The 72,089-nt window shown below is 41.1% G+C and overlaps 1 long non-coding RNA gene across 2 annotated transcripts; it reads right to left on the reverse strand.

The window, feature by feature from the left end:
• Positions 1 to 22,480: 22,480 nt before the first annotated feature.
• LOC103666906 lies at positions 22,481 to 32,894 on the reverse strand. Of its 2 annotated transcripts, XR_569615.2 has the most exons (4): positions 30,842 to 32,894; positions 25,861 to 25,955; positions 22,914 to 23,210; positions 22,481 to 22,817 (listed from the first exon to the last, which is right to left on the reverse strand). It is a non-coding gene; the product is annotated as an uncharacterized LOC103666906 (long non-coding RNA). The 2 variants fall into 2 exon arrangements; XR_005836333.1 differs by lacking the exon at positions 25,861 to 25,955.
• Between the last annotated feature and the right edge of the window lie 39,195 nt (positions 32,895 to 72,089).

Raw genomic sequence — 72,089 nt, forward strand, 5'->3', positions numbered from 1 at the left:
AAAACTTTGTTTTCATTCCAGCTTTCTAATGACCTGTGTTATGGAAAGACTTTGTACGCAATTGCTAATTTTTCCAAATGCTTACAGATTCATTATTTTCATTTGACCCTCAAAGGGTCCAAACAATTAGACTGATTTTGAAGCCAGCTGGAGTACTTACTAAGCTGTGTGTAAGTCACCTAATTTCTCATTTTTTCTCAAAGAAATTGGGGGCCACCTCATGGGATAGTTGTAAGAATTAAGTGAGATGATCTATATCGACTGTTGCCCTCGCGGGAAAGCATTATGACCTATTTGATGATGAGACAAACCAGAATGAAGTCGAGCCACTTGTATCGCTTGCATGGAGCATTAGCGGAGGCAGCACTTGGCCTGACGGTCAGCCCTGACTGAATTACCGTGCAGGTGTCAGGGAAGAACTGATTTCCCCTCTTGGGCACTGCTGCGTCCCAGTGCCTCAAATAGTATCTGGTAAATAACAGGCTCTCGTATATGTGATGAATACATTAATGTGAATACCAAGTTTTAGGCCTGGAAATGGTCTCAGAGATCATTTATTTAAATGAACTGATTTTTGGGACGCCGGAGGGCCTCAGTCCACTAAGTGTCTGACTCCTGCTTTCAGCTCAGGTCATCATCTCAGCCCCGGGTTGGAGCCCACAGAAGATTCTCTTTCTCCCTCTGCACCCCTCCCCTTTTAAAAATAAATAAACTGAATTTTCAAGTAGGGAAACTGAGGCCCAAATATTTTAAGTGAGTCATGGGCATGTTTTGTGTTTTTGTTTCTTTGCGTCTGCACAACGCTTTTAAGAAAAATTGAAGTAGTTGACAAATTCAGTCTGGCCATGGATGAATAGAAAACCCAAAGTAGGGGCTGAAATAGAATAAAGGTTTCTCTTTCATGAGAAAGAAAAACTAAAGACAGGAAATTCAAGGTTGTAACTCCTGAAACTAGGCAACTGTCTTTCTGCTCCCCTCTTCTTAACGCAGGGCTTCCACCTTCATTATAGTGTTAAGATACAAAGTGGCTGCTGGGACTCCAGCCATTTGGAAGGGAGAGCCAGAGGAAATGGAGGAGGCCCATAAAGGCTGGACTGAGGAGAAAGGAGGGAGTCGATATCCCCAGATGTGAGGAGTGATGTTGAGTTCGGCATTCCGGTCTGATAAAATTCATGTTTTGCAAACTGGTAATAGTGTGGAGGATGGGTCAAACAGGAGGAGTGCAGAAAGAACAGGTAGGAAACTACAGCAGAGATGCAGGCACGATGTGATGAGGGTACAGAGCAGCAATGCCCGTAGAAATGTAATGTAAGTGCCACATGTCATTTTTAATTTCCTAGTAGCCACAGTAGAAAGGGAAAAATAAACAGGTGTAATTGACTTTCATAGTGGATTTCACTTTTCCTTTTTTTAAACATTTTTAAATTTTTATTTTTTTAATTAAAAAAAAGATTTTATTTTTTTTAAGTAATCTCTATATACAACGTGGGGCTTGAACTTACAACCCTGAGACCAAGAGTTGCATGTCCTCTGACTGAGCCAGCTAGGCGCCCCTGGATTTCACTTATCTGGTATGTCTGAAATATTATTATCTGAACATGTAACTAATGTAAAAATTATCAATAAGATAGTTCACGTTCTTTTTCTCTAAGTCTTTGAACTCCAGGGTATATTTCGCCCTGATAGCACATCTCAATTCGGATGTCAAATTTTCATCAGAAACACTCGGCACACAAAATGAGAGTGCACAAAACTTGCAGGTGACAAAGCACATCCACACACCCCGATTAGCCCAGCTATAGTTCATACTTCTTCTGACAACCGAATTGAGTGTTTTTAAATGTATATTAATTAAAACTAAAGTTAAAAATTTGGTTCCTTGATCACATTCACCTTGTGCCAGGCCTCAATGGCCACCTGCAGCCAATGGCTCCATGTTGGAGAGAGGGGAAGGACCCAGTCTGAGACACCCGGCTCAGAAAAGGTCCTCATCGACAGCAACACTTCTGAACAGACCCATAATATCATCACCTTGCTAGGCATTAAGCGAAGCATCACTATTTTGCACACTCCCTAGATTTGCTGGCTTCTTTTACATCTCCTGTCCCTTCACCTAGAAAGCTCCTCCCTTTGTTTTTTCATCCGGAAAACGTCTACGTATCTATTAAGTCTCCATTCAGAGATCATCTCTGTGAAATCTACTCTGAGTCCCTCTGGCCCTGTTAGTTGTCCCATCCTATTTCATGCTTTCATAGATCTGTAACATTCTTGCGATAGGGAACCATCTCTTAATTGTCTCTGAATCCCTACTACGTAGCAAGGGCCTTCTAGATTCTCAATGAAGATTCCTGAATGGGGGCGCCTGGGTGGCTCAGTTGGTTAAGCGTCCCACTATTGGTTTCAGCTCAGGTCATGATCTCATGGGTCATGCGATTGAGCCTCAAGCAGGCTTCCTGCTTAGCATGGAGTCTGCTTGAGATTCTCTCCCTCTGCTCTTCACCTACCACTTTCTCTCTAAAATAAATAAATCTTGGGGCTCCTGGGTGGCTCAGTCGTTAAGCATCTGCCTTCAGCTCAGGGTGTGATCCCAGCGTTCTGGGATGGAGCCCCACGTCAGGCTCCTCCACTGGGAGCCTGCTTCTTCCTCTCCCACTCCCGCTGCTTGTGTTCCCTCTCTCGCTGGCTGTCTCTGTCTCTGTCAAATAAATAAACAAAATCTTAAAATAAAATAAAATAAATAAATCTTGGGGGAAAAAAGGTGGGGTGCCTGCGTAGCTCAGTTGAGCGTCTCCCTTCAGCTCAGGTCATGATCCCAGTGTTCTGGGCTCGAGCCCTGCGTTGGGCTCCTTGCTCAGCTCCCTGTTCTGTGTCTCCCTCCCTCTCTGCCCACTCTGCCCTTTCCCTTGCTCATGCTCTCTTTCTCATAAATAAATAAATAAATAAATAAATAAATAAATAAATAGATTTTACTTATTTGAGAGACAGTGAGTAAGAGAGAGAGAGAAAGAGAGAGCACACAAGCTGGGGGAGGGGCAGAGGGAGACAGAGAAGCAGACTCCCTTTTGATCAGGGAGCCCAATGTGGGGCCCAATCCTGGGATCCCAGGATCACGATCTGAGCCAAAGGCAGACACTTAACCGACTGAGCCACCCAGGTGCCCCTAAATAAATAAAATCTTAAATTAAAAAAAAAAGATTACTGACTGAAAAAGACCTTCCCTGCGGCTTGCTTCTATTGGCACTTTGGTCTGCTACATTTTTAAAAGGTCATCTCTACGTCAGATGTGGGGCTGGAACTCATGACCCTGAGGCAAGAGTTGGATGTGCCACCGACTGAGCGCCCCTTTGGTCTGATACATTTTGAAAGAACATGCTCAGCCTTCTTAATTCAATTTTTGCTTTGCCTATTTGAATATCACTGGACATGTCCCTTCCAAGTTGCATCAAGGATGACTTCTGACTTTGTGCATCCAGACGTAAAATCTGCATGGTTCAGGTTGGTATAAAACTTTTATTTTTTAAGGCTTAACATCAGAGCACGCCGCTGCACTAAATAATACATTGAACTTCACACGTGTGTCTCTGTGACCCTTGCCTTTAATGTAGACAGACTGCAGCACAGAGCGGTTCTGGACGACAACCACAGGGACTTCCCCAAATGTACAAGGGATTCATTCCAGTGGAACCCACTGGAGCAAGGCTCCCAAGAGGAATAGATTCCATTAGATATTACTAACTCGGGCACAGTCAGCTTCACAGTGATGGAGCGACCGACCTTCCTTGCAGCCAAATCCACGTTGCTATGCTTTAGACGACAAGAGACAGAGTGAGCCCTAGGTGATCTCAACTGGTAGGGGGCAATTTGGCCACATCTGTTACAATTTTAAGTGCACATTCCCTTTGACCCTCCAAATTCAACTTTCAGGAATTTATTGTGTAGGAATATTTGTATAAATACATTATCATGTGTGGAAAAGGGTGACCTTTGTATTGTTCACTGTTATTTTGAAAATTTGAAACAGCCCCCACATCCATTGATATTAGATGGTTAAATAAATATGGTATATCCATACAATGGAATACTACGCAACTGTTGCAAAGAATAAAATCTCTCTCTATATATAAATATATAGCTTTGTCTCTCTATACATATTTTTTAAACATTTATTCATTTATTTTAGAGAGAGATGGGGGAGGAGCAGAGGGAGAGGGAACGAATCCTCAAAGAGACTCCCTGCTGAGCACGGAGCCTGGTGTGGGGCTCAATCCCAGGACTCTGAGATCATGACCTGAGCCAAAATCAAGAGTCAGATGCTCAACCTATTGAGCCACACCCCTCTCTATATATATTTCAAAAAAAAATTTTAAAGCAAACTCCACATGATACATGGGGATCGAACTCATGACCCCAAAATCAAGAGTTGCATGCTCTACTGACTGAGATAGTCAGGTGCCCCCTCTCTCCTTTTTTTTTTTTTTTAAAGATTTTATTTATTGATTGATAGGGAGAGAGAGATACCAAGAGAGAGCACAAGCAGGGGGAGCAGCAGGCAGAGGGAGAGGGAGAAGCAGGCTCCCCAAGTCAAGCAAGGAGCCCGATGCGGGGCTCGATCCTAGGACTCTGGGATCATGACCTAAGCCGAAGGCAGACACTTAACCAACCACCCGGGTGCGCTTCTCTCTACTTTTTTTAACATGGAGAAATATCCACGATTTATTGCTGAATAAGGAAAGCAAGTTAGAGAATATACTATATTAAAATAAATATGCAAGAATATTACACTGACAATTTTAACTCTGGTTCTCTTTAGGGTATTAAAATAGAGGAAAACATGGATTTTCACTATTACCAATATTTTTTAATTGTTTGAGGTCTGTTCAATGCCCACATATCATATTTACAATATTAAAAGTTATTTTTAAATATATCAGGATACCAGGAAGGTAAAGAAACAAGAAAATGTCTCCACAGCAGAAAATCCAGGTTTCGTAGGAACAGTAACTCCAAGCAAGGCCTGCCAGGAAACCATGACAGCTCTAATGGCCTGGTCATCTCATTCCCTCCTCAGGAGCAAAAGCCTTTCACGCCCTGCTTTAATAACGTGACCATACTATTAACCCATTTTCTTAGATTCATTTTCTTTCCTTTGTTTTTTTGTTTGTTTTTAAAGATTTTATTTATTTGAGAAAGAGAGAGCAGGTCTTGTGCAGAGAGAGAAGCAGGGTCCTCGCAGAGCAGGGAGCCCGATTTGGGACTCGATCTCAGGACTGCAAGATCATGACCTGAGCCGGAAGCAGATGCCTAACCGACTGAGCCCCCCAGGCACCTCTTTGATTCAATTTCTAATGCCTTCTCTCCAGTTTACTTAAAAAATTCCCCAAGACAGAAGATCTGATGCGGTGGCCAATCACTGTTCATCTGGCTTACTCCTGTGGGGTGGGATTCTTACGTGAGGCCACCTCTCGGTGGCTTTCCCTAGAGTTGCTGCACCATTGGTCGTGGCTAAGTGTGCAGGGTTGTATGACACGAAGCAAGGTGACAAGCACGAAGAGCACTTACATTTTAGAAGAAGAATCTGGGCACGAAGTACACGCAGCATTTCATGGGCCACCCACTGCACACTGGACGCTCCCTTTGGTTTTATACAACCGAAGACGGAGAGGTCGAGCAGAATCAACAGTCATCTATGTTGTTAAGAAAGCCAGCCAAGAACCCCTTTTAAAGATGTCCTTGTCGATGCAGTGGAAGCTCGTCTTCCTAGGATTTTCCTGGTGGGTCAGTTGTGTTCCTTGGACCGCCAGCTTGCACTGTGCCTGCTTGTGACCAACAGACTAGATTCCAGAAGCAATCTTTCTGCACTACTTGAAGTTCTCTTTGCACTCCAAGATTAACTGATTGATGAAAGGTAAGCAAAGAAAAGAAGAAAAAAGAGAAAGAAGAAAAAGAAAAACCCCAAATCTGCGTTACTGCTTCTGATGGGATGGCAAAAGTCAGAGTGTTTGTAGGGATGAAAATGCAGATAGAATTTTTATAGCATCTGGGATTCCTGTAATGCTGTATTCTTGAAATATTTCAAAGCCCAGTCTGAGCATCTATTTTTAAACCTTAAAAGGCAGGTCATTCAAACCTTCCAGAATAAGGGAAAGAAAGCAAAAGAATAGGCATGTCGCAGAAGACTGTAGGGGCGAACACTTCCTTCATGATATTTTATCTAAAAGTAGACATCTTCAGGCCACTAGGAATATTGTTAGTCTTTTCTTGCTGGCAAAAGGGCCATCTGTTTTTGAAAACCTATATAAAATATATATGTATTTATAACATAGGCAAGTAAGGTTCATATTTCCTGTGGAATGTAGAGGCATTATGGAAGGCAGCCTATGACATGATTCATTTTTCTATGCCTGGAAGCAGAAGACCAAGTCGCCAAGGTATACCTGGTCGAAACCTTGGCTCAATGAAGTTTTATTATTACACAAAATCTGTCACACATTTTTCATTCCTAGTAGACCCCTTACAGTGTTTAATGTGACCTTGCATGAGGATTTCAACTTATATTAAGCAACTGAGTATTGAACATCTCTCTTGGGCCAAGCACCGCGTTGGGTGCTGGGAGGCCGGAGGAAGAAAGATGTCTTTCCTACCTAAAGCTACTCCTATCTAGCAGGGAAAGCAGGCCTGTTAGCAACCAGCTAGAGTGCAGTGCGACGTGTGTTTCCTGCAGGGACGCACGGCCTGCTACTTGAAGCCCGGCAAGGGAACAGGTACCTTACTCCCCCAGTCCGAAGGTGCGCGCTGACATCTCCGCAACCAAGATGTCTCTCACAATTCATGGTGTCTCACAGTTATGATTGGCACGTGTGTTTCTTTGTTTTTCCTTAATGACACACAAAACAACACATCTTACAATATATGGCATCCTTAATACTTTCGTGTGTCCTAGATCACACAGAAGCAAGAGAGATTCTTGAGGGGGGCCTCTGAAGAACGAATAGGATTCTTGCTCAGTGGAAAAGCAATGCATGAGGGCCAAATCCACTGACTGTAAGCTTTTGAGTAGGAAGACCTAAGTCCTAATTTCTAAGAATTTGGGCCATTCCTTGCTTAACAGTGGGAGTGTTACGAGGACAATAACCTCTTAAGGGTGTGCTGTGTGTCTGGCAACATTCTAAGGGTTTTATTTATTTATTTATTTAAATAAAAAAAAAAAGATTTTTATTTATTTATTTGACAGAGATAGACAGCCAGCGAGAGAGGGAACACAAGCAGGGGGAATAGGAGAGGAAGAAGCAGGCTCCCAGCGGAGGAGCCTGATGTGGGGCTCCATCCCATAACGCCGGGATCACGCCCTGAGCCGAAGGCAGATGCTTAACGACTGTGCCACCCAGGCGCACCTCTAAGGGTTTTAAATAAATTAACTTCTTTAATCCTCAAAACAAGATTGGGAGATAAGATACTATTATTATCTCATTTTTTAAAATGAGGTATCAGGGGTACCGAGGTGGCTAAGTCGGTCAAGCGTCCGACTCTTGGTTTTGGCTCAGGTCATGATCTCAGGGTCGTGGGATAGAGTCCTGAGTTGGGCTCCGTGCTCAGTGGGGAGTCTGCTTGTCCCTCTGCTCCTCCCCCACCCCCACCGGCTCTCGCTCAAGCTCTGTCTCTCTCAAATAAATAAAATCTTCAAAAATAAAAAAATAAAAATGAAGACACTGCAGAGGTTAAACAGATTGCCCAGGATTACACAGCAAAGAAGTGGTAAATTAAAACCCAGGAGTCTGGCTACCACTCTCCATCCCTGACACGAAACTCTCAAAGGAGTGTTTGCCAAAATGTGGCACAAATGTTAGTCATTATTTAATGCAAGGAAGAGGGCTTTTCAGGTTAAGGGGACAATAAGAGCAAAAGACACAAGGTTTTAAAGCATTTAAGAATTCCTTTTGGCTGAAGATTTTGTGTGGAGGAAAGGTTGAGGAAGGCAGGGTGGGGGCTGGAGTATCACTAGACAGGAAGCTAGAAAGTTCTACTGATGTCAGATTATAGCATGCTTCATGGAGTACTTTGGCTTTGGGACTTCATCTATAGACTACAGAGCACTGTTAAATATACTTTTCAAAGATTTTATTTTATTCTTTTAAGACTTTATTTATTTGAGAAACAGAGATGAGAGAGAGATGAGAGAGAAAGAGAGAGAAAGCACAAGCAGGGGGAGGCGCAGAGGAAGAGGGAGAAGCAGACTCCCCGCTGAGCAGGGAGCCTGATGCGGGGCTTGATCCCAGGACCCTGAGATCATGACCTGAGCCAAAGACAGACACTTAACCAACTGAGCTATCCAGGTGCCCCATCACTGTTAAATATTTTTGAGCTGGGGAGTGACTCAACCATATCTGTGATTTAGAAAGACACAGGCAGCCCTGGGGAAGATGGGCTCACGTGGAGCAGGACGAAGGGCAGCGTCATGTTAGGGGGCTGAGCATTGGGTGTGGACCAGACAACGGACAATGGCATTCGGGCTACAGCTGTGGGCAGGCCGAGCTGGGGCTGACTGAGACCCAGTTCAGATGGAGGTCTGAGCCAACTCCGACGAAGATGTGAGCAGCTATCCTCAACCAGCTCATGGGAGGGCAGGTGCATGTCATGGGAGGCAGGCCAACCAGCCAACACAGGAGCACAGGGCGGGGGCTTGGAATCCGTGTCCTGGTGGGTAAACCTGACCCCTTCATCGCGACAACCCACAGAGGTTGTTTAAAGTTTGGTTTTGCTTTGGTTTGGTTCTTAATCTGAGATGCAGAGTGATGCTTACATCCTGACCATATGCTACCTGTGTCTTTCTCAAGCCAGCTGGTGTGCTTACGGGGAGATCATGGCTATCGGGGACCTGGAAGTGATGGAGGGGACTGGCTAAGTTGGTGGCAAAGACCCTCGTTTCCAGAGGAGTCTGGTGAGCAGAGATCCCACTGATAGTCAATAGTAATTGAGCGTCTGCCGTGCCCAGGACACTAGGGAACAGACTGAAGTCCTAAGGAATAAGGTAAGCTTCTTGGTCGGCTGGGAGGTCAGAAAGGGAACACCTGGAAAAGCACTTTAAGTAGCAGTTCAAACAATGGGAGGAAAAAACGATCCGTGTAGCTCGAGCCGAGTGCGCCATGCGAGGCCCCAGAAAGCACTCCCGCCGGCTTCAGCTGTGTGGAGGCTGGGCTGCCGCAGGAGTGGGCTGGCGCCGAAGCCCCTTCCCGACAGCTGCCTCAAGGTTTGGTTCAATTCTCATACACTCCAAAAAAGAAAGAAAAGGACAATATCCCTCGGAAGCTCTGAATTTGGGAGCGTCTATTTCCAGCCCTGTGATTCTATTCATTAAGTTGTGTTCCAGCTCGCCAGGAGCCACAGCTCTTCCCCCATAGAGAGCCCTTCCTCCCTATGACCTCATGGGACAGTGAGATGACGTCATTCTGTGTCAACCTGAACACGCTCATGCCCTGGCGTTGCCCCCATAAGCCTCACGGGGTTCTAGAGATGCCCCATCAGTGATGAGTCAGGCACCACCAGGGGAAGGGCACCAGCCAGGCAGGGCGGGACCGGGACTCCAGGTCGTGCTGGGCAGACTCCCAGGAAGGGGACTGACCTGCCAATGCCTCAGGGAGCTGAGGTAGCAGGTTCCCTCCCCCCAGCCCACACCTCCATTTTACAAGTAGTTCTTTTTTTCTTTTTTTAAGATTGTTATTTATTTTAGAGAGAGAGAACAAGAACGGTGAGAGGGGCAGAGGAAGAGAGAGAGAGAATCTCAAGCAGACTCCTTGCTGAGTGTGGAGCCTGATGTGGGCCCGATCCCGGGACCCTGAGCTCGTGACCTGAGCTGAAATCAAGAGTCAGACGCTCAACCGACTGAGCCACCCAGGCACCACAATCTTCCAAGTGGTTCTAGGAGCTTCCTGAAGCTATCAGAGCAGAGGGCAGGGAGGGCATGGCATTTTCTGGGGAATTTTCTTTGCCTCAACCCGAGTGAGCTCATGGAAATACAGTATCAGATACAGAGGTTATTAAACAAAAGTTAATGGCCACGTTACAAAAAGTTAAGAGAAACGGGTGAAAGTGTTATTTCAACATGTAATCAATATAAAAACTTATTAAGGAGGTATTTTACTTACTTCTTTTGTACTAGTCTTCAAATTCCAGTGTGTTTTTCACTCTTGTATCTCAGCACGGAATAGCTACATTTGAAACGTTTGACAGCCACCTGTGGACACACGCAGGTCTAGACTTCTCCGCTCGGGGCAGTCGAATTAAAACACCAGAAATGTTTTGTGTGGTTCTTCAGGGCAGGGGCCGGAATCTTCTCTCCCCATGTCTCCCTCAGCTCAGGGGGCTTCTGTACTGACGATGGCACTGCATCTGTCCCCTGGGGTTTCCCTCCACTCCATGTTTACCAAATGCCGAAAACTCTCTGGAAGACTGAGTGGGATTTTATTTTATTATATTATATTATAAGGTAATTTATTATTTTTATTATTATTATTTTTACTTTTCCAGATTTGGGGTATCCAGGCCCTTCACTGCAGGGTCCAGGGTAGGGGCTCCCCTTGCTCTGGTCTAAGGCTGGCACTGGAGCTTGGTCACATTATTTCAACTCCTGGATCAGTAAAGGCAAAATCTAGTCCTGCTTGTAGACACTAGAGTTACGCGTATGCTGTCTCCTGGCTGAGGCAGTTTAAGAAGGTTCTCTGTCAAGTACAGCTGAAAGAGTCCTAACCGATACAGGGTTCAGTGTTTCCCTTCAAAGGCCTGGGGTGGGGTAATCATTAAGGGCCCTGTCACAAACCCTCTGCTGTTGGGGCTGTGCAAAGAAGTTACTTTCCAAATGTCAGTGCTCCTATGGATTCCTCTAATTGTGGGTAAATGGACAAATCGGACCACATCCAATAGGAACTCCCAAGTTTGCACAGCTTTTTAGGCAAATGCATACGTTACTAACGTTCTGATTTTCACAGCATTCTTCACTTATTCCAGATGCACGTCAAGCCCATAAAACAACTCCTCTGCGGCATTGGTAAAAAACCAAAGTCTCCGGAATATGAAAATTCCTTAACAGAAAGAGTACATTACTGTTTTTTAAAAATGGAATGTGTCTATACACTAACCGTTAACAATTAAAAAAGGAAATTTAAAAATTTCTATTTACAGTAGCATCAAAAAGATTAAAATATTCAGGAGTAAACGTAACCAAGGAGGTGAAAGACTTATACAATGGAACTATAAAACATTGCTGAACGAATTTAAAGAAAACACAAATAAGTGGAAAGAAACCCTGTATTTGTGGATTAAAGATTTAATCATGTTAAGATGTCCATATTACCCAAGGCAATCTAGAGATTCATGCAATCCCAATCAAAATCTCAATGACATTTTTTCTGGAAATAGAAAAAAATCTGAAAATTCATATGGAATTGCAAGGGACTCTGAATAGCCAAAAAGAACAAAATTGGAGGATTCAACTTCCTTAGATCAAAACATATTACAAAGCTACATATTACACATCAAAACAGTGTGGTACTGGCATAAGGACAAGTATAGACCAATGGAATGGAACAGAGTCCATAAATAAATGCTCACATATATGGTCAAATGATCTTCAACAGGGTGTCAAGTCCACTCGATGGGGGAAGAACAGTGTCTTCAACGACTGGGGTTGGGAAAACTGGCCGTCCATCTAGGAAAGAATAAACTTGGGGTCTTATCTCATTCCACATACAATAATTAAATCAAAATGGATTAAGGACTCCAGACTAAACTCCTCAAAGACAACATTTGGGAAAACTTGATGACACTAGACTTGGCAGTGATCTCTTGGAATGCGGGAGCACAGGCAACAATAGCGTGAATTGACAAATTGGACGACAGCAGACTTAAAAACTGTTCATCAAAGGACATAATCAATGGAGTGAAAAGGCAACCTACAGAATGGGAGAAAATATTTGCAAGTCAGATAAGGGGTTCATATTCAGAATATATAGGGGTGCCTGCGTGATGCAGTCAGTTAAGCGTCTGACTCTTGGTTTCGGCTCAGGTCGTGATCTCAGGGGTGTGAGATCAAGCCCTGCATCAGGCTCTGCACTCAGCGTGGAGTCTGCTTGAGATTCTCTTTTCCATCTGCCTCTGCCCCGCCCCACCCCAGGCTCTCTTGCTCTCTCCCTCTCTCTCTAAAATAAATAAATAAATCTTCAAAAAATATTCAAAGTATAGAACTACTACAACTCAACAACCAAAAACCAAATAACCCAATTTAAAAATGGGCAATGGGCTTGAATAGACATTTCTCCCAAGGTGATATACAAATAGCCAACGAGTGCATGAGAAGATGGTCGACATCACTAATCGTTAGAGAAATGCAAATCAAACCACGATGAGATACCACCTGCACCCCCCTATGATGGCTACTATCAAGAAATCAGAAAATTATAAGTGTTGGAAGATGTGGAGAAATTGGATTCCTGCTCGGTGTCAGTGGGACTGGAAGCCGGTGCAGCCACCATGACAAACAGTACAACAGTTCTTCGAAAAATTACAAATAAAACTACCATAGCCAGCCATCCCACTTCTGGGTATATACCCAAAAGATCTGAAAGCAGGGTCTCAAACACTTCCACACTCCTGTTCATAGCAGCATTATTCACAATAGCCAAGAGGTGGAAGCAAACCAAATGTCCATGAATAGATAGATGAATAAACAGAATGGAGCATATACATACAATGGGATAGTATTTAAAAAGGAGGGAAATCCTGGGCCTTGAGAACATTCTGCTAAGTGAAATAAGCCCGTCACAAAATGACACATGCTCTAGGACTCCACTTATTTGAGGTATCTACGGTAGTCAAGTTCATAGGAACAGAAAGTAGAACAGTGGTTACCAGGAGCTGGAGGGAGCTGGGGTGAGGGGGTGGGGGGGACGACCAGCTGTTGTTTAATGGATATAGAGTTTCACTTCTACAGGATGCGAAGTTCTAGAGATCTGTTGCACAACAACGGGAACATACTCCGGACTACTGAACTGTATGCTCAAAAATGGTTAAGGTGGCACAATTTATTTATTTATTTATTTATTTATTTATTTATTTATTTATTTATTTTTAAAGATTTTTAAAATTTATTTATTCGACAGAGACAGACAGCCAGTGAGAGAGGGAACACAAGCAGGGGGAGTGGGAGAGGAAGAAGCAGGCTCATAGCGGAGGAGCCTGATGTGGGGCTCGATCCCATAACGCCGGGATCACGCCCTGAGCCGGAGGCAGACACTTAACCGCTGAAGGTGGCACAATTTTTTTAAAAAAGAGATGTACTTGTGGCCCTCTTCCTTTCTTAACGCACCTATGCTTCATTCAGACACCTGTTCTCCCATGAACAATGTTACTTTCTATTCCAGCAGCGGAGATATACAGAATCATCAATTCACGGTCATAATGTGAGATTGTTTTTAGGTAAAATCTGTTCCTAAGTAGGAAGACAGGCTGATGCCTTTCCCCACCTTCCCCCCCGCCCCGTTCATTATGCACCTGTTGTCCTTTTTAATAACTGAAATCTCTGAAGGGAGATCACAGTGACAGGGAGGGGAATTACACAGGATGTGACTAAGAGGTGGAGGAGACCATCGAGGACCATCTCAGAGGCTGTGTAACGCACCCCTGGACTGTTCCTCTAACGTGGAGCTCTATAGCACTCATGGTCATCATGCTCTCTACCAGAGCTTTTATGAGGGACTTCAAATAGCCATTTCATAAGGTTCTTCCCATTTGCAGCTGAGTGTACTATGTCATTTGTTCAGGGTCACAGAGCAATAACCATAATTAGATCTCACAAGTCTTAACCTCTCAGGTGTTCTTTCCCACAGGGTGTTGTTTTTTTTTAAATGATTACATGCAAATCATTTTCTTATTTCACATTTATGGAAAATCAACGATGTGCTTTATGGCACCATGTAGATAATGGGCTTTGGAGCAATTGTTTTCTTTTTATATTTTTACTGTAAGTGTACTCTTCTTCTTATGTCGCAGTTGGTTTGTTGGAATCAAAATCCAAACAAAATGTACATATCACATTTGGTGGTCACATCTCTTTGGTTTCTTTGGGTGTAGGGTGATCTCCTTCCCTCTTCCATACCTCTTTTCTCAATGCCATTGACTTAGGAAAGATACTGGTCTAGTTGTCCGACACAATATCCCACATTTTGGATTTTCCTTCTAGTGCCATTTAACTCACTGTTCCATTGTCTCTCCAGCTCCTACCCCCATTTCCTGTAAATGAAAGCTAGCTCTGGAAGCTTAATTAGAGTCAGGTTCAATTTCTTTGGTGAGAATATTTCATATTTGGGTGGTATAGCTATTGGCGATTTAATAAAATTTTCTACAAAACCAAGCAATATTGGATTATTCCGGGAAGCACTTGAGATCTCTTCTGAAGACACAATGTCATGGGGCATAAGAACCCCAACGTCCAGCCACTGGCTTCAGCCATTTGTTCTGCTCCTTGCTGATGTTGGCCAGCATTGATTACCTAGTTTTGTCATTGTCTAAAACAGAGAAAACAATCCAAGGGCTTCATTGAATATGGAATGTGCAGGGAATGAGCAGGTATATACCTTTCTTCTTTTTTTAAAATATATTATTTATTTATTTGACAGAGAGAGACACAGCGAAAGAGGGAACACAAGCAGGGGGAGTGGGAGAGGAAGAAGCAGGCTCCCAGCAGAGCAGGGAGCCAGATGCAGGGCTCGATCCCAGGACCCTGGGATCATGCCCTGAGCCGAAGGCAGATGCTTAATGACTGAGCCACCCAGGAGCCCCAGGCATGTATCTTTCTGGTTCTTGGTTGGAAGCCACAGAAATGAACTCTGCCTAACTCATTTAAAGGTCCCTCAACCAAGGTCATCCCATAGGAACCTCTTGGACAGGCATCAGGCACTCCTGCCACCTACTACCCCTAGACCTTGCTCAATGAAGGATTCTTAATGGTTGCTTTGTCTTTGTGTCACATGCTCAACATCCAGAGTTCTGGGTGGGGGCAACTAATTTGCCATCCTGGCTCACACGTCCCCTCCCTGCTCCCAGAGGGTTGGAAGAGAGAGTATCTGGACGCTTTGGCATATGTAGTGGAACACTTGGTCTCCCCCTACGACTCATAAAATGGGAGATCAATCCTCATTGGAAACCGTGTAGCCAAAAAACTAACAAACACCCATTACACAGAATGGATTGGATGAATGCTTGGATCTGTTCAAAGACAGGTGAATAGGAATCACTGAAGAGAAGGAAGGTTTTTCAAACCTTGCTATCGAGATTTTAGGCCAAACACCTACATCTGACGATCTGTAATGGTTGTCATGTTTGAGTGGGCATCAGAACCACCTGGAAGGCTATTGAAACAGGATGCTGGGCCCCACCTCCACAGTTCCTGATTCTGTAGATCTGGGAAGGGGTCCAAAGGCTTTATACTTCTGACAGGATCCCAGGTAATGCTGGTGCCACTGGTCTTGAGTCCACATCCTGAAAACCATGAGTTTAGGTTCCAGATCAGTAACTCTGTGTTTTGTTCTCGTTCGGATATGTGTATGAGTGATCATCTGTGATTCAAGCTGCAGAGGACGGGTGGGTGAGGAATCTTCCAACTGTGACTCTCTGGTCCAAGAATAGGCTGCAGATATGATTCCTTTCCCATACTCTGCCCAAGTTCTTGAAGCTAGCCGTCATGCCTGCACAGATTATTGGTCTCTGGACTAAAATCCCAGGTTCTATCACTATTCTTCATGTGTCCCAGACTTAATTCTGCTCAGCACCCTTGTCACTTTCCTATGGATTCTTTTCGGTCCCTATTGTTTCTGTTAACATGAGGGACCCAGGGTTTGAAACATATTCCAGACGGAGTCTTTCTATTGTAGAGCAAACCCAAGGAATACCCTTGCTTATGTTGTTCCTTAATTGTATATTGAGTTCATTCAGTAGCTCAATCATATTATTAGCCTCATTTTGAGTTTTTTTTTTTAAAGATTCTATTTATTTATTTTATTTTAGAGAGAGAGAGAAAACACTTGAATGAGCAGGGGGAGAGGCAGAGGAAAAGGGAGGAAGAATCTCAAGCAGACTCTGTGAGAGCCCAATGTGGGGCTCGATCTCATGACCATGAGATCATGACCTGAAATGAAATCAAGAGTTGGACGCTTAGCCAACTGAGCCACCCAGGTGCCCCTCATTTTGAGGTTTTTATCCATGAAAGTACAAACCACCTTCCTTCTGTCCTCTCTTCCTCTCTTCCCCTTCCTTCCTTCCTCCCTTCCTTCCTTCCTTCCTTCCTTCCTTCCTTCCTTCCTTCCTTCCACACTTCAAGGCTCAATGCCCATGTCTTCTCATTGTAAAATTGATAATGGAAGACTAAGTTTAGGATTTAACATTTATCCCTATTAAATGTTATTGTTTTAGCCTTGACCTATCATATTTGCCTATTATGATATTTTAATCTGAAATTACCTGTTTGATATGATTCTTGTGACTTGAAACTTTGTGACAGCTTAAGAGATAATCAGCACAGTACAAATATTATTCATTCATTTATTCAATAGGTTTACATATCCTACTGTATTACAGTCACTGCTCTGGTCCCAAGCAGTAATAAAATGTTGGTCAGAACAGGGCTGAGGATAGAGCCATATTGTATCTACTCCCAAGAATAGTACATTGGCTGCTAATCAACGTTTTGAAGGTTTTGGCCATTTTATCTATTCTCACTTTACCTACATCTATCTTCACCGAGTTTCCCTGACCATAATTTGTGTACAAGCGTGTCTTCAGGTTTCTGGCACATACCTTGATGAAATGAGATCCACGCTGTCAAGCAATGCGCCCTGTTCCCAGCGTAGGAGATTCTGTGTTTCAAACGACATTGTGGGCGGTGACTTGGGTCATTAGAGCAAGGTGTGCACCCCAGGTCTGCACTTACTATTATGATCCGGTGGCAAGTGACTGTTCTTAGAGCCTTGGCTTTCCCATCTACACAAAGGGCAAGAAAGCCAACCTCACAAGGTTGTTATGAGGATTAGACATAACGTATTAATAGTTAATTAATTAATGTATTTATTTATTTAAGAGAGAGGGAGAGCTGAGGGAGCATGAGTGAGGGAAGGACAGAGGGAGAGGGAGAAGCAGACTTCCTACTGAGCAGGGAGCCTGACACGGGACTTGATCCCAGGACCCCAGGATCACGACCTGCGCCAAAGGCAGATGCTTAACCAACTGAGCCACCCGGGAACTCCAGACATAACATATTTAAAGTGTCCAGCACATACTATTTTTTTTGAACGTGGCATCTTAAAAAAAAAAATTCTTAGGAAGAGAAAGTTTTCTAGTGAGGGGAAATTAGATTTTTTCAAATCCTATATAGATTCATGGAAAGCTTTGGTTCAGGGATTTGTAAGTCAGACAATGAAGCAGTATATGCAAAACTGATTATCAAATAATTAAAAAATATTTCATTGTGATCTTTCACTTGAATGAACTAGTTTTCTACTTAGTTAAAATACGCAATATAGTCATTCGGTTCTTTCTCTCATCATCTGTGGTGGGGATTACTTTACTATCAGTATATTACTCTGCGATGCAAGGCTTTCCCCAGGCTCAGAGAAAATAAGCAAATTTTATTTTCTCTGGGCTTCACATGTAAAATAAAGACTTTGTTTAGAATTTTGGAAGGATTATATGCTATGACATTTTCCTGGTTCCTGGTTATTCTAACAGGAAGGTAATAAGACGTTAATTAAATAATATAAATATTTGAGTGTGGTTTTTAAAAAGTAGAACAAACACAAAAAACCTGATAACTATATCTAGAGAGAGATTTTAGGCAGATGGAAGACAGGGAAGGAGACTTTCTTTTCTCTATACAACCTTTGTACTTTTTGAATTTTGTGCCCCATGCATATATTACTGATTCAAAAAATAGTCAATCCTTTGAAGGAGTGGAAAAAGAATTTTAAATAACACTATCCTTTTCACTGAAAGCTTCTTTTTATAAAATCTCAAAGCTTCGATAACAAAGAAACCAAAGTCCCTGAAAAGTCCCATTAAAGTCTGATAATATATATGAGTTAAACCAGTGACATGAACCACATTAAAATAGGTTTACTTTATAACAACTAAACACTGCCTCCCAGCCATTCCAATTAACAATAAATTGTTTCTAAAAAGATGCCTGACCCATTGCAAAAACTTTACTGAGAACATCAAATTTTAAAACATGGACACTTTTAAACCATAACGAATAGGATAATAAGCTCAATTTAGATGTGAAGGTATCAAAATCTAGTTTTTCAAATATTTTGGGCAACTGTATAACTTTTATATGTAAGACATTTTTGTGGTTTTATATTTGATTTTTGCTGACAAGATTGTATTCTATGAACAATCAACAATTCCCACGAGTCCCGACTGCCTGTTTAAGGCAAATAAAACAAGAGTTTTCCAAAGAAAATTGTGCGCAAGAGAGAGACATTAAAGATATCAACGATCCTCAGGGCACCGGGCCGGCTCAGTTGTGGAGAGAACGACTCTTCATCTCAGGGTCCTGAGTTTGGGCCCCACACTGGGTGTAGAGATTACTTAAAATACAACCTAAAAAAAAAACACAAAAAACAAAACCCACCATCTCCAAGGATGACTCATAAAGTTTTATAACACAAAATGAGAGCCCTTCAGTTTGTGAAATTTTATGCAAAAATACTTGCTTAGAAAATGTTTCTGTCTTGGGATGCCTAGGTGGCTCAGTTGGTTAAGCCTCCAGCTCAGGTCATGATCCCAGGGCCCCAGGATCGAGTCCTGCATCGGACTCCTTGCTCAGTGGGGAGCCTGCTTCTCCCTCTCCCTCTGCTGCTCCCCCTGCTTGTGCTCTCTCTCTCTCTGACAAATAAATAAATAAGATCTTAAAAACAACAAAAAAGAAAGAAAGAAAGACAATGTTTCTGTCTTTAGGACTGAGCCAGCACCATGGAAATGTCCTTTGCCACAGTAACTGCTGTGAAGCTGACAAGACAGAGCCCTGTATTAGGTGATTTGGCAAATACGAGACAAATGAACACCGAAGTCCTTGCGCTCGAGGAGTGGGTAAGCACCCGACTGCTTGAGAAGGTCCAGGAAGACCCGCACTAGGACCAGACAATCAAACTTACATCCTGCAAATATTTCTGGTAAGTATGTTGTGCAGTAGGAGACATTGGTCAGCAGTGGGTGTTCAGTGCGAGGGGACTCGTAATTCTTTCCAGTTTGTGCAGATACCAGAAGAAAAGGATTTGTTTCTTGAAATAGTCCTATAAAAGAGTTTGCTTTGCTTTTTCTTCTCAAAGATTTTGTTTATTTATTGGACAAAGAGAGAGACAGCCAGCGAGAGAGGGAACACAGGCAGGGGGAGTGGGAGAGGAAGAAGCAGGCTCCCAGCGGAGGAGCCCGATGCGGGGCTCGATCCCATAATGCAGGGATCACGCCCTGAGCCACAGGCAGACGCTTAATCGCTGTGCCACCCAGGCGCCCCTTCTCTTTTCTTTTTTTAAGATCTTATTTTTAAGCAATCCCCACACCCAGCGTGGGGCTTGAACTCACGACCCCAAGATCAAGAGTCATACGCTCCACTCACTGGGCCTGCCAGGCGCCCGGAAGAGTGTGATTTTGAGCTACGAGAGATTTCACGCTCCGCAAACGCAGTGGGAGGAAAATCTCCCCGCTCATTTCCCCGGAGCAACGGTAAAGCCTCCCTGGTGAAGTGCCCGGCAGAACGCTAGGTGCTCAGACCTAGGAGCTCGTCCTTCCTCACCGGACTCAGCAGCCCGGCTCTGCTAACGCCTACCCCAACCTGGACGAGCTGTACCAGTGTCTCCTAACAGGACCGTCCAGTCGCAGGCGGTAGAGACCGTTCCTAAGGAGTCCCGGGAACGGCGGAGGCACACGAGGCTGTTATCTCAAAGTCACGGGGTGTCACCCAGACCACTTCGCAGAGCTCCGCCGGCCCTTGACCCAGAGAGCATCTGGTGGGTCTCCTGGAGGACAGGACCGGGATTCTGAAATCTTCACCCAGGGGTATTAACCCAGACCCGGTGGGGTGTAGACACAGGAGGCCAAGGATTGGCCCTGTCGCCGTGTGTGTCATTGCTGCTTCTTTCTAAGCCGTATTGAGACCAAGCAGGCCAAGACACACCCGCGCAAAGCTAATATTCTGTTAAACAATTACCAGGACTCCCTCCCCAGGTTCTAGCAGGTGTGTCAGGACTCCCACGGGCAAAAGGCCCCAACTGAAAGGTCTGGCGGTTGTTCAAATGCTGAATGGGGTGACTGCTTGGCTTCCAGCCCCTCAGATCGAGACCGCCCCGTCAAAGAGCTCCAGGAGCCGCGGAGTGAGCATTTAACCGATGTGTCTTCCGAGCTCTTGGACCTTTTCTCTTCCAGGACGAGAAGGAACTCAGAATAATACAAAGTAACAATGCCCACCTTTTCCGGGGCTGCTGTTTTGTGCCAGACGCGCTCATCAGCCCAGGGTTTCTTCACAACTACTTGGCTCTTTTCCCATTTGGCAAGTGAAAAAGCTGAGACTCAGGCTGGGGAATTTGCTCAAATCCACAGAGCTAACACGCGACAAAGACGGGATTTGAACTCAGGACCACCTGGCATCAATACCCACGCTCAGTCCACAGCTTTACAATTACATGTAAAGTTACAATGTGCTGGGAAGGCAAGAAGTCTCTAGCAACACGAGATTTTTTTTTTTTTTTTGAGTATCAAATGAGAAAACATTTGAAAGCAGGCAGCCTGTTGCCTCTCATAAGGCAGGAACTCAGTAACAAAATTTTTTAAAATCATTATCTTACATCCTGGAACATGTAGGGTACAGCAGTGTGGGCATACAATGGTCTTCTCCAGGGCTTTAACTGGGTTCCAGGGACAACTATTATATATTTAAAAATAGCAACACTCACATGGCTCCATAGTAAATCAGTTGGCCAAGTTAAAAATAGATTCTAAACATAGCAGGAGTAGAAATTCAATCTAATACCAAGTCACAGAAAGCAGTGACAGCGGTTGCAACAGAAGAGAATAGCAGGCGTAAACCGATTATGCACTTGTATGCGATTGCCCACCGCCATTTCAAATTCGGTCTAGCCCTTCTCTGCCGCAGGAAATACGTACACGCGCACACATGCATGTATATATATCTACACGTATGCAAATAAATAAACAAAGAGGACCTATCCGTCCTTATTTCTCTGCAATGGCATCATTTATAAACCCATTCTTTTGAGGCTTTGGTACTGATTAACACGTCCCAGATACACTACAACCACTTGCATTTCCTTAAGATCTTCAAGTGCAGGAGAGAGGACAGTTCACGTCTGGAATGTCCGGGGGACAGGTGCACAGCATGGCGAGGCTAGTAGGTAACTAGAAAGGATGGGGCACAAAAGCCACATTCAGAGCTATTCCCTCTGCGTCCAGCAAGTTCGCAGTGGCAGACTTAGAAAGTTGGGTTCTTGCTCTGTCGCTGTTATTTGAAACCCTGGGAGCCGGTATGTCAGATAAAAACGCCAATTTCTGTGCCAAGGACTCCTTCCCTGGAAGCACAAATGGCTTTCAGGAGAAGGCTGGAGCTTTGCTTCTTCTTCAGCCCCTGACTTTAAAGCTGTTTCGAGCACACAGTTTCCTTTTTTGCAGTAGCCCGAGTGTCCCAGCTGTGTGCATGATTCTTTGGGGAGGAAGCCATGAAACGTGTGTCCCTAACTCACATAATTTTATTCCATAAACGGCAAGAAGAGAATGACAGATGGGTGTGTATTATAACTTGAAACAGAACATCACATCAAGCAAATCGTTCCATAAAAATACAGGTGTAAAGATACATTTGAGAACTGAATTCTTGGGGTACTGTATAAAGGATTTTTTAAAAAAGTTACAGAAGGACTCACCGTTATATTGATTTATTAATTAAGGAGCAATAACCCTTTTCCTTAAAAAAAGTTTGAGAGAGGTTTATTTGTAAAACATGAACCAAAATAGGATTACTAGGGACAAAAACATAGAGTGGTGAATAGTGTGGGTTTTGGACTCAGACTAGCTGGGTTCATAACTCACTTTGGTCCATACAAACTCATAGGGTTGGTGTGAAGGTTAAAAGTCCTACATGTAGTTTTGGGCCTAGCACATAGGATTGCACATATTAGTTATTATTTTATAAAAGTAACAGAGGGCATAGATATCACTAAGTACCTGGGATAAGCTGATTACTGCAATCAAGGACTGATTTTTCCCAAGAACTAAAGGAAAAAAAAAGAGATTTTTCACTCTTTGGCAAAGAAACAATAGGCATTCATCAAGGAAGGCAACCCACACTTAAAGAGCAGATTGTTGTTATTATTATTTTTTAAAATTCATTTATTTAGGAGAGAGCAAGAACAGGGGGAGGGGCAGAGGGAGAATCTCAAGGAGGCTCCACGCAGAGCACGGAGCCTGTCTCAGGGCTCAATCCCACGACCATGAGATCACGACCTGAGCTGAAATCGAGAGTCGGATGCTGAACCGACTGAGCCACTCAGGCGTCCCTTAAAAAGCAGATCCTTAACTGAAACTTGGAACACAGGACATTGCGTGGAATGGCGGATTATCTTCAAGGGCAGGCTTTGCACACGACAGAAACGGTCGTCCGCTCTCTGCAAGGGCCGAGCGCTACAGCAGCCGCGTGAGACCCAGTGGAGAAAGGAGACATGTGCCAAGTTCTTCGCCTTAGGACACATAGGCGCGGGACAGGGAAAAATCTAAAAAAAATGGAAACATGACAACATTTCAAATCACTGGCATCTTCCATGTGCCTTTAGCAGAAGTGGTTCACGGGTCGTTCATAACTTGCCTACATTTTTGGTCCAGCAAGTATTTGTTTCAGACATCGGGCAAAGGTGTACGGGTTATGAAGACGGACTTCGATGTTCCGCACGTGCATTAAAGAGCGAGCCACGGGCTTCGGATACTTGAAAACTTCATGTAAAGATGAATCAAATGTCTCCTCTCCTCCCAGAGGGAGGGCCGGTGGGGTTGGTGCCAAGGGGATGGGGCGGTCTGCAGACAGACCATGACAGCGTTTGACTTGAGAAACCTACAAATGATCTCAATCCCTAGGATAGCGTCCCAGTGAGTACATCAAGTTCCAGGCCCTGTAAGACGAGGAGATGATGAAAACTTTAAGACAGGTTTCACCAGTCCTTCTCTCTATTCACAAATTGGCCCTGTAGACTTTGTCTAGTTTCCAGAAATATTGAAGGTGTTTTGGAATTAGATCTAATTGCTCTGTTCAGCGCTCCCTCGCCCCTGGGCATTTCTCTAACATAGTACCTTTCTTATTATACTGTGTCGTCCCCCCCCCACCCGCCCCGTCAGTTCCGATGTACCTGTTCATTAATTGAGCCAAATTATCTAGAGAATACAGTTGAAAAAGAAGAGCTCAGGGACAAGGCAGTGTTTGACACAGTTTCTTGAATGGATTGGTTCATTGATTAATCCGGTGTTCCCAAACTTTATTCAGTTGCTCTTTACTTCTGGTTTTTGTCATGTCCATGTTACTTGCACAATTGGATAACATTTTCTCTAATTTGACATCAATTGAATAATTTTTAAAATTTAGTTTCATCTGAAGCAATATTTGTGAAATGATGGGTTTGAGGTGCTCGATTTTTAAGGACATATTTTGAAAACCCAACTATGTAAATTTAAAAAAATTATGAGCCTCCTGACATAGTCTACCACTCATTTGGGCAACAGGGGATTAATAAACTAATAACATTTTGAGCTTGAAAGGCATCTTTTGGCTTTTCTAATCCAACACAGACTTCCACGGAGGTTAAGAGATTCGGCCAAAGCCACTGGCCAAGGGGACGGTTAAGAGCAGAACCTTCGTCTATAGTTTAATGTTGCAAGTTTAGTGCTTTCTTTGTTTGGTTGCAAATTTAGCTGATTAGCTGTTTAAATATGGGAATTTCCACCAAATAAAATAATCTTAGTCTGGGTATAGATGGTGTGAAAGTACTTCCTCTGTCAGTAGTTAATAGGTCCAACTGCTTACGATCACGAATACTTTTCTTATTCACCAAAGCAATAACCGTCTCCAATTTTTAAAATATAATAAAAAGAGTACGATTACATTAATAGAAAATTTTAATAATGGGGAAATGATGGGGGGGCCAAAATGAGATCTGCTTAATTTTTTTGCTCTAAAAAAATAAAGCCTATTAATAAAAACAAACGAAGAATGCTATTGAGGCTTAATCCTCTTTTTTAAAAAAATATTTTATTTAGGGGCACCCGGGTGGCTCAGTCAGTTCAGTGTCTGCCTTAGGGTCAGGTCATGATCCCAGGGTTCTGGAATCAAGCTGGAGTCTGCCGCTCCCCCTGCTTATGCTCCCTCTCTCTCTTTCTGTCAAATAAATAAATAAAATCTTTAAAAAAATAAAAAAGATTTTATTTATTTGAGAGAGAGACAGCACACGAGGAGGGGGAGCGGCAGAGGGAGAGGGAGAAGCAGGCTCCCCACTGAGTGGGGAGCCCATCGCGACGTGGGGCTGGACCCCAGGACCCTGAGATCATGACCTGAGCCAAAGTCGGATGCTTGACTGACTGAGCCACCCAGCTGCCCCAAAGCTTAGTCCTTTTTAAAATTGGGATTCTATGGGGTGCCTGGGTGGCTCAGTCGGTTGTGACCGACTCTTGGTTTCAGCTCAGGTCATGATCTCAGGGTCATGAGATCAAGCCCCATGTTGGGCTCACACTGGGTGTGGAGCCTGCTCAAGATTCTCTCTCTGCCTCTTCCTCTGCACCTCCTACCCCCACTCTATCTCTCTCTCTCTCTCTCTCTCAAATAACAGTAATATAATAATAATAATATAAAAATAAAGATTCATTAAAAAAATAAAACTGGGATTATATCTAACTGATATTATTCTTGTCCACCTTACTCTAATGTAGGGTACTGTTATGGACCATGAAGAAGCATCCATTGCCAGGATAGCTCAAAGCTGGACAGACAAGAGTGTAACAGTCTTGGATGGCATATAGGTATGTAGACCCTGGATTGGATGTGAAATTTGCCTTTAACATTATCAACATCCTGATCCTATTTAACATGCTTGATCCTTAAATTCTGCTTGCCTTGTTACTAGGTAAGTGATACTTCATGTACGAGATAATAATTACCATCCTAAGATTTCAAAGCATATGTGTAATCCAGTGGTAAAGATGTTATGCCCACTTTAAAGACACAGAGGTCTGATAAATATTCCACAGCAATTCTAGCAGTAGAAATTCCCGAATATCAGAGAAAAAGAGAAATAAAATTCAGGATTCTAGAGCTCTGGCTCTCTCATTATGCTGGTCATTGTTAAAGTGATCATTTTTAAAAAATAATTAACATAAAGAAAGGGTCACAGTCTCTGGGCACTCACATGTTGAAGAGAAGGGCATTAAAAAGAGGTATACATAAGCCTTCATTCTGTGCAGACATAGTTATTTAAGATTCAGGGAGGGTTCTATGTGTGTGGGCATTAATTTTAAAAGTATTTATTATATGCTTGGTTTTGCATGCTTTTTTGGTGCATTGTTGTATGATTAGAACAAATACAACACACAGCCCTCTCCCCTACGAGATAGCTATAATTAGTATTAAGTTTCTAGTTAATATTCTACTCAGTTAAAGGTCAATGAATTCAAAGGCCTTAAGATCCATTTGAGGCACTGAAATAAAACAATCTAGTGAATAGATTTTGTCAAATTAAATTCACAATTTCCTGCTCTTCACATGGGGGTTTAACTCACCTCTTACCTCCTGGAGAAGGACACCGTCAGTCTAATCCAATGACATCCTTTCTCCGCCTCCCCCCAATGACATACTTCTGTGGTGTTCTGGATAACTGAGAATTGATCACATGTTGTAGATATGAACCACTCTGGCCACAGTAAGAGTATAGTATGCACTATACATCATTTGAAGGAGAAAGTAGCTATGGTGGGTGAGTATTTCAGTTTTGTGGGTCAATAACTTAGTAAATTTGGGACCAAAAAAACCCCCAAAAAACCCCCCCAAACCATGGGGCGCCTGGGTGGCTCGGTCAGTTAAGCATCTGACTTTGGCTCAGGTCATGATCTCGGGGTCCTGGGATGGAGCCCCACATTGGGCCCCTCACTCAGTGGGGAATCTGCTTTGCCTCTTCCTCTGCCCCTTCCCCTGCTGTGCGTCCTGCCTCTGTCTCTCTCTCTAATAAATAAATCTTAAAAAAAAAACAAAAAAACCAACCCAACTCAAACCAAAACCCAAACAAAAACCTGCTAGCTTAAAACTACCAGCTCAAAAGGTATCTCAGCAAATAGAGAGCAGGTGTCAGCTATCATGTTTGTGAAATCCAAGTGTGCCTAGCAGACGGTCCTGCACACAGTAGGCACTTCATGTTTTCTGTACTGAGTGAACCTTCCTCCTGTGAGAATGGAGAGGGAGGGTAACATGAACAAGACGGTGCCCTCTGGCTATATGCCCCCCAGGCATTTGGGCTGACTTCCTTTTAAGGTGTGGTGGGGAAGGGTTGGGAGCATGTGAGAAGAAATGAGTGGGTCTAGAGAAGTAGTCAACCCTCTCCCAGGTAGCCAGCCCTCCCCTGGCTGTGCCGCACCTGCCCCCTCTCTCTGTGTGTGAGATAGACTTTCCCTTCCCACCCAAGCCTTCCTAAAAATAACTTCCTTTCTAACCTCTCTCCAGCTGCACCATTCACTCTCAATCTCACACCTTCCCTTACCTTCTTGAAAATATAGCTGACCCGAAAAAAGAAGAGTATGAAGAAAAACCCAGCAATACTGGAGATTTTTAATCTTTGTGGGTTTGTATTGTTTTGCTTAGTGATCGTGTCTGCTGGGGTTGGGGTTGCAGATCCCTGTTCTGGGGGAGTTACTAGGGAAAGTGGGAATGCAGCAAGCAGTTAGCTTCCAATTCACAAGAATGTTGAGTCTCAACTGAGTGTTATTTGCAGACATTTTAGTAAGTGGCCCTAATCATAGGCCAGGCCTATGCAGGCAAGGCGAGGCACAGCATGGAGCCAATTTCTCCTCAATTCTAAGGCTGCAAATGGTATTGGAATTGTCTATAATACAAAATAATAGTGCTATATAAAGAAATTTAAAAATCCGTATATACATCTATCTAGAACTATTTATTTATCCCTCAGGCTATTTTTCTTTTGTCCTGTAAGAGCCATGTCAACTGGCGTTAATCTGTGTAAACTCTGGGAAGGAAAATTAATTATGGTAGTGGTAGCATTGAAACGGTAGGGTGAAGGAAAAGGGCCGCATGGGCCAAGCACACCCTCTTACCGTCTCAGAGACTCAGAGTCGAGAACTTTACGAATCAGGAGCCATGTCTCTAAAATATCTCTAGGGGGGTGCCTGGGTAGCGCAGTTGTTAAGCGTCTGCCTTCGGCTCAGGGCGTGATCCCGGCGTTCCGGGATCAAGTCCCACATCGGGCTCCTCTGCTGGGAGCCTGCTTCTTCCTCTCCCACTCCCCTGCTGTGTTCCCTCTCTCACTGGCTGTCTCTATCTCTGTCACATAAATAAATTAAAAAAAATAAAAATAAAAAATAAAATATCGCTAGGATTCCAGGATGTGTATAATGTCCCCTTCTGTTAATTTTATTATCCTATTTCTTTCCTCATCAGCAGCAAAACCCTTAACATTAAAAAAAAGAAAAAAGTGTACATGATTGTATTTAAGGGTAGCAAGGATGGTGGGGCCAGAGAGATAGAGATGACCGAGCCCCCTTCCTCTTGCCCCATTGGCAGATGATGCCTCCTTCAAGAGTGGGTAGAGCAGGCCAGTCCCTGGGACCTGGCAGAGGGAGGAAACGAAAGATTCAGGAAAATCAGAAGACTTTGGGGCACAGCAGTAGAAAAGCGGCTTTTCCTTAGAGAAGCCATTTGGGGACCTTCACTCTGGGTTTCTTCGTCTTTCATGCGGGAATCATACTAGTCTCCTTCTTACGGGGATATTGTGATGAGTAAGCCCGATAGTCCCTGTAAACTGCTTGGCAAAGTTCCGAGAACACAGTAAGCACACCGAAATAGTACGTCTACCGGCTGGGGAGCCATTGAAGACTCAGCCAGCCAGGGTCCAAAGAAATGCAGTCAGGCCAGACGTCGAGGGAGCCGCAGAGGGGGCATCATGTCCAAACTGGTCAATCGTCTCCGTATGTCCCTCTAACCTCCACATCACCGCGGGTGGGGACACGGGGTCCAGGGGAGAAATGACATGGCCAAAGTCAAATAGCTAACGGGCAGTGCGATTCCATCCTGGGTCTGTTTAAAATCCTATTAGCTTGATTCTTCCACACAGCATTATCTCCTTACGGAAATGTTGACATAAATGAAACTTAATTTTCAAAGATTATTTTTGGAGCTGGAACTAAAAAATCATTCCCAAGTCAATTACCAGCATCATTCTATGCTTTTTCTCTATTTTCACAGTTCTGGGGGGAAGAGGTTATGGGAGCAATCGTAGACATTTACTGACTCTCTGGGTCAGCTTCTACCCCCCCTTCGCCTCTCCGGTCTTATTTTTCAATGAAAGAACAGAGACTCACCACAAGTTGCCTAGCGCTGAGGGTCCCTGAAAAGTGCTGCTTAGGACAGGAAATGTTTCAGTGATGAATTAAACAGTGACTCGCCGTGTCAGTGTGTGTTTTGAAGTGGAACAGACAGCAACATGTGCTTTTGAGAAACATAGGGCCAGGAGTGTGATTTTTCGAAATGCTTTAAGAGCCGTGGTTTCACGTAACATTTACTTTCAAGCTGCCCACAAGTGCTGTAGTCCCAGCTTCCTGCTCTGGGTCCCTGAAAAGCCCAGAGCAGCTCTGGCTCTGAAAATGCTCTTGTCCGGGGCCAAGAATTTAACACAGTTCTCTGTCTTTCTCCAGATGCCTGAAATCTCAGTCTGCAGGGAGTGGGGAAGGAAGAGAAGATGAGCAGACCACTGGGGCCCGGGGGGGCGGGGCGGGGGGGTCACTCTCAGAGAGTGTGAGTTTTGTCTCCTTCTTCTGCCTTCAGAAAGCTAGGACCTCAAGTCTTTGTCCAGACGGGGACAACGTGTATGGCGTTATCTGGTTCCCTCAGAGTCCCTAAGTCTCTGCCAGTGGCTTTGGGTGGTGTTTTGCAGCGGTAAAAAAATGAGGGGGAGGAAGGTGACTAATTCTGCCCAGGACTGTTGCCCTTCTCTAAATATTCACGTTACTAAACAGGATATAACAATGATATATTTATTCAGAAGTGGTATCGCACAGGGGCTCTGAAGTCAGAACTAGATTCCTAGCCAGCTCTCTTGTTGACTGAGACCTTAAGCAGGCCTTTAATGGGAAGATGTAGCTTTTTCATCTGTAAAACAGGGATACCACTATCAGCCTCATAAGGATTAAGAGATAATGTATACAAAGTAATTAGAAGAGTTATTTTTATTGCTATAACCCTAATGAAACCAAGCCGTTATTCTGTTGTATTCTGGTCAGGTTTTCATGTTGAGACCCCAGGGTAAGGTTACTCACCTATAGGTACAGATGGTGTCCTGAAGGGCTGGACTTTTTTTTTTTCATGATTTTATTAAGTAATCTCTACACCCAATGTGGGGCTCAAACTCACCACCCCAAGATCCAAGAGTCACGTGCTCTACCAACTGAGCCAGCCGCGCGCCCCAGGGCTGGACCTTCTTGATGTTAATCATCTAGGGAAGGGCTGTAACCTTCTTTAGGAAACTGGAATTAGACAAACCAGGGAAGTAACTGCCTCCCTGTAATTTCCTGGGTCTAGAGCTCAAGGAGTCGAGATATGCTTAAAGCCACTTCTGCTTGAGGCCTAAAAATGGAAAAGTGGAAACGAGGAAGGGGCCGCACGCTGAAGATGCTAAGCTCTATCACGTATGTTATGTTATGCAGTGAAGGGTGTGAGGCCTGGAATCAGACCACCTCCTGTTGTGTAGGAAAGCACTGGAAAAGCGAACTCTCCCAGGGGAAGCTGAATCTCAGGAAAGAAGTTGGAGTTTGACCTCCGAGGGCTCCTTCCTACGTGGAAATGGGGGTTTATCTCAAAGAAAGTGGATTTCCTTGCAAGTCCTTAAGCTTTGAAAAGCTTTCAGTTACATCTATTGGATCTCATGGAAACTCCAAGATAAGGAGTTTTGCACATTGCCGTTTCTATTTTTCTGAGTTAACAGAGTTTTTGTTTTGTGTTAAAGATTTTATTTGAGAGACAAAGCGCGCGCAGGAGCAGGGGCGAGCAGAAGGGAGGGGGCAGGCAGAGGGAAAGGGAGAGGCAGACTCCCCACTGAGCAGGGAGCCCAGGACCCTGAGATCCTGACCTGAGCCGAAGGCAGACACTTCACCGACTAAGCCACCCAGGCGCCCCCGAGTTAACAGTTTTCTTTTTCTTTTATTTTTTTAAATATTTATTTTAGAAAGAGAGCTAGCGAGCAGGTAGAGGGACAAGCAGACTTTATGCTGAGCACGCAGCCCCATGTGGGACTCCACCTCAGGACCCAGAGATCCATGACCTGAGCCGAAACCGAGAGTCAGCCACGTAACCAACTGAGCTGCTCAGGCGCCCCAAGTTAATGGAGTTTTAAAAAGATGAAATAAATGACTTGCCTAAGATCATGTCAGTCCATGTTTTTTTAATTATTCCTAATCCAAGGAGGTTTCAATTACCCCCGGAATAGGAAAGTAGACATGGTGTGAAGATTTTTTGACTCTGATTTTACCTTACACCACTTACCCTTTCCATTTCAGCCACATCTTCAGTAACTGAGTCAACTGTATTCAGATGAAACATCTGTGTCCCCTCACCTGCGTGGAACCAGCCCGTGAGAACAGATTCAACTCACTATAAATTCAAACACGCAAAAGGACATAACCTGTACATATCCATCGGGCCCCACTGAATAATTAATCAAGCATGTCATTGTCTAAAACTATGTCCTTGTTTTTTTTTTTTTAATAGGCTAGTAGTTTGATTTAGCCCTAAGACTGTATAATGTCTGAGTGGGACCAAAAATAATTTTCCAGTTTGGAATTTCAGAAAAACTCATGAAAAATCACTCTGAGAATCGTAAGTGAAAGAACACTTGAGTGGCATATGGTATTACAAAGTTACTCAAAGCCGTAGTAAGAAATGGTTCTGCTGTTGTCCAAAGAAAGCTAATAATATTTTAAAAGTTAAAATTGTAATACAATCAGAAGTTAGTTTTCTACAACCAAAGAAAAGTGGAAAGTCAAGTCGGGTAGCATAAGGCAGATAATTATTCACTGGCACTGTGGGCCTCTATTTTGCTATTTGGATAACCACTTTTTCACTTTGTGGAGTTTTCCAGAATAATGATACACTTTCATATGCAATCAGTTAATTAGTCAATTGAAAAATATGTATTTATCTCCTAATACATGTTCCCAAATTAGGCAAAGTACTGTGGGTACATAAAAGATGTACACGATCAGGCTTCTGTCTCTGAACCTACCTGGAGTGGAGGGGTTAATATACACTGCTTTTTTACTCATCCCAATTTAGAGAAACAGTATGGTCTTAAGTCTGCTGTACAAATTCAGAGAAATAGAGACTAATGTGGTCTGGAATAATCTAAATAATTCTTGCTAAGTCATTGAGAAGACTAACTCCTATCTTAATTTTTAAAACATATATTATTTCAGACCAAGAATTTAAAAATTGTAGGCACCGGGGATATGGGGACAAATAAAGTGTTTCCTGTCCTCAAGAGCTTACAGTACAAGCAAATATACAAAGTCATTGCAAATCAATGGGAGAGGCTCTAGAATGGGAGCTTTGGACCACAGAGGAAGAGGTTGACCCGGAGAGCTGCATGGAGTAGGTGACCTTCAGGGAGGTCATTGCTGACTGCGAGCAAGCAGACGTGTGTCTGTGGGTCGGTGAATGCTGGGCCGGGAGAGGGGTGGGGGAAGCCCTTCCAGAAAACAGGAAAGTGCCAGCAGCCTAGGAGAAGGCACAGTGAGTGAGAAGTCAACCTGAGCCCAAAGCTGAGGTTTTCCTACGTTTATTTCAAAGCCCTTCATTATCTGTATGCAAAGAGGGCGTCTTTAAAAACAAACAACTAGACTATAATGACTACGAAATTTAAATATTGTGTGAACGCTAATGATTACTTTCGCATATTCTGGGGTGTCCAGAATTTACTGTAAACAACCGTATTCATTTTATGTAAGTATCTATCTCCTAACAGAAGCCATTTTGTGATGATTCAATCGTTTCTCATCAATTTCAAAGAGAACGCTGGTCATAGCACCAAAGGAGTACCTGCTCTAGAAAAAAGCTATTTTAATGAAGAATTGTTTACTTTCGGGTTTACTGAGCGATTACAGGACCAGACTAAAAGGAGCGTAACAAGCATGTTAAGAAAATCATCCCGTACTAGTACCTTGTCCTTTGAAGGCTTCAACATTTAGTTAACCGTTCATACGTTTTCACATAACGTCCTTTAAACCAGTACGCGAACGCACTTAAAAATCATCCAACATTACCTTTAAAGTTTTATATTCGTTTGAACCACATAATTCAAAAATCATTTCAGAAAGGAAACGTTCTAGTAGAACGAGCCAGACACCTAACGTCCTGCGACAGCTGCGGAGTTTGAGACACGCGGGAGGTACGACTTCGTAGTAACCTTAGCTGGAGGTCACGTCAAACCTCACGAGCAAGGGGACATTTAACCTCGGTGTAGAGGCGGCCAGGCGGCCACGTCTCCGTTGCCATGAGAACCTTCCAGTTTGTGTCAGCAACGGCCGCCTTGACGACGCCGTGTTTGTGAGTGTATTGATTCTAGTTCATGCTCACGTCGTGATCAGGGGTGCGGCTTCTGAATCAGACACTTGGAGTGAAATCCTCAGTCATCGCTTACTAGCTGTGCAACTTCGGGGAAATGCCTAAGCATGATAGTGAATCCCTCTGAGCCTCAGTTGTTTTTTCTATCAAATGGGTACAAGAAACCGTAGCTCATTTTATTTATAGATAGCACTTGGCATCGCTCTGAGGAAGTGCATGAGCACTGAAACAATGATCTATGCTCCCACTTAAGTTCTTGTGCTAGGTTCCTCTCTTTGCCTCCATCTTTGCTCTTGATTTCCCCCCACTCCTTTGTGGGTTCTCTCTCCTAATCTCCCAGCCAGCTTTCTGGGTCTTGCCTCCCTCCTCACATGTGCCCTGCCCGCTTTCACTGGTCCTGATGCTGACATGAGGAGAGCCGGCCGGGGACAAGATATTAAATCTGTCCATCAGAAGCTATTCCGTGTGTGCTTGGCACTAGATGGAAAGAGCTCTGGATCATTCTGTTCAAAAAAAAAAAAAAAATCCATCTTTTCCCTCTGGTGACCCTCTTGGTCTCGCCGCCAGAGCTCTGTCTTATTTTCATTGACAAATACCGCTCCCTATCGGCAACAAGACATCCTGGGCCGTGTGTCAGTGGGAGACGGTGAACTTCTGGAGTCACTCAGCCTGCAGCCTGCCACTTTACAACACCCCCCACGGTGCCCCATAATTGCCTGGAAATGCATGGCATCTCCCATCTTGTTGCTTAATTAAAATTCAGTTCTGTTCAACAGAGTCACAATTAAGAGGGGCTTTTGTCTTCCCTTCTTCTGCTATCATTTTAGGACCCCTGCTCCTGATGCCTGCTTGCTGATTCGGGAACTTGTCTGAAATAGTTTCATGGGCCCTGCATCATTGGCGTGACTCCTAGAAAAGAAAGGCATAGGTTCTACTGAGAACGTATGAAGCGATACTTCTGGTTCGCTACTTTCTTTGATGGAGATTTGGCAGGTCCTATCACCCTTATGCATCCTGGGAAGGAACGGAGGCTCAGGGAGGTTGGGTAGCTTACCTAAGGCTGCATCGCTCGTCAGGGCAGGAACAAGGATCGAAAACACAGAGTCGGCTGTCTCTCATCCCGTCCTGGCAGGAACACTGAAGCAGTGAGAAGTAGGTTGAGGACACTGCCCTCCCAAGGGGTGAGATCTGGAATGTATCTGAAGGCTTTCCAGGAGCAGTTCACAATGACGACTGGAGGGTGGGGGGAATCCCAAGTCTGCAACGGTCAGCCTCTAAAGTGTTGGGGAACTAGTAAAAGAATTGGTGTGTCTTATCCATTTCACTCCACTCAACACCGAGTATGCCCAAACAGTGTGGACCAAGTGTTCTGCGTCAGTGCCGCCCCGAGTCCCGGGCCCCTTCCTCGGCCGCTCAAAAGTAACAGCCCTTGTGTGCGTGCACTCACTGGCACACTCGCGGCAAAAACCCGTCAAACCGTCGAGGTAAACATCCTAGAAATGAAAGTATATCCTGTCCTTGTTTCCTTTCTGGGGAGCCGCAAACACCAGGTCACGTGTCACTTTCCTCCGCCTGCAGCCAACTTAACATTTACAAGTGCAGAAACCGGCCCCGAGGTAGTCAGTCACTTGTGGGCTAAAATCACAGAAAATCAGCGGAGAAACCGTGGAAACCGTGCCAAAGATCTACCTTTGGATAAGAGTAATGCTAGTTGATTTATTTATAGGGCTGTTAGTCTAGAGAGTCGGAAGTGTGTTCTAGATGTTCCCCTTACTAAGATGGCCTAATTTTTTATTGTGCTGCTTTAAAAGTAAAAGGTACATTCGAAGGAAGTGATTACTTTTTTTTTAAAGACTAATTTTAAAGGGTTTTATTTTTATTTTTTTAAGTTTATTTATTTTTGTTTTTTTAGTAGTCTTTACACCCAGTGTGGGGCTCGAATTCTCAGGAGATCAAGAGTCATATGCTCTTCGAACTGAGCCAACCAGAAGCTGCTTTAAGACAAATTTTAAAACTTCCCCAGAAAACCAAATGATTTAGTTATTTACATAAAAATGGAAAAATCATTAGCAGATAAATTAACATGTTAATTATGGATATATATATTTTTAAGATTGATTAGGCCAGCACGAGAGAATGGATCATGTTGCAAATACAATTTTTTCTTTATTTTCTTAAAAATAGAGCTTTTCTGATTTTTCAGTTTTCAAAAATACTTTTCTGTTTAGAATAAAGTCAGAGGAAGAAAGTTCTGTTCATAACTATAGAAGAAGTAATGACAAAAGCTGGATGTCATTCTTTCCGCAGGCGTATATTTAATGCCTGTGGAAGGTGTTCTGATTACTTGAGAATCAAAGGACATGCAGGGAGGGGAGAGAACTGTAAGCTGGGCCCAGCGCCTGTGTGCCAGACCTCTTTCCAGGTGTGTTATATCCCCTCCCCGTCTGTGAACACCAGTCAGAGCCTCCCTGGGAGCTTATCAGAAATGAAGAATCTTGGGGCGCCTGGGTGGCGCAGTTGTTACGCGTCTGCCTTTGGCTCAGGGCGTGATCCCAGCGTAATGGGATCGAGCCCCACATCAGGCTCCTCCGCTAGGAGCCTGCTTCTTCCTCTCCCACTCCCCCTGCTTGTGTTCCTTCTCTCGCGGGCTGTCTCTGTCAAATAAGTTAAAAAAAAAAAAAAAAAAGAAATGAAGAATCTCGGTCCCTGCCCCTGACCTGCTGAACCTATCTGCGTTTTAACAGATCTGTAGGTGACCCAGATGCACATGAAAGTTTGGGAGGCAGTGTTATGTGGTATATTTTATTTATTCTTAACAGTTCTATGAGTTGATTATAATTGCAGTTGGTAGGACATGATGAAATGACGCCATGTTGCCTGAGGGTAAACTAGCAACTCATTTGGCATTTATCATCTTTGTATGAACATAACTGCACTCCCGTATTTGATTCTTAGCTCTGAAGGTCGAAAAATTACACCTAACCAGTTAATCAGAATCAATCAAGATTTGGGGTTTCACTCAAGCTAACTAATTAATTATGGATTCTGAAGGGGGGTATGTTGATACTTAACCAGAAAGCTGATCTCCGCAGTATTTTGTTTTATGAGTATTAAGCTTTTGGGGAGGATGAATTTATATTTCAAAATGTCCTTGATGAGCATGGAATCACACAAAAGAAAGGATAGTTTTGGAGGATATATCCAGTACCCTGTAACCTTTAAGAGGAAAGGGACCATTTTCTTTTTTTTCTTTTTAAATTTTTTATTTACATTTAATTTGGTTAACATATAGTGTATTATTAGTTTCAGGGGTAGAGTTTAGTGATTCATCAGTTTCATATAACACCCAATACTCATTAGATATAATGAGCCCTCCTTAATGCCCATCACACAGTTACCCCATCCTCCCACCCACCTCCCTCCAGGAACCCTCAATTTGTTCCCTACAGTTAAGAGTCTCTTATGGCTTGCCTCTCTCTGTTTTTTCTTATTTTATTTTTAATTCCCTTCCCCTATGTTCGTCTGTTTTATTTCTTAAATTCCACATATGAGTGAAATCATAGGGTATTTGTCTTTCTCTGACTTATTTGGTTTAGCATAATACCCTGTAGTTCCATCCATGTTGTCGCAAATGGCAAGATTTCATTCTTTTTGATGGCTCAGTAATAATCCATTGTATATATATATATACCACATCTTTATCCAGTCATCTGTTGATGGATATATGGGCTCGTTCATATGTTGGCTGTTGTGGACGTTACTGCTATAAGGAAGGGAACCATTTTCTGATCTGTTACACTCGGTGTCTTGAGGCGGTGCCCAGCACATGGTAGGAACTCAATATTTACTGAATCCAGAATATTTGAATTAATTAAAGATGTTTATGTTTTAGCCAAAACATTACTTGCTATTTCCTAAAAATCTATTCTATACCCAAAAGTACATATACTATTTTTAGTGTGTTTTTTTTCCCCACTCATTCCTACAGGTAAGCAATAAGCTTCTATTATTTCTGGCTCAACAAACGTCTTTTTTAAAAAGATTTGTTCATTTCAGAGAGAGGGAAAGAGAGAAGGAGAGAGGGGAGGGGCAGAGAGAATCTCAAGCAGACTCCCCATGCTGGGCGCAGTCCCACGACCCATGAGATCATGACCTGAGCTGATACCAAGAGTCGGTTGCTCAACTGACTGAGCCATCCAGTTGCCCCTCAACAAGCATTTTTTGAGAGCCAGAGTATTCACTGGCCTGTCTTTAAAAACAACAACTACAAAAATCCCCTTTGTAGAAACATACGTTTATTTTATTTTTAAAGATTTTATTTATTTATTTGAGACAGCACAAGCGGGCAGGAGGGTCAGAGGGAGAGGGAGAAGCAGACTCCCTGCTGAGCAGGGAGCCTAATGGACTCCATCCCAGGACCCTGAAATCGTGACCTGAGCTGAAGGCAGACTTAACTGACTGAGCCACACAGGTACCCCCCCTTTTTAAAAAAGATTTTCATATATTTTAAATAGTTCATCTTTAATCTTGAGATTTTTTTAAAGTTATAAAAGAAGATTAAGCTTCTGGATTTATATCTAGCTCTTCTTCAACATTTAGGGATTAATCTTGGTGAAAGTACTGAGAACATTGTTAACAAAAATTAACTATGACAGGCTATTATGTTCTATTTATAATAGTTTCCAAAAGATTATATACACTGAAGTTGTTCTATTCCTTTGTAGCATTTTTGTGCTTTAACATAATTTATTTTTTCCTAGGGACGAGTGGGTGGCTCAGTCAGTTAAGCATCTTCCTTTGGCTCAGGTCATGATCCCAAGGTCCTGGGATCGAGTCCCGCATCAGGCTCCTTGCTCAGCAGGGAGCCTGCTGCTCCCTCTGCTGCGTTCCCTGCTTGTGCTCTCTCTTTCACTCTCTCTGAAAAATAAATAAATAAAATCTTTAAAAAATACTTATTTTTTCCTAGATTAAAAAATGCATATAGTTTTGTTAGCTAACAAAGAAAAGGAATTTAAATTTTAGAATCAAGTTAATTTTAAAAAGTTAATTTTGTTTTACTGAATGTTTGAAATAGGATAGCAAAAATTGTTTTTGAAGTTCTATTATTTCTCTCAAGTTTGTTCAGCCAGAACATTTTTTTCCTTTTCCTTCTGTTTTGTTTTGTTTAAATAGAGAATCAGTGCAATTGTTGATTCTTTGAATCTTTTAATCTCATTGTTTCTATCTCCTTGAGAATTTTACATAGGACTGCAAGGAACTTCTGTTTGTAATTAGAATCATGTCTAGGAAACAAACTGCTTAGGAATAAAGTCCTCTAACTTTTGGCAGGCCAAGGAGCTTTGGAAAGTATGTCAGTTTTTTTAGTAAGCCTCAGATACTTAAAGCTTGTTTTAGAATTTACTATTTTTGTGTAAAAATATTGTTTGTTTCTTTGCATTGCTTGGTAAAGTGCCTCCAGTTCAACTATCAACTCCTAACTGGAGAGGTTTTACAAGTTTTTGTTTGTTTATTTCCTTGTATTGTGCCATTCTTCTGAAAAACCAACATTTGAAAAGCTAAGGTAAAAAACAAACTACAGGTGGATATTACTTGTTAGAAAGGGGACTGTTGATAGTACAGAGTATGCTATGGAGTAGTAGAAAAGTGGAGTAAGACCTCAATTTCCCCAGGCTCTGTCTGATCTTAGCCAAGATGCTAGACCTTAGGAGCCTCCAGTTCCTCAAATGTAAAGTGAGAATAATTTTACCTACTTCATAGTGTTGTTAAAATGGAGATGGTGTCATCTTACCCATCTTTATATCCCCAGCACCCACGTGATGCCTCGCAGTAAAGAAATGCTGAATAAATAGGAAGGAAAGTGCTTGGCACATTCTAGGAAATAAGTAGCTATTAGTATATGTGTGGCATGGAATCTAGGAGTGAAGAAAAACTTAAATCTAAGTCTTACCAATTATTGGTCACATATGATGCCTTCATGCCTATTTTGGGGGCCATTTAGTAGTTTTCTCCCTAGATGGTTAACAGTCTCGGTAGAGACTAACTGAAGAAGAAAACTAACTTACACTTAATTTACTTCCTCTAATTGAAAATAAAATTTGGAGGAAAACTGGACTGAAATTTGTCTTTGTACTTACCTATAAAAATCCGTCAAGAAAATTCATACTTTAAAAAGTTAAGTGGACAATGAGACAGCATTTCACACCCATTAGGACGGCTATGATAAAAAATAAGTGTCGGCAAGGTGTGGAGAAATTGGAGCCCTCGTGTGCTGTTGATGGGCGTGTAAAATGGTACAGCTGCTGTGGATGATAGTACGGCAGTTCCTCAGAAATTCAGATATTGAATTACCACATGATCCATCAACTTTACATCTGGCTTTATACCCCAAATAATTGAAAGCAGGGACTTGAATAACTGTTTGTACACCCATGTTTGTAGCAGCATTATTCACAGTAGCCGAAAGGTAGGAGCAGCTCAAGTGCCCGTCAGTGGATGAATGGTTAAACAAAATGCAGTATAATCACACACTGCAATATTATTCATCTTCAAAAAGGAAACAAATTCTGACTTAATGCTACCACAAGGCTGAATCTTGAAGATACTATTCTAAGTGAATTTAGCCAGTCACAGAGAGATGAGTACTGTATGATTCTACTTACATGAGATTCGTAGAGTAGTCAGATTCATAGGAACAGAGAGTAGAATCGTGGTTCCAGAGAGAAGGGGGAAAGGGAAGTTGTTATTTAATAGGACTAGAGTTTCAGTTTTTGCAGGATGAAAAGAGTTCTAGAGACGGGTTGCACAACAGTGTGAATGTAACACTACTGAACTGTGCAGTGGTTAAGACGGTTAATTTTTTATGTCTGTCTGACCACAATTTAAAACAGATCGAGTGGAAATGTTGACTACATCCAAAATGAAAAAAAAAATTGGCACTTTTTTTGGGAAGGCAATTTGGAAATTCATGTTAAAGAAAAAATGATATCCACATGCTTTTTAAAAATATACTCCTGGGTATTTGTTCTTAGAAATATATTCTGAAAAAAAAGTGAGAAGTAAAAAATAATTATTTTAAAGTTATTTATAAATTTGAAAATATGGATAAAATCTACTTGTCCAACAAATGGGGGATGCAAACTAAGTTGTTACGTATTGATTTATTGAACTGTAGCCTTTTAAAACAATATATAAAAATTAGATGTGTAAATGGGTAAAGATTATAGGAGAACACAGGAGATGATATCAGGGTGGTTAGATTTTCAGGGGCATTCATTTTTAAAAGTCTCACTATTTTATTTATTTATATGTTTAGAAAGATTTTATTTATTTTATTTTATCTATTTATTTGAGAGAGAGAGAGAGAGCCAAAGCAGGGGGGAGAGGGAGAAGCAGGCTCTGCAATGAGCGAAAGCAGGGGGGAGAGGGAGAAGCAGGCTCTGCAGTGAGCCCCAAGGTGGGGCTCAATCCTACTACCAGATCACGACGTGGGCGGAAATCAGGAGTCTGGACGCTCAACCGTAAAGTCTCACTATTTTAGTGTAATTGCTACAAAAGCTTTAAAATCCTAACTATCCTAGATATTTTATCTTCTAGATATAAACTATTTTTATATTTTAAAATCTGTACCCTAACTATGAATTATGCTTACCTGTTTGTGAACACATGTTTACCACATCCTGTACTTGACAATGCTTTGTAAACCTCTAGTATGGACTTTATAGATATTAAAAGTGTAATAAAATAATTTATTTTTTAAATGCAGCAATAAATTTGGACTCTAAAACCTGGGCTTGAATTTGGATCCTGCTTTTTTTCAGATTTTGCTTGGGTGTGTCACTTAATTTCTCTGAACTTCAGTTCAGAGAGTTCCCAGTCTAATGAGCACTTAACTCTGAAGTGGGCACTGAACTAAATGTTTTTACATGAATTAAGTCATTTAATCCTTCCAACAAACCTATGTGGTAGATGCCTCTATTAATATCCTTTCTACAAATGAAGAAACAGGGGCTCAGTGTCAGCCACAGCAGGTAAGAGTTTGAAAGTCATCACTTCTATTACTACAAACTGGAAGAAACACTTGGTAATTTTGGCAAATTCTTGGAGGCTGCGTGAAATACCCTAAGAGTGAGAAACTCCCTGGGAGCCTGTAGTCCTAGGAGATGCCTCACACTTTCTTGGGTTTTGCTTCCAGGAAACCTACCAGGTCATCTGGTAAAGAGCCAAGAAAGACCCCTTGTTGCTCTAGCAGGGGGAGGGGGAAGGTAAACATTTCGAAATCTCCTGAGAGCATTCTGCATAACAAAGACCTACTCTCTGGGTGGAAAAGACTTTACCAGAGCTTTGTACTCCCTGCCTGCATTTAACCAAGTCCAGTCCCCTGGAGCATTCCTATCTCATCTGAGGGGGCTGGGAGAAGCTAAAAAACACTTGCGAAGGTTACGGCCCAGAGACAAGCCCAGTAGAAGACTGAAGTTTAATTAGGAGATAGAATGCTTCCCTTCACTTACACTTTACCACCACATCACAGAGTTGTACTACAGTAATAGTGGATTATAGCTGGAATGTGTGGTACACACTAAGGAGGAGTCCTTAGAGGAATCTGGCACCTACGGCTATAGCAAACATTAAACACAGTCCTATTCTTAGCCAAATTGTTATGAAGTCTCTTGACTGTCTTAGTTCCTATTACTTGAGTGTTAAGTCTGGCTTTCAACGAAAAATTAGAAGGCATGCAAAAAGCAAAAACACCATCTGAGATCAAGTAAGCATCAAAATTAAACTCAGATCCGTGATACATATCTTGGAATTATCAGATTGAGATTTAAAAGAGCTATGATTAATATGTTGAGGGCTCTAATGGAAAAAGTAGACAACATTCAAGAAAAAATGGGTAGTGTAAGCAGAGACATGGAAATTCTATGAAAGAATCAAAGGGAAACGTTAGAAATCCAATGCCGTGGAACAGAAGAATACCTCTGATGGGCCCATCCTAGACTCAACGTATCTGAAGAAAGAATGATAGAACTCGATGATTTCAATAGAAACTTCCCAAACTGAAATGCAAAGAGAAAAAGAATGAAAAAAACAGCATCCGAGAGCTGTGGGACAATTTCGAAAGGTGTAAAACACATAATTGGAATACCAGAAGAAAAAGAATGAAAGAATGGAAAAGAAATATTTGTAGTGGTAATGGACAAGTTTTTCCCCAAACGCCCCGAGACACCAAAGCAGATCCAGAAAGTTAAGAGAACACCAAGCAGGGTAAATACCAAAAAATCTATGCCTAGGCATATCCTAGTCAAACTGCAGAAAACCAAAGACGACAAGAAAATCTTGAAAGAAGCCAGAGGAAAACAATCACCTTACCTGGACTTTGTCAGAAACCATGTAAGCCAGGTGAGAGTGGAGTGAAATAGTTGAAGTGTTGAAAGATGTGACCAGGTTATTTTTTAAATAATCAATATTGAATAAGATACCGTCCAAGGTCCCTAGCTGTGTGGTGAAGCAAGAGCTCCATTCAAGTCTGACTCCAAAGCCAATGTCCTTAGCCTCTGTGCCTCACATAGAGAAGTAAAGTGGAAATTTATATAAGGAAGAAAATTTAAAAATTAAATAAAATTTACCCATCATCTCATTATCTAGAGCAGTAGTCAAACTCCAGTCAGCATCAGAATCACCGGAGGGTTTGTTAAAACATAGATTGCTAAGCCCCCAGGTTTAGAATTTCTAAACCAGTAAGTCTGGGGTGGGAGTATGAGAATTTGCGTTTCTAACAAGTTACCATAGGATGGGGATGCTGTTAAAAACCATTGATCCGCAATCTAGAATAAAGTTTGCGATTTTAGTGTATTTCCAGATTTTTTTTCTTGGCAGATTTGTTTTTCGTTTGTTTCATGTAGTTGATAGTTGTATATAGTTTTATATCTAGCTTTTTCACTTACTATTATAAGCACTTTCCCATGTCATAAGTGTCTCTCAAACACATCATTTATAATAGCTGCATTCATCATTATTTATGGAATATATTTAGGTAAGCTTTTCCTGACTGTTGGATACTTAGATTGTTTCTAAATTTTCTGTGCTATAAATACTGTTGCAGTCATTGTTGGTCTACAGAGATCTTTTGACCCAGCTTTGATCCCCATCCTTTACTCCCCTTTGGAAAAATAATTTTCACTTAATCTCACCTCTTTTGGTTCTTACTAGGTACTAAGAGAGGGTAATCTAATTTCTAAATTCTGAGTACCTTGTTGTGACCCTTTTATACTAATTAATTCTTTTTCATTTTTTTGTATTCTAAGGCACATAATTGCCAGAGTTTATGATCAGTGTAAGATACATTTTTGCTTATTTGTCTATCCTTTTATAGTAGAAACTCCATGAATTCAAGAGACTTCGTTTTTACTGCTGAATCCCTGGAATTATGGACAGTGTGGAGGATGTAGTAGTCACTGAAATATTTGTTGAATGAATGGATGAACCAGGAGTAACACTTAGAGTGAAGAAATTTAATGTTACCCTTCATAGTTTCATTATGGGTAAATGTATTTTTCAGTTAACCTTTAAAAAACATTGAAAATAGCTCAGAGCTACCCCCATTACATTTGGAGAGGCACTCAGACTGGAAACACATATTTAATCTAACCTCATAAAAAACTAGAATGACACTTCCACTTCACCATGGTGATCAAGCACACATGTTTATTTTTATCCTCCTTGAAACCCCACTAGAATGCTAGTAAAGGAATTAAAAGGCATAGACCTACAAGGGTAGGGAGAGTGGGGAAGGAGATAATAGCAGTTTGTAAAAAGACATTGGGAGAAGAAAATAAAAAGAGATTAGGAGAGGACATAATAAATTATTAAATGGATGGACGAGTGGCCACTAGCCTAGCAGAACCAAAAGAAAGAAAAGTAAGTCTTAGAGGAAGGAACCAAAAAGGAATAAATCAAGTGGAGCTGTACTACCCTGGGGAGGCTCAGGATTGGCAGCAGCAACCGTCGCTGAAGGCATGTGTGGAGCTAATTATGTGACATTTGGATTGAAGTCCTAGGCAAGTGGTTGGATCCCAGGGAATAACCAGGTGATCACTTCCCTCCGACTCATGCAGGGGACACTCTGATTATTACTATTTTTTTTAAAGAGGTGGGGCGGGGGACAAAGGGAGGAGGAGAGAGAAAATCTTAAGCTGGTTCCCTGCTCAGCACAGAGCTGGGCATGGGGACTGATCTCATGACCCTGAGATCATGACCTGAGCAGAAATCAAGAGTCAGATACTCAACCAACTGGGCCACCCAACTGTCCCTCTCTGATGACTTCAAATCAGAGAGACAGGATTTAGGGATGCCAGCACCGTGGATGGTAGGGAGTGATGTGCCGTCATTATTATCATTACCATCTTTGATATAGTAGCTGAAATATTATTAAAGTTTGTATGAAATTCAGTTATGGTCACATTGATTAGATCTTCTGAGTAGGACCCAAAATAATAAACCTGAGTGGTTGTATGTCGAGTAGGTTGTCTAAGAGATGCGGGTTTGAAATTCTCAGATTTGCACTGATGATTACATTATAAAATAGTTGTACTAAAAACTTCAAAAGAAAAGTGAAAGGGAATCCAGATTAAAAAAAAACTAAAGTGAAATCAAGATAAAATGAAATTTCATATGAACTGGGATATAATCAAATGAGAGGGAAGGTGTCTCAAATATGACCTCAGTGTCAGTGACTTTGAACTGTTACACTTTGGCTGCCTACTTCCGTGGCCAAACTGGAGACTGCCGTAACCTAGAATTGTGGCACCTCTGACATCTTAAATTCAGATATTTCGTTCTTGGGTGGTATCTTAGTCAATATTGATTATTTAAAAAATAATTTTGTAATTTTTTGAAATAATTCAAACTTTGTGAAATATTTTCAAATTCACAGAAAAATTGCAAAAATAGCAGAGATTTCCTACATTCCCTTTACCCCAATTCACGAATTTCAACATTTTGCCTCATTTTTATCATTCTCTTGCTCATATATAATTATGTATTCTATAATATACATCGTAATATTATGTATATGATAACGTTATATACACGTATATTTTTTACTTGAAACTTTGAGACTATGTTACGTACTATTGTGAAACTATCCCTTAATACTTTGGTGTCTATTTGGTGTATACCTATAGAAAGGTAGTCTCTTCTGTAAAGTCTCTATCTAGTTTAACCTAGAGACAGTCTTTTATTCTACAGTCCACATCCCGATTTTGTCTGTTGCCCCAGCTGTTGAGAGCGCCTGTCCTAGCATTGCCCACCTACCACAGGTTTCAGTCCAGCTCACGTACTGCACTGAGTGTCTGGCCTCTAGTCTCTCATCTCCAGCAGCCCATCAGTCTTTCTTTGTCCATCCGGCCCCGATTGCTTCAGAAAGGCTTTGGGTCATCTGCATGACTTCACAATCTCATCTCTCTAATCCCCTCACCTCCCTATTCACTCTGCAAACCTTTCCACTTCGTATAGGGCAGAGAAGATATAAGCCATAAGATAGAAATCCTCTCAAATTTTCCTGACACATACACATTTATCTGTACCTACCGGATTGTGTAAGCCTCTGAAATGGTTTCCTTGTTTTCATTTCCCATCCTGAAAATCTGGTGATCTGGTTATGAATCCTCTAACCTAAAACCCTGTACTGTTTTCCCATTGCCTTAGGACAGACAACACTAACAGAGCAGACCAGGATGCTTTGTTTCTCCAGGTCCATTTCTGATCACATGCCTGGCACTGCCCTCCATGCATCCGACCCTTTGTCATAATGAACAGTTTGCTGTTCCCATCATGGCAGTGGTGGGCCTGTGCATGTAATGTTTCGTCATCGTGGGCTTCATTTAAAAAGTTGTGTTGCTTCGTAGTAAGAACGTGAAGTCTAGGGGTGCCTGGGTGGCCTGTCTGTTCAGCACCCGACTCTTGATCTCAGCTCAGGTCTTGATCTCAGGGCCATGAGTTCAAGCCTGGTGTCGGGCTCCACCCTGGGTATGGGACTTTCTTAAAAACAAACAAATGGGGCATCTGGGTGGCTCAGTTGCTTGATTTTGGCTCAGGTTGTGGTCTCGTGGGTCATGGGATTAAGCCCTGAGTTGGGCTCTGTGCTCAGTGAGGAGTCTGCTTGAGATTCTCTCTCTCTCTCCCTCTCCCTGCCTGGCTTGCTGTCTCTCTGTCTCTCTCAAAATGAATGGATAAATCTTTAAAAACAAACAAACAAACAAAACCATGAAGTCTGTAGTAAATCTTTACTGATTCAAATTCCAGCTCTGCCACTTAAGAGCTGGGTAACTCCAGGGTAAGTACTGATCTGTTCTAATTTCTTCACAAGTTAACTGAGTATAGCAGAACCTGTTTCATATGGTGGCAAAGCACGTAGCAGACAGCTTCGCGTGTAGTAAGAGCTCTATCCGTGTTACCAATCATTACGCGCCGTGTCAGGCACTGCTCTACATTGGGGGAAGAATTAGATGTGGGCCTTGACCCTCTTAGCGACGATATTACTGTAGAGAAGAGAACCATAGTAACATAATTATTTAACTGCATTTGGGATAAATACTTCAAAAAAGTTCAGGGTTCCAGAAGAGGGACACTTAATTTTTTCTTCAGGGGCTTTGAGCGTGACACTCCCTCCTACTAGTTTTCAGCCAAAGGAATGCAAATTCAAAGGGCCAAAGCAAGGAAGGAGCCGGGCTTATTAGAGGCACTGACTGAGGGCCAGGGTAGCTGGGATGGGGTGACATGGTGAGGAGTGGTGGGAACTGAGGTTTGCAGAATAGGCCCAGGCCAGGCCTATTTGATGAGCAGGTTGAAGGGGGGGGTTGCTGACCTCTGTTGAAGAGGAAAAGGAAGCCATCAAAGCATTTTAAACAGGAAGATAATATATTTGGTTTATGTTTTTAAAAGGTCATCTGCTGGGGCGCGTGGGTGGCTCAGTCAGTTCGGTGTCTGCCTTCGGCTCAAGTCACAATCCCAGGGTCCTGGGATGGAGCCCCGTGTCGGGCTCCCTGCGCAGCGGGGCATCTGCTTCTCCCTCTCCCTCTGCTCTCCCCCCCCCCCCCCCCGCATGTGCTCTCTCTCTCTCTCTCTCTCTCAAATAAATGAATAAAATCTTAAAAAAAAATAAGGTGAAAAAAAGACATTCGCTAAATGAAAGCACAAACGAAAGCTGGATGAGGAATAAAAGCAGTATGGCAGTTTTAAGGCAGGTGTTTTAGTGGTACAATGTCTTTGGATCAAGTTGAGTATAAAATAAGAATTCAGTAAGAACTGCTCCCTCCCCTCCTAAAAAAAAAAAATTGGGTTCTTGACTTTTTAAAAACAGAGTATCTCTGGAATAGGTGCTGGCAGTACCTGAGACAAACAGAATAATCATGTTATTTGTACTTCTCGTTAATTAACCTTAGGGGCATTTCTTTACCTTCTTTGCTGTGTGTTTTACACTGTTCTCATGGCAGGGATTCCTCTTGGGACTTATTATTTCATGTTAATTTCTGTAGGTGGGGCTTTGAGCACCTTGTTAAATATTTAAATATGTATAAGACATCTTAGGTTTAGGGAAGAACTAAGCTGTACTATTTGTTTATAACTCCACTTGATAGAGATGCCTGGCTGGCTAAGTCATTAGCATGTGTGACTCTTGATCTTGGGGTCGTGAGTTCAAGCCCCACTGAAGAACAAACAAAATACTCCACTCTATAACCTTCAGTGGTGTGACTTTTATTTTGGTTATGACAGCTCCTTCTGTATTTATTATCATTAGTTTCTTTTTTTGAAATTAAATGTAACTTTTTTGTTTGTTTCTTTTTTCTTTCTTTGGTTTGATTTTAATTTGGTATGATAGCTAATTTTTAGCCTTTGCATTCCCATTGCTGAAAAGCAAATATAATGTCAAATTGTTAGCTTTGGTAGTGTCTAATATGGAATTTTTAAAATTAATTTTTAAATTTTAATTCCAGTATAGTTAATATACAGTGTTATATTAGCTTCAGATATACAATATAGTGATTCAACACTTCCCTACATCACCCTGTGCTCGCCAAGACAAGTGCACTCCTTAATCCCCATCACCTGTTCCTCCATCCCCCCCCCACCTCCCCTCTGGTGGGCAGAAGTGTGTTCTCTATAGTTAAGAGTCTGTTTCTTGATTTCTCTCTCTCTCGTTTTTCCTTTGCTCATTTCTTTTGTTTCTTAAATTCTACATATGAGTGAAATCATATGGTATTTGTCTTTTTCTGACTTATTTCGCTTAGCATCATACTCGCTAGCTCCCTCTATGTTGTTGCAAGTAGCATGCTTTTTAATGGCCGAATAATATTCCATTATATTTATATGCCACTTCTTTATTCATTTATCGATGGACACTTGAGCTACTTCTGTAGTTTGGCTATTATAATAATGCTGCAGTAAACATAGGGGTACATGTATCCCTTTGAATTAGTGTTTCTGTATTTTTTGGGTAAATACCCAGTAGTGTGATTACTGCATTATAGGGTAGTTCTATTTATTAACTTTTAAAGAACCTCCATACTGTTTTCCAGAATGGCTGCACCAGTTTGCATTCCCACCAACAGAGTATGAGAGTTCCTTTTGTTCCACATCCTCACCAACACCTGTTGTTTCTTGTGTTGTGTTCAGATTTTAGCTATTCTGACAGAAGTGAGGTGATATCTCATTGTAGTTTTGATTTGGATTTCTGTGATGATGAGTGATGTTGAGTATCTTTTCATGTGTCTCTTGGCCATCCGGATGTCTTCTTTGGAGAAATGTTTGTTCATGTCTTCTGCCCATATTTAATTGGATTCTATTTTTGGGGCATTGAGTGGTATCAGTTCTTTATATATTTTGGATACTAATCCTTTATCAGATATGTCATTTGCAAATATCTTCTCCCATTCACTAGGTTGTATTTTAGTTTTGTTGATTGCTTCCTTCATGGTGCAGAAACTTTTTATTTTGATGAAGTCCTAATAGTTCATTTTTGCTTTAATTTTCCTTGCCTCAGGAGGCATATCTAGAAAAATGTTGCTACAGCCAATGCCAGAGAGATTACTGCCTGTGTTCTCTAATAGGATTTTTATGGTTTCTAGGTTTTATGGTTTACATTTAGGTCCTTGATCCATTCTGAGTTTATTTTTGTGTATGGTGTAAGAAGGTGGTCCAGTTTAATTCTTTTGCAATTGGCTGTCCAGTTTGCCCAACACCGTTTGTCAAAGAGACTGTCTTTTTCCCATTGAATATTCATTCCTCCTTTGTTGAAGATTAGTTGACCATATAATTGTGGGTTTATTTCTGGGCTGTCTCTTCTGTTCCATTGATCTATGTGTCTGTTTTTGTGCCAGTACCATACCATTTTGATAACTACAGCTTTGTAACATAACTTCAAATCTCAGATTGTGATACCTCCAGTTTTGTTTTTCTTTTTCAAGATTGCTTTTGCAATTTGGGGTCTTTTGTGGTTTCATACAAATTTTAGGACAGTTTGTTCTAGTTCTGTGAAAAATGCTGTTGGTATTTTGATAGGGATTGCATTAAATACATAGATTGTTTTGGGTAGCATAGACATTTTAATGATATTTGTTCTTCTAATCCATGAGCATGGAATGTCTTTCCATTTCTTTGTGTCATCTTTAACTTCCTTCATCACTGTTTTATAGTTTTCAGAGTACAAGTCTTTCGCCTCTTTGGTTACATTTATTCCTAGGTATCTTACTGGTTTGGGTGCATTATAAATGGGATTGTTTTCTTAATTTCTCTTTCTACTGCTTCTTTGGTAGTGTATAGAAACTCAACAGATTTCTGCACATTGATCTTGTAGCCCACAACTTTACTGAATTCATTTATGAATTCTAGTAGTTTTTTGGTGGAATCTTTAGGGTTTTCTGTATATATAGTATCATGTCATTTGCAAATAATGAAAGTTTTACTTTTCCCTTACCAGGTTGGATGCCTTTTGTTTATTTTTGTTGGTAGCACCTAATATGGGATTAAAGAGAAAAAGGAATTACTATATAATGATGTAACTTGCCTCTAACTGGAATATCACCAAATAAAGTGCATTTTATATTATATTGATATATTAATTTAGTTACATTTCTTTTATAATAAACAAGTCTTCTGTATGTTTATGTAACCTAATGGAGTAGGAACAACTAAAAAATGTAAAAAGTATATTTTTAAAGGAGTATCAAATATACTTTTATTTAATATTTTAAGAAAGATGATTTATTTAACCTAATATAAGAATTATAGTATTAAAATATATATAGTATTATATAGTAATTACTATAATAATATATAGTATTACAGTGAAATTTCAACAGATTCCAGTATGGTTTATGACTTCATGGAAACTAATGCCAATAATTCTGTGTGAAATTGAATTTTTGCCAATTTTCTCTTTCTATGTATGTTTCATGTGAATGAATAATAAAAAACTTAGTTTCTCTCAATTAAGGAATTGAACTCATTTACAATTGCACCAAAAACCGTAAGATACCTAGGAATAAAGCTAACCAAAGAGGTATAGGATCTGTACTCTAAAAACTACAGAACACCTATGAAGGAAATTGAGGAAGACACAAAGAGATGGAAAAAATTCCATGCTCATGGATTGGAACAATAAACATTGTTTTTTTTTTTTTTTTTTTTTAAGATTTTATTTATTTATTTGAGGTAGAGAGTGAGAGCAGAGGGGAGGGGCAGAGAGAGAGGGAGAAGCAGGCTCCTCGCTGAGCAGGGAGCCTGATGCATCTTGATCCCAGGACCCTGGGATCATGACCTTAGCCATTGGGATCATGACCTGAGCCGAAGGCAGATACTTAACTGACTGAGCCACCCAGGTGCCCTAAGAATAAACATTGTTAAAATGTCTATGCTACCCAGAGCAATCTACACATTCAATGCAATCCCTATCAAAATACCATCGACATTTTTCACAGAGCAGGAAAAAACAATCCTAAAATTTGTATGGAACCAGAAAGACCCTGAATAGCCAGGGGAATGTTGAAAAAGAAAACCAAAGCTGGGGCATCACAATGCCTGACTTCAAGCTATATTAAAAAGCTGTGATCATCAAGACAACATGGTACAAAAACAGAAACTGGCACAAAACAGAAACATAGGTCAATGAAACAGAATAGAGAGCCCAGAAATGGACTCTTAACTCTGTGATCAACTGATCTTCGACAAAGCAGGAAAACATATTCAGTGGAAAAAAGTCTCTTCTAAATGGTGCTGGGAAAATTGGACAGCCACATGCAGAAGAATAAAACTGGATGATTCTCTTACACCATACACAAAGATAAACTCAAAATGGATAAGAGACCTAAACGTGAGACAGGAATCCATCAAAATCCTAGAGGAGAACACAGACAATAACTTCTTCGACCTTGGCTGCAGCAACTTCTTGCTACACACGTCTCCAAAGATAAGGGAACCAAAAGCAAAAATGAACTATTGGGACTTTCTCAAGATAACAAGCTTCTGCACAGCAAAGGAAACAGTCAACGGAACTAAAAGGCAACCTGAGGAATGGGAGAAGATCTTTGCAAATGACATATCAGATAAAGGGCTGGTATCCAAGATCTATAAGAAACTTAACAAACTCAACACCCAAAAAACAAATAATCCAGTCAAGAAATGGGCAGAACACATGAACAGACATTTCTCCAAAGAAGACATACAGATGGCCAACAGACACATGAAAAAATACTCCTTATCACTTGTTGTCAGGGAAATACAAATCAAAACCACAATGAGATACCACCTTATACCAGTTAGAATGGCTAAAATTAACAAGACAGGAAACAACAAATGTTGAAAAGGATGTGGAGAAAGGGAAACCCTCTTACACTGTTGGTGAGAATGCAAGTTGGTATAGCCACTCTGGAAAACAGTATGGAGGTTTCTCAAGAAGTTAAAAAGAAGTTCATAGCAGCAATGTCCAAAATAGCCAAGCTGTGGAAGGAGCCTAGATGTCCTCCAACAGATGAATGGATAAAGAAGATGTAGTTCATACATACAATGAAATATTACTCAGTCATCAGAAAGGATGAATAACTACCATTTACATTGATGTGGATGCAACTGGAGGATATTATGTCAATTAAATATTAAGTCAATTAGAGAATATATTAAGTCAATATATTAAGTCAATTAGAGAAAGGCCATTATCATAAAATTTCACTCATATGTGGACATAAGAAATAATGCAGAGGATCATAGGGGAAGGGAGGGAAAACTGAATGGGAAGAAATCAGAGAGGGAGACAAACTATGGGAGACTCTTGACTCTGGGAAACAAACTGAGGTTGCAAAAGGGGAGGTGGTGGGGAGATGCGGTAACTGGGTGATGGGCATTAAGGAGACATGTGATGTGATGAGTACTGGGTGTTATATGCAACCGATGAATCGTTGAACACTACATCTGAAACTAATGATGTACTATATGTGGGCAAATTGAATTTAAATAAGGAAAAAAGAAAACTTAGTTTCTCTCAATCAAATCTTTTTCTGAGATACTAAGCAACTTCCCCAAGTTAGAAAAACTTAGGAATGGTAAGGGGTAACTTTGACTGAATATTAACTAGAGTTCTGATAGTACCTTTCGAAATAACCTTGTGAAATATATATTCTTGATATTGTCCTTTTTACAGGTGAGAAAAACAGACTATCTGAGCAGTTAGGTAACTTTTTCAAAAGGTGACAGTGCTAATAAGTGGCGGATCTGCTCTTTAAACCCAGTCTGGCTCTAGAGTATGATCTTAACCACACCGTGCTGCGATTTAGAAATGGTGGCAAAGTTTGTTCAAAGTAAGATGTTAACAAAGTTGTTTTTTTTTTAAATTAACTATAGCCTATACTTTATTCAAATTTCTTTAATTTTTACCTAATGTCCTTTTTCTGTTCCAGGATACCTTTTGGGATATGATGTTACATTTAGTTGTCTCCTCAGGCTCCTCTTGGTTGTGGCAGTTTCTCAGACCCTTCTTGTTTTTGATGACCATTTTGACAGTTTTGAGGATTAGTGGTCCACTATTTTGTAGAATGCCCCTCTGTTGGAATTTGAATGATGTTTTTTCATGATTAAGCCAAGGTTATGGAATTTGGGGAGGAAAACCACAGAGGCGAAGTGCCATTTCCCTAACATTCCATCAAGGGTACAGGCTCTCAGTTTATGTCACTGTTGACGTGTTCCTGGATCATTTGGCTGAGCTAAGTGTTTGCCAGGTTTTTCCACTGTAACGATACTCTTTTTCCCTCCTTCCCATACTGTAGTCTTTGGAAGGAAGTCACTATGCAAAGCTCATCCTTAAGGATGGGGAGTTATGCTCTGCCTCCTTGAGGGTAGAGAATTTACATAAATTATTTGGAATCGTTCTGTGCAAGATATTTGTCTCTTCTATTTATTTGTTTACTTGCTAATTTATATATGCCAGTATAGACTCATGGATATTTATTTTATACCCTGGGTTATAATCCAGTACTACTTTATTTTGTTGCTCACTTTGTCCCAGTTTTGGCTATTGGGAGCGCTTTCAGCTGGCTCCTGTGTCCTTTGATGTAGCACCATCAATGTAATTTTTTTAAAGATTTATTTATTTATTTATATGAGAGAGAGAGCCAACAGAGGAAGGGGCAGAGGGAGAGGGTGAGGGAGTATCTCAAGCCAACTCCCCACTGAGCACAGAGCCCAACGCGGGGCTCGATTCCAGGACCCTGAGATCATGACCTGAGCTGAAATTAAGAGTCAGATGCTGAACCGACTGAACCACCCAGCCACCCCTGTACTTTGTTTTTTTGACGTATTTCCTTATTTTCTGGCAATAAGATACTCTGGGCTCATCCTTTATATTTCTTGCCCTAGTCCTGGGACCAGCCATTTCTCAAAGAGCCCTAGTTCCTTTTTTTGGAGAATGGTACTAGAAACCGAGATCTGGGAGGTAGGCTTGCTCACTGCTACTGGAATGTTACTGCTTCTAGGTGCTCCCTGCTGACAGATCAATAAAATACGTGTTCCCACTAACCTGTGTATATACACGTATCTATAAAGATTTATCTGTGTAGCCATCAGTATTGACATTTAGCTGAACGTGAGTTCATAATGGCATCTCCAGCTCCAATCCATGATTACATGGATCATTCCGATCTTCCATTGTTTATCAGTAAATTTCCACTTTTGCAGTGAGAAACCTGGCTCCCGCCACACACCTAACATTTACTGTATTGTTCAGTTCCATTATACATGTATAGCTGGGTCAGAATTGTTAACTGACACCCCTGTGGGAAACAACATTATCAACTAGAGCACGGTCTTATGTGCAGTTCCTTTTGCTCTTAGTCTTACATATCCCATCATTTCCAAAGTTACTTAGGTCAGCATTTTCCTTCCCCCTTTTCCTTTAGTGAGATAGTTTCATACATTTGTCATACAGGTAGTTTCCTGGGACTTGGCACTGCCTTGACTTCCTAAATGATTTTCACTTTAATTGGCATACCTTAAGGTTCACTCTTTGTTCTGTGGGTTTTGACAAATGCAATGTCATGCATCTATTGGAGGTGGTATTATACAGAATAGTTTCACCACCCTAAAAAATTCCATCACTTATTCCGTTATCTTCTGCTTCATGCCCTTGACAGCTACTGATCTTCTTCCTGCCTCTATTGTGTTGATTTTCCAGAATGTCATGTTATTGGAATTATACAGTATGTAGCCTTTTCAGACTGGCTTTTAGCAATATTTAGTGTTTCAACATGTCTTTTCAGGGCTTGATAGCTCTTTTTTATCTCTGAATATTGTAGTGCATGGATGGGTTACAGTTTATCTTTTCACCTATTGAAGGACATCTGAGTTGCTTCCAATTTTTGGCAATTATAAGTAAAGCTTCTGTAAACATTCAAGTGCAGGTTTTTGTGAGGACAAAAGTTTTCAACTCACGTGGGTGAATATCAAGGAGTATGACTGATGGGTCATGTATGTTAAGACTATGTTAGCCATTGTAAGAAATTGCCAAACTGTCTTCCAAAGTGGCTACACCACTTTGCATTCTCACAGGCAATGATGAGATTTCCAGTTGCTTCACACCTTTGCCAGCATTTGATTGTACCAGTTTTTTGGATTTTAGCTATTCTAATAGGCGAGTAATGGTATTGCATTGTTGTTTTAATTTTCAGTTCCTTGAAGACATATGATGTTGAGCTTCTTTCATGTTTATTTGCCATCTGTATATCTTCTTCGGTGAGGGATCTGTTGAGAACTTTTGCCCATTCCCTACCTCAGCTTTAGTGGGGTATAGTTGACAAATAAGACATTTAAAGTGTGCATTGAGATGATTTGATATATGTATACATTGTGAAAGGATATTTCTCATCTAGTCAGTGATCACCATCACCCCCTTACATATGTGTGTGTCCATCTGTCTGTACATGTGGTGAGAATGCCTATTTTTTCCCCAAAGAGTTATTAATTTATTAGAGAGAGCGCGAGAGAGAATGTGCTGAGGGACAGAGGGAGAGAAATCCTCAAGCAGACCCCCTGTTGTGCGTGGAGCCCCATGCGGGGTTTGATCCCAGGACAGACATGACCTGAGCCAAAATCAAGAGTCAGATGCCTAACTGACTGAGCCACCGTGAGAATGCCTATTTTTAACCTTTGGTTGTTAGTTTCCTTCTTGTTGAGTTAATAAAATAATTTTTAATGGAGAAAAGTATTAGTCTTCCTGATTATCGTTCTGGTTGCCTCTATTGAGAGCTTGTTTACTATGAACCAACTTTATGATTGGTTCCTTTTAAAAGTGATAATCCTTTTATATACATTATTACATTTATTTTCATAACAATTCTATGAGGTATTCTCACTTTACAGGTGAAAAAATAGGCTAGTAGAAGACAGGGCCTGTTTGGTCAGCATTATCCTGTTACCTGCTATTTAAACTTAATGTTCCAAATTTCTAGAAAATTATGTAAACGTTTTAACATTGATTTAAAATCAGTAAACAAGAATCCATAAGGGAACCTCATTTTTCTTCACTTTCGGTGCTTTTCAAGTCTTTTTTCATGTAGTTTATAGGAAAAAAAAGGATTTTTTTTTTCTGGTTTTCATGGTGCAGAAAGGAAAGAAAGTTATGAAAATTGACTTTCTGATCTGATTAATTCAAGAAGAAAATTGGTTGGTTTTCATAGAAGGCCTTTCACATTTTTGTGACTGTGTGTTTCAAACCACAGAAAAAACAGAGATAGGAAGAACTGATGGGGAGCTGAAAACTGCAATAAGCTTTCTTCTAAACCATAAAATGTAGTTGACAGACATCTTTTTATAGACACGTCTGTGATTGCACACTTTTTTTAGGCTTGAAAATTTTTTCATCGAGGAAAACCTTTCTGTAAAATTTATAAAAGCTGTTTACAATAAAATAGCAAACTAACAAGACAGAAACCTACCCAGCTCACTTTGGAACTCTATTGGACCACATTTCCATAAAAGAGTAGACAACAGCCACAGTAGAATACAATGAAGCCTTTGTGTAGTGAGGAGAAGTTTTTAAATACTACTTCCAAAATAATTTTTCAAATGTTGAATTCTTTATAAAATTGAGAAAGTGACAAATGCAGATGAGAGAGGGAAGGAAAAGGAAAACTAACCTGATTTAACAAAATTTGTTAAACAACTAGGATTACAGAAATCAAGGAATGAGTTTGACACAGTCCTCATATTAGTTAATGGTTACCATGCAACGAATTACCCCCAAATCTAGCAGCTTAAGCCACCAAACACCATTTCACACAGTTTCCAGATGTAGCTTTAGCGCGTGGTTCTGGCTCAGATTTTCTTACAAGTCTGGGGCTCGCTGACATGGCTGTTGGCAGGAGGCCTCAGTTCCTTAATGGTTGTTGGCCAGAGGCCTCAATTTATTGATACATGGGACTCTCCATAAGCCTTTTGAGTGTCCTTATAACCTGGCATCTGGCAGAGAGAATCGTCTGAGAGACAGGGAGACCGAGGTCAAGCCTGAAGCCATAATTTCTTGTATAACCCAATTTCAGAAGTGACATACCATTATTTTTGCCATATTTTTTTGGTGACATGAACTAACACTGATATAATATTGGAGGTGACTGCACAATAGTGTGAATAGCAGGAGGTTGGAGTCATTGGGAACCATTCCGGAGGCTAGCTAGCACAGTCTTCCCTCAGGCTCCTGATGATCCGCATCCCTCCCAGATGGAGCGTACACGCACCCACTTCCAAGGCCCACCAAAGTCTCATCCCGTTACAGCATGAGAGAGAAGTCCAGAATGTCGTATCTAAATGGAGTCTTAGGTGTGGATGAGGCTCCTTGGCTGTGGCTCCTGAAGTATTGCCTCTTGAGTGGATTCTCTCGAGCTGTAGACCTGTGAACTAAAGAGACAAGTGATCTGCCACTTGCCACCCAACATGCAATGGCAGCATAGGTAAAGGATAACCTCCACAGACACTTCTACAAAAAGAGGGGGAAATGGGAGGCACACAGGAGTTACTGGTGCATAAAAGCCAGCAGGACAAATGTTGGAAGGTTCTTGACCAGGACTTGGTTCTACTGTTCACAAATGATTCTAGGTGGTTTTTAGCTCTACTGTCTGGGCTCTGTCTACCCTCTCTCTCCTTTATGAGAAATAGTACAGGTATTCAGCTGAGTACTTTTCTAAACCGATTTCCTGCTTACAGAACTTTGGGGAGTCCAAAGACTTTTTTCATTTTGGACTGTCTGTCCTCTTGTCAGTCCAAGATGAAGGTGTTTCTGGAAATATAATAATCTTAGAATCTTCATGGGTCTCCTATGAATCTTGTCCTTTAGACAAAAGCCCATATCCGACTTTATTTGAAACAAGCCATTCTCTCTGTTGGGCCTTTGCTGACATAGCCGAGAAACATGAAACCCTACTGTTTTATCAAAACCATCTGTGGGACACGCCCTTGAACTCTTGAAAAAAAAAATTTTTTTTTTTTGCCATTTTGAACGGTGCCTCGAGACACTATGCTTGATCTTTCTGAGGTCTTAACAAAGGATTTTATAGCCACATACTCTGTTTCATGGTTAGACTGTGTTTTCCTGGCAGTGCCCCAAATTCGATCTTTGCCCAGAAGCCATTTCTTATCTTAGCATCTATTGCCATCTGGAGAGGCAGGGAATTTTCACAACTAGAAATTCCTGGCTCCTTTTTAGTTAACAGGCTTTCCTTTGGGTTATCTTCTTCCTCTTGCATTTTATTACACGCAGCCAGAAAGAACCAGGGAGCACCTAATACTTTTCCTAGAGATCCTTTTATCTAGACCATTAAGTTTATTAGCCGTGTTTTCTACTTTCCATGTTAATAGGAACTTTTCTGCAATTCATAAAACAGGTCCCCCTTTGTAGTTGCCAGTGTGATTTTCCTCACTTCCCTTTAAGCTCTAACCGCCAGCACTACCTGACTCCAGAGCCTCTCCTGAATTTTTAGGGTTTGTGTTGGTAGCATCTCACTTGCAGGTACCAAAATTCTGTATTATCTATTACTGTTTTCTATTAATTATTAGAGATAGAGAGAAGGGAACAGAGAGAGACAGAGAGAGAGAGATAGACAGTGAGACAAAAGCCTAACATTAAAAGTGATGTACCACTGCTTTGCCGTTTTCTGTTGTCACATGATGAGCCCCAGGATAATGGGAAAGGTTGTTTGGCCTGTTCCTCCTGCCTTTAGGAATTCCATAGTCCAGTGAGGATTTATCAGTGCCTACAGGTTCCAGGCATCGTGTGAGACTATCACATGCTGTTCATCTTGTATATACACCCCTGGAAGGAGCTGCTTCCTCCAGTTGAAGCTTAAAGAGATCAAATAGCTTGTTTAAGAACTCACCAGAGAACATAGATTTGAACCGAAGTTTGGGGGAACAAAAAGACTTGGGAGCCTGGGCCTTGGGTAAGAGAGTGGATAAATATTCCATGGGATTATTGTTTTTGTTTTTAAGCATGAATTTTCTTTAGTATACTTTTGTTCAGCAGTGGCTTTGTGACTTCTGTTTCATGTGTGGACATCTTTGGCCAATTATATTTTCTTGTAGTTCCTTCTCCACGTAGCTCTGACCTTCTTTACATGTCCTCTTTCATCCTTCTGCCGATTTTCTTCTCGTCACTTTCCATGGAGTCTTTGGAACTTCAGATTTAGTCTACGATGAACAATCTTCTTTACAAATCCTCTTTTTCTAGAACATTTCTCTCATCTTTTTTTCATATTTAACTCTGGCTTTCCTTCCGGAACACCACTTCTTTTGGTGCCATCTTGAGTAAGGGCTATTCATTCTCCCCTGTCTTTTTGTCTTCATATAATAAGTTGAATCAGCCCACTTCTACTTCCAAATTACTGCTCTTCCATTCTTTTATTTTTAATTAATTAATTATTTTATTTTGAGAGAGAGAGAGTGCAAATGGAGAGGGGGCAGAGGGAGAGGGAGAGAGAGAATCTCAAGCAGGCACCACGCCCAGTGCAGAGCCCAGTGTGGGGCTCGATCACAAGAACCTGAGATCATGACCTGAGCAGAAACCAAGAGTCTGACACTTAACTGGCTGAGCCACCCTGGCGCCCCTGCTCTTTCATTCTTATATAACAATTATTTTCCTTTGAAATTTATCCCATCTTACCTCTCTCTGTCACTGTCATTTATCATCTCTCTCTAACTTGCTCTTTGTTGATCAGAGTCTTTGGTACTTCCTGAACAGTTTTCTCTTCATCCCAAATTCCTGGTACCATCATTCTGGGTGAGTTCAGTGACCAGCTAGACCATTCATCCAACACACTAGTTTCATAATTCCTTGTCCTTTTCAACCTCAGTGACCTTAATTCCCACTCCTTTTCAACATCCTATTCTTCTGGCTAAATCTTACAAGCCACGTTGAAATCTTTGCTCTTTCTCTCTGTCGACTGACTACAATCTCCTAGATTTCCAGTGGTGCTCTGCTTCCTTACATATAAAATACTTGCTATTGGGGGCACTTGGGTGGCTCAGTTGGTTGGTTATGTGTTTGACTATTGATTTTGGCTGAGGTCATGATCTCAGGCTCATGAGATCAAGCCCCATGTTGGGCTCTGCGCTGGGCATGGAGCCTGCTGAAGATTGTCTCTCTCACTCTTCTTTTGCCCCTCCCTCCTCTAAAAAAAATAAGTAAAACACATGCTATTGAGTCTTACCAAGACCTCTAGTTTCCTTGATCCTTCTCCTCTCTTTCCCACTCCCAGTTTATCAAGCAAAACTGATTCTACCTAATGTAAGAAGAAAAGGAATTTATTAGACAATAGCAGGGAGCTCACAAAACTGGCAAGAACCGAGAAGGTTCAGCATCCTGTACTACAGCTAAAGTAATGATATAAGGACAGTCTAGTTACTATGCCACTGCTGGTACCACTGCCCCTGGACCACTGCTACTAAATTCTTGCTGTTATTGCTTCCATCAACCCCATAGGTAATTAAAAAATTGTCCTTCATTTTTGTATTAGCTCCTTAAGATTCAAAATCTTGCACAAGAACATCTGATTGGCTAAGCCTGGTTCACATGCCTGTTGCACCAGAATACTGAGAGAGGGAAGATCTTGCCTCTTCAGCTTGCTTAGTGAGAGGACATTGCATTCTGCTAACATACCCAACAGAGATTCCATCCAAATAGAAGAGTATTTGGATCCTGAGTGCCAAAAAGTGAAGAAAGAAAAGGAGAGGAAGGAGAAGAGGAGAGGGGGAAAAAAAGGAAAGGGAAGAGGAGGTGGAAGAGGAGGAGGAAAAAGAGGAAGGAGAGGCATCCATGGATGTCTCCTGTAGCCCCCTGCTGGCTTGGGGATGGGGGGCTGTGTGCTTAAAGCTGTCTGTTCCAACGTCAGCCTCCTTATTCTCAGTAGATGATCTTGCTTTGTATTTAAAAAATGGGAGCCATAAGGCCCCAACCCCTCAACTTGTTGCTTCTACCTTTAAACAACACTCTCCTTTCCTGCTGTCCTTTTAGTAAAAGAGCTAGCTGTTCCTGCTCTTGTTCAAGGCTAATTTTCTCATTTGTGTTCATGATCTCATTCACTCTTGTCTTCTCCAGGACTTCTCTTCATTAATTAAGCCTTCCTTCTCTCTCTCTATCTCTCTCTCTTTTTTAATTTCTTTAAAGTAATCTCTACACCCAAACTGGGGCTCAAACCCATGACCCCAAGGTCAAGAGTCACACGCTGCACCAACTGAGCCAGCCAGATGCCCCCCTTCTCTTTGTTAAGATTACTTATTAATATCTCTTTTATACCAGACATTGTTGAATACTAGAGATATAAAGATGAATTTGATACAGTTTTGAAGGATTTAGTATTTAATAGGGAAAAAGAGACACAAAGAATTTGTCATAGAACAATTATTTAATCATAATCAGAATTATTTGTATAGTTTGTTTACTTTCTGGTTGTCCATTAGGATGTTAACATACCTTTGTTTTCTGCTGTGTTTTCAGTGCCTGGTACATAGTTGGTGCTCAGTAAATACTATTGCACGAATGATGAGAAGGAAGCATGGGGTGCTCAGAATCGCAGAGGGGGGTGGTTGGCCCAGTCTAGAGAATGAAAGAAGGAAGGCTGGGTGTGGGAGGGGGAGGACGGAGGCTCGCTATGGAGGAACTGCAGGAACAGCATCTTCAAGGTTTAAGGTCAGCAGGGAAAAAATGAGGTGAGACTACCAGGCAGAGACGGGAGCAGGAACGAAGGAGGGAATGAGGAGGAGGTGGGTGGTTTGAGCAGTTAGGTGTTGAACAGTTATTAACAGTGAACATTTATGGAGTGTTTCCATACATATTCTAAGTATTTTATATGTATTTTCTCATTTAATGCAGTTCTGTGAGTAAGGTATTATTCCCATTGTAGAGAAGAAAAATAACTTCAGTTCTTAGGGAAACTAAATAGCTTGCATAAGGCCACCTAACCCGTAAAGGTTAAAACAGGCATTTATTTTGGCTTCTTTCTGGCTCCAAAGCCTGGTGTTCCTTAAAACTACCCTGTTATGCGAATGTAGTGGTTCTCAAACTTGGCCACTCATCAAATCCCCCAAGGAGCTTTGTAAAAATGCAGATTCCTGGCTCTACCCAGGATACTGAATCCAAATTTCCAGGGGCATAGCTTATAGATACATATTGTTATCAAGCTCTTGGATGCTTGCCGTACAACTGGCCTGGTCCTGGTTCTCTCATCCCTGAGAATCACCGCATGTGGTGTCCAGAGCCAGGTCATTGATTAGACCGTGGAGATCCAGTATTCCTAAGGGTCGTTGACTTCATCCTGCAGGTAATGGAGTTTCTGAAGGGTGTTAGCTGGGAAGTGCTGTGCTCAGATACACATTTTTGCACACCACTTTGGCAACAATGAGAAGGATGAAGTTGAAGGTACAAGATTGCAAGCAATAAGAACATTTATCTTTAGATTTCTGCCTTCACTGATTCCTTCTTTTTTGCCCACTAACATTCTCAAATTTCTATAAATTTTTTTCTCATAGTCCTGCCAGTCTGTCAATTATATGAGGTTCCTCTTTTTCCTTGTTAAATTCTTAAAAGAAACAGCTGTACTCAATGCCAGGTTTCAGTCAGGTCAAAAAATACTACTTCGTATGTTCTTCGTTACTGCCTCACCCTTAACAATCCAGCTTCCACTCCATGTCCTATGCTTTCTCCAAGGTCATCTTTCATTCAGTAAATACTTACTGAATGTTATTTGCAAGCATGGTCCTTTCTCAGATTTTGGGTTGAAATGATAATACCTGGGATCTAAGAAAGCGATCTAAAGGACTAGAGAGAATGTGCCAGCGGCGGAGTAATCCGTCAACAAAGTGTCACGTGCCAGCCTGTTCCAGGGCCAGTAGCATGAGCAGTTGGACCACACGCCATTGTAAGTCAGAGGAACCTTCATCTGAAGATGGATGAAGGGTCTGATGCAAGATTACTTTAGTTTTGGATCAAGGCTGAGTTTGAGGGGGTGGGATTTGTAGGACAAATATAGGACTGTCACTTGGGTGAGAAAGGGCTTAAAGCTAGACAAACAGTTGTGGTAGGTCGCAACATGAAGTGGTAAGACTCAGTGCGTTCTCGTTAAATTCATGAAATGTTTTTATAATAATTTGTATCTTTGTATTGTGTATATCTTGAAACAAAATCTGCTAAAGATGGCAAATATATCACGAGTGGTTTAGTTTATCTTGATGTGCTAGAGTTCAAAATGGCACAAGGGTTCAATTTGACTTTAAGATTTGGATCATAATCGGATGAGAATCTCCCAAATGGTTGCATTTTAGTAGAATAAGAAAGTACTCTTTTTCTTGTATATTTTATGTACTCCTTCCCCTCATTTTCTGTTTTCAATTCAAGCTGTATGTCCCTCATTTTATTATTTCTGTTCATGCTATTTTTCTTTTTATTGCTTTATTCCCCACTAAGTTGTCTCAATAAGGAATGAAAATCAACCTATTTTGTTTGTTAAAGTTTTGCATCAAATTTTTACTGCTTTTGGTTTGTTTGTTTGTTGTCGTTATTGTTATGAAATGTTTCCTGAAGCTGAGTAAGCGGAAATATAATCAGACTTGTTTGCAAACCTTCATGTTTGGGTAGAGCTCTTTAGTATTGTTGCATGACCTATAATTTTTAAGACCCTATGAGGGGAACATATTGAAAATAGGCCATAAAACTGGCCATAGTTGGGGCAGTAGTATCTTCAGTAGGAAACAAAAATTTAAGATGCCCAAGTCCTATTGTATTATGTGCCATGTATTTAATGTAAAGTTAAACAATTCTTTGTCCCTTTTTTTTTTACAACTATATACAAGTATTAGGAAACTTATAAACATTTCAAAGATTCAGAGCTTTTTATGAAGAATTACGTATATATCAGTCTTAAATGTCAGCTCTATTATATGATATTTATAATCCAAACAATTTTTTCAAAGCAATGAGAAGTAGCGTAATGTAGTTAAAAGAATAGAATCTTTGGGTAGCATGGACATTTTAACTACGTTAATTCTTCCGATCCATGACCATGGAATATTTTTCCATCTTTTTGTGTCTTCCTCAATGTCTTTCAAGAGTGATTTATAGTTTCTAGAATATAGGTCCTTTACGTCTCTGGTTAAGTTAATTCCAAGGTAACGTATGGTTTTTGGTGCTATTGTAAATGGGATGGATTCCCTAATTTCTCTTTCTTCAGTCTCATTATTTGTGTATAGAAATGCAAGTGATTTCTGAGCATTGATTTTGTATCCCGCCACGTTACTGAATTGCTCTATAACTTCTAATAGTTTGGGAGTGGATTCTTTTGGGTTTTCCATATAGAGTATCATGTCATCTGCAAAGAGAGACAGTTTGACTTCTTCTTTGCCAATTTGGATACCTTTGATCCCTTTTTGTTGTCTGATTGCTGTTGCAAGGACTTCTGGTACTATGTTGAATAATAGTGGCGAGAGTGGGCATTCTTGTCGTGTTCCTGATCTTAAGGGAAAGGCTTCCAGCTTTTCCCCATTGAAAATAATATTTGCTGTAGGCTTTTCATAGATGGCTTTTATGAGATTGAGAAATGTACCCTCTATTCCTACACTCTGAAGGGTTTTAATCAGGAAAGGATGCTGTATTTTGTCAAATGCTTTTTCTGCATCAATTGAGAGGATCATATGGTTCCTGAGTCTTTTCTTGTTGATATGATGTATCACGCTGATTTGACAAGACAAGAAACAACAATTGCTGGAGAGGATGTGGAGAAAGGGGATCCCTCCTACATTGTTTGTGGGAATGCAAGTTGGTACAGCCACTCTGGAAAACAGTGTGGAGGTCCCTTAAAAAGTTAAAAATTGAGCTACCTTATGACCCAGCCATTGCACTACTGGGTATTTACCCCAAAGATACTGACGTAGTGAAGAGAAGGGCCATATGCACCCCAATGTTCATAGCAGCATTGTCCATAATAGCCAAATCGTGGAAGGAACCTAGATGCCCTTCAACAGATGACGGGATTAAGAAGTTGTGGTCCATTTATACAATGGAATATTACTCAGCTATCAGAAAGAACGAGTTCTCAACATTTGCTGCAACATGGACGGCACTGGAGGAGATAATGCTAAGTGAAATACGTCAAGCAGAGAAAGACAATTATCATATGATTTCTCTCATCTATGGAACATAAGAACTAGGAAGATTGGTAGGGGAAGAAAGGGATAAAGAAAGGGGGGTAATCAGAAGGAGGAATGAAGCATGAGAGACTATGGACTATGAGAAACAAACTGAGGGCCTCAGAGGGGAGGGGGGTGGGGGAATGGGATAGACTGGTGATAGGTAGAAAGGAGGGCACGTATTGCATGGTGCACTGGGTATTACATGCACCTAATGAATCATCGAACTTTACATCGGAAGCCGGGGATGTACTGTATGTTGACTAACATAATATAATAAAAAAACATTAAAATAAAAAAAATAAAATTAAAAAATAAATTAATTAAAAAAAAAGAATAGAATCTTTGAAGCCATACAGACTTGTGCTTGAATCTTCAATTTCCCACTTACTAGGTATTTGTCAAGTCACTTATCTGACTTTCTAAGCCTCAGTAACCTCATCTGTGAGGTAAGGATATTAATGGCTAGTCCAGATGATTTTTGTGAGAAATAATAATAGCAGCTCCTATCTGAAGAGCATTCCTATGTGCCAGGGTCACTGCATATATTGTTTCTCTTAATCCTCAAAACAACCTTGCAAGGTAGCTGCTAGTATTATCATTATTATTATCCCAACATCATAGATGAGGCAACTAAGACTTAGGGGATTTGGTAATTTGCTAAAACTACCAAAATTACCAAATTTGGTCATTTGCTAAGAGTTTGAGTATTCAAGGCGCCTGGGTGGCCCAGTCAGTTAAGCATCTGACTCTTGATCTCAACTCAGGTCTTGATCTCAGGGTCATGAGTTCAAGCCCCGAGTTGGGCTCCATGCTGGGCATGGTGTCTGCTTAAAAAAAAAAAAAGTTTGAGGAGTCAATCTGGTTTTTTTTTTTGGGGGGGGATTCAGTCAGTTTTGTCTGACTTCAGAACTTTAGCTTTTAAATGAAGTCATCCCAGATGTCACACTTAACCTTGTGTCTGGCATACAGTACAAGTATTGAATTGGTTTGTTCAGACTTGTTTCCCACACCCATCCTGGAAATGAAGCTGATACGCCCATCTTTCCAATCTTAGGATACAAAGTAAAGGTGATCTCTGAGTTACAAGTTCCTAATTTAACATAATAAAAATAGCTTATGTTTTTTAAGTTATGGCCAAGCACTACACGCCAGACACTTTACACATAATATTTCATGCTCGCAGGGGCCCTTTAGTATAGGTAACTATCACCAGCGTCATTTGACAGTTTGGAGACACGGTCACCGAGACATTGAGGAACTTGCACAAGGTCATGCAACACCTGGCAAAGCTGGGGTCTGAGCCGTGAGTCCAGCATGTGGGCCACATTATTTCTATATGTGTCGGAGAGCACAGTGCCTAGTGGCTGCTCAACAAATATTTATTAATTGCGTAAAGGAATGAATTAATGCATGAAGCAAGCATGACCTCTTCTTTACCCTTCTCACACCAGGCCTTCCGTTAGTAACTAACTTACTGGTACCACCATCTGAAATGATCCGAGCTACTGTTCCTTCCCCATGATCTTCTTCCTTCTTTCCGCTCAAGAATTATATAATTGCTGGGGCGCCTGGGTGGCTCAGTCGTTATGCATCTGCCTTCGGCTCAGGGTGTGATCCCAGCGTTATGGGATCGAGGCCCGCATCGGGCTCCTCTGCTGGGAGCCTGCTTCTTCTTCTCCCACTCCCCCTGGCTGTGTTCCCTCTCTCTCTGGCTGTCTCTCTCTGTGTCAAATAAATAAATAAATCGTAAAAAAAAAAAAAAGAATTACATAATTGCTGTATCCAAGTTCTCACATATGGCTAATACCGTGGTGTGGGTCTCTTGTTACGGGGCCTTGGAGACTGAGGCTGGGAACTTGCCCTGGGCTGTTGTGGGCCGTGCTTCGGCGTCCCTCTGGTTTATTCATTTGCTTTCTTATCATTTGATCATTCATATAACGAATTTTATTAAGCAGTAAGCACTTGCTGTGTGTCTGCTTTGATGCTTATGATGCTATATATCCTAGTGATACAAGAGTGTTGAGAACAGATGAGGCCTCTGACTTCATTGAATTTATGGTGTAATGGGGTGGGGGAAAGAAACAGTCAAGAAATTAGAACGCTTTGGGAAGCAGAGGGTGGGGTGGGGATGTGTTCATCCTGTCCTCAGGACCACTGTAGGAATCCCCTGATGATCTCTGTCTCTGCCTGAGTTACCTTCACAGCAGCAAGAGTGATCTTCCTTGATTGTGAATGTAGCTAGCTACTCCCTGCTTTGTAAGTCTTCAGTTGATATCTGTTGCCATTAGGATAAAATCCAAATTCCTTTAATGTGTCTCACACAAAAAAAGACCCCTTCCCTACCTTGCATTCTGTCTTATAGCTACATATCAATATAAGGATGTTTAGGAGCTCAAAGTTGAACTTCTCCTCATGTTTTTTAGTTTCTTTTTTGAAACTGCATTGTAGTATAATTTTGCTTTTTATCATTTTGAATTATTTTTTAAGGAAGAGAAAAAACTGATAAAGTTTATGTAAAGGATATAATTTTTTTAAAGATTTATTTTAGAGAGGGAGAGAAGGAGAGAGAGAGAGCATGTGAGCTGGGGGAGGAGCAGAGGGAGAGGAAGAAAGAGAAAGAATCCCCAAGCAGACTCCCCACTGAGCGCCAAGCCCCATGTGGGGCTCCATCCCAGGACCTTGAGATCATGGCTTGAGCCAAAATCAGGAGCTGGCTACTTAACTGACTGAGCCACCCAGGGTCCTATAAAGGATGTAATTTTTAAAAGCACACTTAAGAAGTAGTACCTCGTAAGCACCACCCCCCCCAAGAATGAAGAAGAATGGGGGGGGTACACAATAATCAAAAAGTGTTCCTGTTTATTAACACTCTCAAAAAATACTTTTAAGATTCTTATTTTACCAAAATAGGGAAACCTTCAGTCAGTATACAGTATACTTAAAAATTTATAAGATCGTTTGAAACGAGGCCTGTATCGTGGTAGTTTCTTTCCTAAACATGTGCTTGTTAACTGGGATTTCTGGTATAATTTCACCATCTGACCATCTTGTAAAAGTGCTTATTTCCACATATGGTCATTCCGTTTTTTGCTAAATGGGCATTCTATAAAAGGTAACATTTTCTAGAACACCTGCCGAACATGACATTTCTGTGAAATTTAATATGTTATTGCTAATATTTTCCCCCAAGCTTGGCAAAATTGCATACACCTTACTGAAAACTTACATATTCATTTCAGCTGTATTTAATTTTTGAGATAACACTTTTGATACTGAATTAGATGTAACCATGAATAAATAGACAGAATTACTTGGGTTATCAACCAGTCATTTTCTCATATATGTGAGGGTTATAGTTTAAACATGTTCTGTGGCAAGAAGTTGGTTATTTCTAGAGCACATTTATTAATTATGGCTTTATTTCTATTAACATGTTATAACTTAATAAGAGTTAAGTATAAATAAGACTGCGCTTTGTGAAGACGGACTGAATATGGATTTTTACGCATTTGTTAAGACTTCAGTAAACACATTCTTCATTAATGGTGCTTATAGTTGATAATACAGTGCTTCTTAGGAACAAAAAGAAGTGATCAGTCTTTAAAGTAGAGAACAATAAAGCAAACCCCAATCCATGACCGCAGAAGCGTGTTTCAGAGGGGATCCTTTCATGGTTTGGAAGGGCTGACTGACTCTCAATTCTCTTTCAACTTAGATCCTGCGGTTTTTAATTACTCTTTTTCTCTGCTGACGTAACTATGTCGTCCACCAAGCACTTCGTGGAAATTTCTCGAAGTGTGCATAAAATCTTAATCTGTTGTGTGTTAACCAATAACTAATGAAGGTATAATGGACCACAGTTAGTGCCAATTTATAATAATTTACATATATACAAGGAGAGAAAAGCACTTTGATGACCAAAAGGCTTTTAAAAATTACCGATAACACATTTGATCACTGTAATAAACTTATAGATAAAAAATATATTTTTTAAAATAGAATAACTTCTGCAAGTATCTCATTTGTTATAGTCTAATAGTCCTCAAGATTTTTTCTAGATAACAGCTATTTTTTCATGAAATATTTAAAAATCAGATGCATTTTTGATTGTTATTTTGCAATGTTGCTTTGAGCAGTGTAAGTTGCCAAATACATTTTGCAAACGTTCATATCCATTATTGGAAAGACATATTGTTATACTTTATTTGAATAGTTTATATTTTTACTGACAAGGGAATTTTTTAAAACTTTCATTAGGTTAACATAAAATATTAATAGGTTAATATAGCTTTCTGACATGTTATCATGGTATTTTAGCCAAATACAAGGAGATAGGTCTTATATTTTGGCAAGAATGTACACAATCAGGGCGCCTGGGTGGCTCAGTCAGTTAAGCATCTGTCTTCAGCTCAGGTCATGATCCCAGGGTCCTGGGATTGAGCCCCACATGGGGCTCCCTGCTCAGTGGGGAGTCTGCTTCTCACTCTCCCTCTGGCTGTTGCTCCCCCTGCTTGTGGTCTCTCTCTTCTGTCAAATAAATAAAATCTTAAAAAAAAAGAATATACACAATTAGGCTTTTTTCTTTTTATGATGAAAAATGTAGTTAAAGAAGTCAGGGATAGTTAAAAAACAAAAACAGAAACACCAGCCAGAAAAAGGCACAAAGGGGAAAGCAATGCTTTAGTTTGCTTTTGGCTTATTGGTTGGCTTAACTACCTGGAACTTTGTCAGGTATTGAACTGATTTTGCGATTCTGGGGTTAATCCTATTTATTCATAGTGTACAATCCCTTTTATATGTGGCTGGATTTGGTACGCCAGTATCGTGTTGAAGATTTTTGTGTTTATACTTATAAGGGATATTGGTCTGTAGTTTTCTTCTGATGTCTTTCTTTGCTTGAATCAGGGCAATTTTGACCTCAGAATAAATGATTTGGAAGTGTTTCCTCCTCTTCATTTTTGGAAGAGTTTGTAACGGTTCCAGGTTAATTCTTCCTTAATCTATGCACTTTAGATGTGGCACCATATATATGTTTGCATTTTAAACTTACAATTTGCAGCATATGGCACAAAAATGTATTCTACGTGATAAGTAGCACGATGAAGACAGGGTCTACAATATGGTGTGTAACTTTCTCTTTCAGTGTTGGAAAGGTAGAGTAGAATGCACATAAAGAATTCTGATGAGATTATTTCTCCCAATGTACTGGTTCAGCAGGGTAGCTAAGAACCTCTTATTAAGTCATCATACAGCAATTTTTATTCAGAGCTAATATCTTTTGGCTGCACGTATATTAACAGATGATGGAAGGGCGTGAAATAATGGCACCGTTATTTATCAGATAGTATTTTGGAAAACTCTTTTCTGTCTCTCCTGTACTAAGGCTTTTGAGAATATTTCTGCCACTAAATTACTGCAATCCACACGGGTTTTCTGGTTAATAGTTAAGCAGTCTGCTTGGGAAGGTTAAGATTGGGAAAGGGAATTACCATAGACAGGGTTGAGAAACTTTGGGTTATTAATGCTTGAAAACAAGCATTATATGACTACAATTTTTAAAAATATCACTACAAAATTTTAAGCAAACATTTTCATGTTAGGATTACTCACCAGGGAAGTTAATGTCTGGAAATCTATCATCGAGCTGCTAAGATGCTGCCAAGTAAAATGTTTATTTTACAGGATGCGTTCGATCTAACGCCAGTGTGTGTATTGCCATAATAAAATGGATTGCTTGGCCACTCTTCCCTAACAATAGGTAAAAAGTTGAACACATTGATAGATTTACAACTCTTCTTGCATCTGTGAGAGAGGAGCAGACACAGGGCAAACTGCTGCCCCCAAGATTGGAAAGACAGACAGGTGAATACAGAGAGTCATGGCTTAAGACTCCAGGGCAGAGACTCATAAGTAGAAACTGCTGTGGAAGCAAATCCTGGGTAGGAAAACCTGCACTGTAATTGATGAACTACTGGAGGTGCAATGTGGACAAGTCATAGGGGGACCCCACACTTTTATGAGTTTCACCTCCAGCAGCTTGACCAGATTCCTATAGTAAATATCACAGAAAAATCCCCTTATGTTTTCAGAAAGAGGAGGGAAAAAGAAATCATTTTGAAATACTCCAGAGCACTCCATTCTTAACAAGAAGAAGCTAGTTAACTAGAACCTAACCTGCTGGGGTGTAATCAGAGCTTGAACTGACCTGGGGGAAGGGAAGTACCCAACTCCAGCTCACTCCAGCTATCTTGTCCCACTGTCCCACCTAAGGGGAGAGGAAACAACAGAGAACACTTGTGAAGCTCATAGTCCAAAGGCATAGGCTCACTAAAAGACCGAGACCTAATTGCAGGACTTCTAGAACACTCCCCCTACTCCCACACCTTACCACTACATTACTAAAGGCCTACTAATTGCAGTTCCTTTTACCTGGTACATCATGTCCTGCTATAAAGAAAAAATTGCAAGGCATCCTAAAAGGCAAGAAAACACCACTGGAAGAGGCAGAGCAAACATCAGAATCAGACGTGGGCAGGGATGTTGGAATTATCATACAGGGAATTTTTTTGAAAAACCAATTAATATACTAAGGGCTCTAATGGATGAACTAGACGGCATGCAAGAACAGATGGGCCAACATAAGCAGAGAGATGGAAATCCTAAGAAAGAATCACAAAGAAGTGCTAGAGATCAAAACCACTAGCAGAAATGAAGAATGACTTCAGTGGCCTTATTAGTAGACCCGAGGGAGGAAGCATCTCTAAGCTTGGGAATGTATTAATAAAAACTTAAAAAAGTAAAAAAAAAAAAAAAAAAAGAGAAAAGTGAAAAAAAACAATATCTAAGGACAGTGGGGCAACTACAAAAGGTGTAACATACACATAATGAGACTATCAGAAAGAAAGGAACAGAAAAAAATATTGGAAACAATAATGACTGAGAATTTCCCCTAAATAATGTCAGACAC

The sequence above is a fragment of the Ursus maritimus genome, unplaced genomic scaffold (assembly GCF_017311325.1).
Source record: "Ursus maritimus isolate PB19 unplaced genomic scaffold, ASM1731132v1 scaffold_2, whole genome shotgun sequence".
In the NCBI taxonomy this organism is placed as follows: domain Eukaryota; kingdom Metazoa; phylum Chordata; class Mammalia; order Carnivora; family Ursidae; genus Ursus; species Ursus maritimus.